The sequence below is a fragment of the Cervus elaphus genome, chromosome 20 (genome assembly GCF_910594005.1).
Source record: "Cervus elaphus chromosome 20, mCerEla1.1, whole genome shotgun sequence".
Lineage (NCBI taxonomy): Eukaryota > Metazoa > Chordata > Mammalia > Artiodactyla > Cervidae > Cervus > Cervus elaphus.
The window spans coordinates 134,290,108-134,362,196 of record NC_057834.1 but is presented as its reverse complement, the minus strand read 5'-3'; positions in this window follow the sequence as shown (position 1 = coordinate 134,362,196).

The following is a 72,089-nucleotide window of genomic DNA, read 5'->3' as shown; positions in this document are numbered from 1 at the left end:
TTTTCTCATCTGGATTTGATGTAGATTTGCTCTCACATAAGTATCTGAGGAATGAGTCTGGCCATCACTGAATAGGGCTGTTGGAAGGGAGGTGAGGGGCGGGAGTCTAGCGGCTGATCATTAAGTTGTGGTGTGGGCGTTTGGTTGAGAAAAACCAGCTGGCGGAGCAACGGTTCTACGTCTGATTCACAGACATGGGCAGTGACCCCACCATCTGGTCAAGGAGGAGTCACATGCTTTTGGCGACTTCTTGTTTATTCTCAGAGTTTAACTTTGAGTTGAAATCAATTCTTTGCCAAAATCTTGATTTAATTAAACATATCTAATTCTAATTTTAGAACTGGGCTTGGACCTTTATTCTAGTTCCTGCTCCAAGTGGAGCTCAAGGGAAAATAATGGTTTCTTCAAGATCCTTTCTGTCTTATAAAATTCAAGCGCAACTGGGCAGGGAGTAACTGAGCATCTCAACTAGGTTAGTATCGGAAAGCCCTCTGAACTGTGAAATCAGGCTCATACAACAAGGTGAGCTCATGACTGGGCAAAAGAGAAAAGAGAAGGCAAAACGTCAAATATCTAAAACATCTGAAACCAGATTTTAGTTGAAGTTTTCATTATTTAGTAGGAAAATCAGGTTCTGGAAAACCTATCTTGGCTTCTTCACATAGATTATAATGTAGTTTGGACTCTCAAAATATTACACATCATTTGAGCCTATTGAATTTTTCTTTTCTTTCTTCCTTTTAAAAGCATTTTAAAATTGAAGTATAGTTAATCTACATTGTGTTAGTTTCAATTGTAAGCAAAGTGATTCAGCTATATACGTGTTCATATATATTAATATATATACATACATATATATTCTTTTCAGACTCATTCCTGTTATAGGTTATTATAACAGAAGATAATATACTTAATATATAAGATAATGAGTTTAGTTCCCTGTGCTGTATAGTAGGTCGCTGTTGTTTACCTATTTTATATATAGTGGTGTGTATACATTAATCACAAATTCCTAAGTTATCCCTCCCTTTACTCCCCTTTTGGTAATCATGTTTGTTTTCTATGTCTGTGGATCTATTCTGTTTTGTACACAAGTTCATTTGTATCATTTTTTTTAAGATTTCACATATAAATGATATCATGTGATATTTGTCTCTTCAGCCTGTTGAATTTAACACAGTGACTGACAAAGTGTAGTGGAATTAACGGACTCCCAAGACACTTGTTTCATTTATTCAGTCAAAACCCATTTACTGGTCATCTTCTTTTCAAGCAGGATACTGAGCCCTGCTAGGCCATTTGAAGGCTTCCAGACCCAGTATCCCAATGTCTCCATCACAAGCACCATCCTCACCATCACATCACCATCCTCACCATCACATCATCATCACCAGCATCGCCACCAGCATCATCATTAACACCCGCCTCCCAAACCAGCACCCCGGTGCTATCCCCTTCTGGCACCATCACCAACACCACTCTCTTCTGGAGCTCTAGGCTTTATTCAGACACTAACATTTTATTTTCACCCCAACCCTATAAGGCAGAGAACATAGGCCCCATTTAGTTTTGATGGAGATGGAGATTGGGAACACTGACATTACTTGCGTGAGTCCCATGCTAATGAAGGGAGTGCGTGCGTGCTAAGTCACTTCAGTCATGTCTGACTCTTTGCAACCCCATGGACCATAGCCCACCAGGCTCCTCTGTCTGTGGGATCCTCCAGGGAAGAATACTAGAGAGGGTTGCCTCGTACTCTTCCAGGGGATCTTCCCGACCTAGGGATCAAACCCACACCTTTTATGTCTCCTGCACTGGCAGGTGGGTCCTTTATCACTAGGGCCACCTGGAAGAACCATACCAATTTTCCACCTCCCACATACTTGATTTGCTGGGGGATGCAACAGGAAGCACCCTTCAATAACACCGAGGACAAAAACTTAGTGATGATTTGCTATGTTTATATCAGTGCTTACATATCTGGAAGCATCTTTATATTTGTTACATTATTTAAGCTTATAACAAGGGTGTATTATCATGGTGTGGTGGCCCAGTGGTAAAGAATCTGCCTGCCAATTCAGATGCCAGAGACGCGGGATTGATCCCCGGTTTGGGAAGATCCCCTGGAGGAGGAAATAGCAACCCACTCCAGGATTCTTGCCTGGAGAATCCCATGGACAGAGGAGCCTGGCAGGCTACAGTCCATGGGGTCACAAAGAGTTGGACATGACTGACCACACACATACAACACGCACATACACATGCACACTATCATGGTCAGATTTAAAACATGTTTTACTGGATATCTCAGTCCCAAAGTCAATGTGCAATAAATTAGGCATCTGATAGCACATTTCAAAATCAATCAAGTGTGATGTAGGTTTTTCCAGGGCCTTTGGTCAATTCTGGATCATCTTCCTCCTGGACACGGGCATGTGAAAAGCTAAACTGTAAAGTGCCTGTATTCAAACGGCCAAAGGATAATACTAAGACATTTGCTGAACTGGAATAGTTTTTTTTTTTTTTTTAATTTTTAGCTGTTTATTTTATACTGGAGTATAGTTGAGTAACAATATTATGTTGGTTGTTGGTATACAGCAAAGTGATTCAGTTTGTGCATTGATGTGTATCTATTCTGGAAACGGCACTTTTTAAAAACAAAGGTTTATACCTGAGTGGGCTTCCCTGGTGGTTCATGCTAAAGAATCCGAGTGCAATGCGGCAGCTGCAGGAGACTTGGTTTGGTCCCTGGGTCGGGAAGATCCTCTGGAGGAGGAAATGGCCACCCACTCCAGTATTCTTGCCTGGAGAATCTCACAGACAGAGGAGCCTGGCAGGCTACAGGCCATAGGGTCACAGAGAATCAGACAGGACTGAAGTGATGTAGCACGCACATACCTGGTGTCCCCGATGACTGATTGAATCACTGATTGGCTACTTCCTGCAAGAAAGGTGCTGGGCTGGTGTGGATACAAGATGAAAGAGACACAGTCCAGCCTGTGACTACTTCCCTTCTGGTGAGAGAGTCAGATCCCCGGGAGAGTGTTTGACTCAAGAACAGCTGTACGCCCAGACCTCCATAGGCACAGAGAAGTGTCAGCATGGAGCCCAGGGGCATTTTCAGGCTGAGGGCCTCCTGTGCTGAGCTCTGAAGCACAAATCGCAGCTAATCAGGTGGAAAGGAGGACTAGGGAAAAGGTCGGGCTGAGTGAACAGCACACAGCAACTTCGTGGAGGCTGGAAGTCCGGATCAAGGTGCTGGCTGACTCAGTTTCAGGAGGCATCTCCTTCCTAGCTTGCAGAGGGCTGCCTTCTCCATGTGAGCTCATAACACACTCCAGAACTGCGAGGAATAAGCATTGGTTGCTTAAGGCCCCTATCTGCAGTACTCTGTTACGGCAGCCTGAGACAGGTTCCCTACCACCCTACACTCTCTATGTCAGGAGAGATTCTTTGAATTCACTGCTGTGATTTTCCAACACCAGTGTGGGTAACTCACACAGCTCAGACCTAGCACATCCCACATAGCTAGCTTGATCTACCTTCACCCCTCCTGCTTCAAACCTGTTCCTCTTCTATTTTTCTCCCTTCTGAGTAAAAGTCATCCCCATTCCTTTACTTTGTTAATTGCCTTTCAGCTACTCAGACTTTCTTTAGGTTCCTGAAATGTCCCCACCCCAGGGCCTTTGCATATACTGCTTTCTCTGTGTGGGATGGGCTGGTCCCCACACTCCACTTGCTATCTCCAATGCATGCTCAGAGAGGCAATCCCAGATACCCCATCAGTCTGTCTTACACAACGGCATTCTTTTCCATCATAAAACTCACTGCACTTTAGAATTGCTTATTTATTTGTGGATTTAAATGATTAATAATATCTGCCTCATCTCCCCAGTACCAGATGGTACCCTCCAGCAGGGCATGAACCATTTATTTTATCCATCACTGCAGCTGGTTCTCAGTGGGCCCTTCCTGAGACAGTGGATCTCTAGTTTGGCTGAACGTTGGAAGCAGCTGGAAAATTTTTAAAATTCTGATGCCTGTGTGTTTCCCCCAGAATTTTTGATTCAACTGGACACTTCTTTTTTTTTTTTTTTTTCTTGGTAAAGCTCCTAAGGAGGTTCTAAGGTTCAACAAAGTTCAAGATTGCTAAAAACTCATGTTTTTGGACCTACAACTGGGTTTATGGAATTGTTTTTGTGGGTAGAAGCTTGAGGATTTGCACTTAGATAGACTACCCAGGAGATTTTGAAGCAGGCTCAAAATTTGAGACCCACGGGTGCTGGGAGCCACATCAGAGTGGTTGTGGAAGAGACCCCAGTGGGCAGTAGGTGGAGGGGCGTAGGGGAGACGCCAGCTGGAGGTCCCAGGGCTGGTAGGGGCTCCTACACTTTGGCTGAAACTTACCATCACTGGAGGCTGCTAAAAAATTCAGATGTTCAGGCTTCACCCTCATCCCCACCCCAAAACAGTCTTATTTAATCGATCTTGGATCTTTGCTGGGGCCCTGGTGTCTGAATTGTTTAAAAACTCTCCCTGTGATTCTGAAGCAGCCAAGGCTTAGGACGGTGGGTAGGAGAAGCCCAGCAGAAGAGGCCTGAGCAGGTGGGATGGAAGGAGGCGGCTGAGCTCTGGGTGGAGCTGGCGGCTAAAAGGAGTGATAACCCAGGGTTTGGAGATCATGGCTGAACCATCAGGTTCTAGGTCGGGAGAATGTGTTCACTTCTTTGAATATACTCTTTGAGTTTACTGTAAAACAACTTACCGCAATCTCTGTGGATTAAAAGAACAGACATATACTCTTTCACAGTTCTGGTGCCTGGAAACCCAAAACCAAGGTGCTGGCAAGACTGGTTTCTTCTGGAGGCTGAGGAAGGACCCACTTTACACTTTTCTCCCAGCTTCCAGTGGCAGCCATCCATCCCTGGCTTGTAGACGCATTCTTTGGCTCTCTGTCTCTGTCTCCACATTCCCTCCCCCTGGAGCTTCTCCTCTGTCTCTCTGTCTTCAATCTCTGCTCCTTTCTCTTAAAGGACAACAGTCGTAGGGTTTAGTTGTTCAGTCACCAAGTTGTGTCTGACTCTTTGTGACCCCATAGACTGTAGCATGCCAGGCCTCCCTGGCCCTCACCATCTCCTGGAGTCTGTCCAAGTTCATGTCCATTGCATCGGTGATGCCATCCAACCACCTCATCCTCTGTCACCCGTAGAGCCCACCCTAAGTCCAGTTTGGGCTCATCTTGAAGTCCTTCCCAGGTGGCACAGTGGTAAAAAATCTGCCTGTCAATGCAGGAGGCACAGGAGACCCGGGTTCAGTCCCTGGGTCAGGAAGATCCCCTGGAGTAGGAAATGGCAACACACTCCAGTATTCTTGCCTGGAGAATTCAGAGGAGTCTGTCAGGCTAGAGTCCGTGGGGTTGCAGAGCTGGACATGACTGAGCAGGTGTGCACGCACACACTTGAAGTCCTTGCCTCTGCAAAGACCCTTATTTCCAATTAGAGTCACATCCACAGGTACTAGGAGTTAAGACTTGGAATGGATTTCAGGGACACAGTTCAATCTACTTGAGAGGGTGCAAACCTCTCAGTTCCCTCCAGACTCTGTGACTGACCGAGGAGGAAGTCCCCGGAGAGATGCCTGGGATAGGATCAGGACTTTGCATTCCTGCTTCTGAAACCGAGTCCATGAAGACACAGCCCGAGGTGAGTGTTAATGGTGGTGGGGAGTGGCAAGACTCTCAGATTTGAGATCAACAGCTTTGAAATTTTACATACATACACACTCTGTTAATTAAGGTTCTCCAGGTGGGTGACTAGGTGGGTGGTCGGGATCTTGCCAGTTCCCCCACAAGCCATTCTGGGAGGAGGTCCTCTGGAGAGGTTATTCTTAAGCGATGTTGTATTTAAGCCTTATTATTATTATCGTTATTATTTTGGTTAGTTATTTTTACATACAAAGTGTTTATTCATATGGGTGGCTTTGGACAGCTATGACAGTCTGCTCATTTCCAAGTTTTCAAGGAAACTTAAAATACCTGGCAGACAGAAAGGGACTTTATCTTTCCTACTGTGCAGAGTGGAGGCAAAGCTTGAGGGATTTTTTATGGCAGGGTATGGCTGGCATTTTTGTTTATAGTAAATTGAAGAAGTAATTCTCTGGCAAAGCTAGGTGCTAAATGTGAACATCTTCACGTAGCCAGTCACCCTGTGGTCCTCCTCTTCTGCTTTGTGATTAAAGAGGCTGTAATGGGTTCGTGGACCATTCTCTCAACCAGAACTTCTGAGACAATGTTATCACGGTAAATAGCTCGAATTGCAGGTACTTTGATTGCAAAAAGAGCTTCCCTTGTGGCTCAGCTGGCAAAGAATCTGCCTGCAATGCAGAAGACCCTGGTTCGATTCCTGGGTTGAGAAGATCCCCTGGAGGAGGGGAAAGGCTACCCACTGCAGTATTCTGGCCTGGAGAATTCCATGGACTGTATAATCCATGGGGTCACAAAGAGTCAGACACAACTGAGAGACTTTCCCTTTCACTTTGAATGCAAAAAAAGGGCAATATCCTCCTTCTCCACCCAGTAACTTTATGGTTTTAGCTAAGCATCAAACTCTGAAATATGTGTTTCCCTGATTTTGTACAGTGGGCTGAAAACTGTCCGTTTAGATAAAGCAAATGTTTTACACCCATTTCCACGGAGGCTTTAGGCAGCAAGCTGTGGGCAGAGCTGCCTGGGGGATCCATTCGCTGCCCTGAGAAAGCACGCATTCCAGAAAAACACGCCCACAATGACCTGCGCATCTTAAAACGTGCTAGAAAAAGCTAAAAAAAAAAAAAAAAAGTTAAAAAACACAAAAAGATATGAAAGAATTTTCCTTTCTTATCCAAACGCCCATTGAAAGTTATTTTCCCTTTACCTAATAGACAGTGTGAATCTAAAATATGCTTAAAAGTAAGTTTTTCTTATTTGGAAAACAATCCGTGTTGATTGTGAAACACACCAGCAGATTAGAAAAACATAGAAAGAAGAAAATAAAATCATGAGGAATCTCACCTCCTGGGAACTTTACGTGTTTCCCTGGGCCCTTCCGGGCAAAACGAGCTGCTCCAAAAATCCTTCAAGGGCAGGTTTATCAGCCACGGCAGGACTCCACTGGTCTCTTATCATCTCTTCTCAGACCAGCTTTTCTTCCTTTCTGTTCACTGCTGATCTTCCAGACCATCACACTCCTAGAACCAGTTCCTGTGAATTCCCACAGGACCAGATTTTTTTTTTTTCTTTCCCTTGTTGGAGAGTCTTACCCTAAGTTGCAAACTTAATTTTGATTTCCAAATTTAAATGGCATCAAACTAATTTTATCGTGGAGGTCACTGAATAGAGGGATGACTGGAGAGATGGCTGGGAAGACACAGGCAGAATAAATAGCTTTAGTTCTCAGTCTGCAGCCTCTGGGCATTGAGGATTTCTCTGAGAGTTTGTGCCCTAACCTGGGCAATGAATCAGCCACATTGAACTCTTTGGAGCCATAAGGGTACCATTTACACCATGACCTCTGCAGTATGTATTCATACCCTTGAAGGACCTCAGAAATGTCCAGAGGCTGCGGGACATAAACAAGAAATTAAGCCTCACCACCCTCGTTCAGCTCCTGGGTTCCTGGGCCCCTCCCACACTCCCTCCATAACGAAATTAGTTTAATCGTATCTGGGATGGAGGTGAAATCAAATTTGTTCTTTAGTTCTGCTGCTTGGGTAGAGACTTTCTCAAGGGGACTGGAAAGAAGTATTGTGTCCTCTGGGAATTGAAGGGAATGTTTCTCAGCAAATTGTATTTGCTAAGATCATCAGTTAGTTGAGAAGGAAATTGTGTAGCGTCCTAAAAGGAAATGGTAATTATTCCAAGGAGATCTGCCTTTACATAGCACATTAAAAAGTACCTTCCATAATATGAAACCCAGAGGTGGGGTGTTCCAGAACCGAGTGTGATGGCTCAGGGCCTTGCTCCTGTGTTCAACCACCCTCGGTCACCAGGGTGGAGTCCAGTGTGTGCCCAGGGTCATATGGCTGTCCGTCACTGCTGCATGGACAGCAGGAAAACACCTGCTTCCTCTTGGTTCTCTCCCACCTCCAGTTGCAGTAAAACACACACAACATAGGTGTATGTATCCCTGAATCATTTTGTTGTACACCTGAAACCAACACAACAGTTGTGAATCAACAAAGTGTGTGCATGTTCGGTGGCTCAGTCATGTCCAGCTCTTTGATACCCCATGGACCGTATCCCGCCAGGCTCCTCTGTCCATGGGATTCTCCAGGCAAGAACACTGGAGTGGGTTGCCATTTCCTTCTCCAGGGGAATCTTCTCACCTAGGGATTGAATCAGTGTCTCTTACGTCTCCTGCATTGCAGGCAGATTCTTTACCGATAAGCCAAGTGGAGCAACGCTCCAACATAAAAAATAAAAAGCAGAATTCACCATTTAAAACATTTTAAACTGTATGATTCATTAGCCATGATGTTGTGCAACCATCCTCTCTATCTCATTCCAGAAAGTTTTCATCACCCCAAACGGCACCCTTAATGTTTCCAGGCCATGAGGACCACTACTGTGCTTTCTGTCTCTATAGATCTGCTTTACCTGTCTATTCCATGTAAGTGGAACCGTATAGGAGGCGGCTTTCATGTCTGGCTTCTTTCACTCGGCATACTATTTTCAAGTTCACCCTGTTACAGCAGATATCATTCCTTCTCATGACCGAATAAGATCCCACTGTCTAGGTAGACCACGTTTTGTTTACCCCAGTTGATGCCTTTGAAGAGCCTGGCAGATTTTCCCCAGTCCTGGTGGATGCCTCCTTCATCTCAAGGACCAGTTCCGGGTGCCACACTGGCTTCAATTACAAGGACAGACAGGGCTATGGGATTCGGGGCACAGCTCACCTTCCATCTGGGGAAATGCCCCACCCCCTGGCTCTTGGAAGACTACAGGAAGTATGCTGAATAAAAGGGGAACTCTGCCGGCAAAAATGGGCATGGGGAGTCCTTTGGGCAGGCAATCCGAGGTGCCTGCTGCAGCCCCTGCCTCCTGAGTTTATGACATGTTTCCCTGACTTACAACATATGCGCAGCATGTTTAATAAAGCACGTGGCTTAAAACTGACATTTGACAAACATTCCAGTATGATAGGTATCATTTACCAAGCAGCCTATGAGGCCAGATGGGATTTATAAAAGGCAGTCTTTTAAAAACATGTTTCCCAAGTCCTAAGTGCCTATCTAAGTTTAAGGATGTACCAGGGAATCTGAGGGGGAGAAAGAGACGTGTGAAGAGATTTCTTGGGTGAGAACTGCTGCATTTTGCGTCTTTCACCTTCATCCCACCCGCCCTTCCTCGTCCCTTAAGTGGGGAGGGGGCAGCTCGCCCCTAGTGACGGGCGTGCTCATGAGACCGTTCGATGGTCTGCAGTGGGTTCTCTGCAGTCGGGAGAACCAGATGCTTGGGCTTCGGGGCCTGGAAAAGTCCAGGGAGCCTACGGCCATCATCAGTAAGGAAGCCAGGCTGGAACTGACCAACACAAACTTTTCCTGATGACCTAGCATGGGCCAGCCAGAAGAGGGACTGGTGTGAGTCATGTTGGTCTTGTCCAAGAGGCCACCCAGAGGGGCCCTGGCAGCAAAGAGAATGAATGCCTCATCCCTGGAGCTGAAGACGGAATGAAAACAGGACTGTCCACACAAGATGTGTCTACCTGGGTTGACACTTGTCTAGCCATGGCGGGAAGGAGTCCAGGGAGGGTCACATGGGTGTTGATGGACTGGCAGAGGCAGAGCCAATGCTAATACGGGGAAAGAGCTTTTCAAGGGGGAGTTTCAGGGGTGTATAGGTGGGGGGAAGGAGGGGGCCTATATGCTGAGCAGGGCAGTCAGCTCTGACAATCATCTTGAAATTGGTCACGCAGGGGTATGATCAGTGTCATCTTGATGGTTTCAAGTGCAGTTAGCCTCCAGTGCCAGGATTGAGTTGTTTCCATTTCCTTGAGGCCGGTTCTCGGAATTATGGCATCTTATGTCACAGCTATAGTCTGCTCATCACGTAGTTAACTTGTTCCCTATGGTGGGGGTTTCGGGATCTGCAAAACAGCTGAAAGAATATAGCTCAGAATATTTTCTGTAGACCTTGAGGAGGAACTAAAAATCTTTGACTTTTTAACGGCTAAACTATTATTATTTTATCTTGTTTGACCATTTGTTTCTGCATTTTTCTATGTCTCTGATTAAATCTGTTCTTTGGCTAAAGGTCTACAGACAACAGGCAGATGGAGGATATGGTGGGTGGGGGGTGGGAGTCTCTCCTGGCCCTCCTCTGTTACCTGATTACATGGCACAAAGTTATAAAAAGGAGGGTAAGCACTGGCTGGGGCGTGGTGGGGTGGGCAAGTGAGCTGGACAATGGGCAAATGAGCCAGCTAACCACCTTGTCTTGGAATTTAGGCCTGAAACATTGCTAGGGTGTGTGTGTGTGTGTGTGTGTGTGTGTGTGTGTGCAGGGTGTATATGTGTGTAAAAGTCCCCTGAGTATGGGGTACCTTAGTGGTTTAGTTAATGTAGTAGGGAGAACTGTTCTCAGAGGCACAGTTGTCTTAAATCAAGATATTATTTCCCTGTCCAGGAATAGAACCTAACTGCCAGTCCACCAGGGGCTAAAGGCTAGAAGCAAAGTTTCCTGATTCTTACCCCATCTGGAACTAAGAATGCTTCAAGGAGTCAAAAACTGCAAAATAGATACAAAGCTTATTATTAGAGATACAGTACAATACATGAGTGAGCACCCAGAGAACCAGTTTATTTATTTATTTCAGAGGCAAGGCAGAGATACACAGCCAGAGAGGAGTGTGGGCATCCTAGGTAAGGAGCGTAGTAAAGAGGTGACTTACATCACTGTTGATAGGACAGTCCTTCTGGGTCTTTGTCTACACATGACCAATTAGCCTGTTTCTTTCTCCACATCTGACTAGTCTTAGGCCCCTCCTCAAGATGCATGTGCAACTTTTTTCTAAGGTGGATCCCACCTTAGAGGCCTATGGGTGCATGTCCAAACTCATTACAGCATGGGGCACCCTCCCATTTTGACCCCTCAAAAGCTTTCCTGCGCATGTGCAGACAGAGAAGTCTTCCTTGACCTCAGGTGTGGGTGTTTTATCTCTTTAGCAGAGCTCAGCTTTTGCTACTAGCTTTGTCCTTGGACTGTCTGGGTAGAACAAAGCTTGAATCTTATTTCACTTAACAAACATCAGATGTCCAGTCCAGGGACCCTTCTATCTCCTACCTCAGAACAATGATGCCCAAAGTTGTCTATGCCCTAATCCCTGACCTGTAAACAGGTACATTACATGGTAAAGGCGAACGAAGGCTGCAGGTGGGACTAAGGTTGCTAAGTAGCTGCCCCTATAATAGGGAGATTTTCCTGAATTATCTTAATGGGCTCCAATGTAAACACAAGGTTCTTTAAAAGTGGGACAAGTCAGAGAAGATATGACCTTGGAAGCAGGTGAGAGTGATGGTCTGGGAGGACTCAGCCCACTGCTGGCTGACTCTGAAGATGAAGGAGCCATGGGCCAAGGAGAACAGGGGCTCCCTAGATGCTGAAAAAGGTAGGGGAATGGATAATACTTTCCCCCAGAGCCTTCAGAGAGGAATGCAGCCTTGTGGACACATTCATTTGAGCCAAAAGAGACCCCCAAGAGGACTCCTAACCTGCACAGCTGTAAGATAATAAGCACATTTGTGTTGTCTTAAGCCACCCTGTTGGTGGCAATTTATTGGAACAGCCACAGAAAATGCACAAAGTCAAGCTGGAATGAGACTGAAACCTGCATTTCAAGTTCAGAAACATCAATGCTTGATTTGTTGAAGCTGAAAAGTTTGAGTCTACCGCATGCATTGAAGAAAATCCTGTGCATCCAGAAACTGGAAGAGCCTGGGATGGGGGTACTGATGCTCTAGAGAGAGAGCCACAGAGAAAGGGCCGATACCCTGAGCCCATCTGAGAGCATCTGCTCTGCCTGAGGCCACGCCAGGTCCCATCTCCATGGCCTCCATCCCCCAAGACCAGGAGCAGGTGATGTCTTGACCATGTCCCCAGCACTTCATCTGTCTTTTTTCTACTCATTGCTAACTGCAGACCCCAGGTCCAAAAGGCAGGGGAGGCCCTGCCCAAATACCCCCTCCAGTGGCCTTTCTTTCTGGTGTGCTAATCACAGACTGTATTTCATGCACACATATTACCTGCCATCCTCGTCTCGCTCTAGAAATGATGCACCAGCCAGCATCTCTTATTAGAGTAGTCAGATCTTTTTGCTGTTGTTGTTATTTAGTCATTAAGCTGCGTCTGACTCTTGGCGACCCCGTGGGCTGTAGCCCACCAGTCTCCCCTGACCACGGGGTTTTCCAGGCAAGAATCCAGGAGTGGGTTCCCATTCCCTCCTCCAGAGGATCTTCCTGACCCGGGGATCACACTCGCAATTCCTGCTTGGCAGATCTTTACCATGGAGTAAAGCTAGGAATCTGAGACCCATGTCAATCATGGCATTTGTGTAAGTGGATATTTCACTGCCTTGAACATTTCTAAGAGATCAAGCCGCAAGAGTGTAAATTATGCTTTTCAGGCATTAAGAAAAGCTTCGTGGTGCAGAGGTGATTTCCTAATTTCATTCCCCATTGCCTACAGTTACCATGAATGGAGAGAAAAAATTTAGCACCAATTACATGGGATTTCCCCAAACTGGTGTTGCAAACCTTTAAATGCTTATTTCTTCCTAAGTCTGACAGGACTTTGTTTGGAGGCTGACGTTTGTACAATATGGATCACACATCAGAAATGACCTCTTGTTAGAGCTACCATGAAAGAAAGTGAAGTCACTCAGTCGGGTCCAACTCTTTGTGACCCTGTGGAGTGTAGCCCACCAGGCTCCTCCGTCCATGGGATTTTCCAGGCAAGAATACTGGAGTGGGTTGCCATTTCCTTCTCCAGGGGATCTTCCTGACCCAGGGATCAAACCCCGGTCTCCCGCATTGCAGGCAGACACTCTAACCTCTGAGCCACCAGGGAAGTCCCAATATGATCCAACAATCACACTCCTGGGCACATATATGGACAAACCTATAATTCAAAATGGTACATGCACCGCTACGTTCATAAGTTGGGCTTCCCTGGTGACTCAGATGGTAAAGCATCTGCCCGCAGTGCGGGAGACCCAGGTTCAATCCTTGGGTTGGGAAGATCCCCTGGCGAAGGAAATGGCAACCCACTCCAGTATTCTTGCCTGGAAAATCCCATGGACGGAGGACCCTGGTGGGCTACAGTCCATGGGGTCGCAAAGAGTTGGACACAACTAAGCGACTTCACTTTCTTTTCTTTCTATAATTCAAAATGATACATGCACCTCTATGTTTGTAGCAGCACTATTCACAATAGACAAGACAAGGAAGCAACCTAAATGTCCATCAGCAGATGATGAGGTAAAGAAGATGTGGTAGATAATACTACTCAGCCATAAAAAGAATGGAATAATGCCATTTGCAGCAACCTGGATGCAACTAGCAATTCTCATACTGAGTGAAGTCAGAAAGAGAGACACAAACACCGTATGATACCAACTTATATGTGGAATCCAAACTGTGACACAAGTGAAACTGTCTAGAAAACAGAAACAGACTCCCAGACATAGAGGACAGACCTGTGGCTGCCAAGGGGCAGGGAGCTGGGAGACGGAGGGAGTGCGAAGGCGGGGCGAGCAGATGTAAGCTGTTACATGCAGGAGAGAGAGGCAGCAAAGTCCTACTGTGTAAACTAAAGTCCTACTGTGATAAACCATAACGGAAAAGGCTACAAAAAAAGAATGCATCTACCTATATGTATAAACTGAATGTATAAAAAAGAATGTATATGTATATATATATATGTAAACTGAATCAATTTGCTGTACACCTAAATAAACACATGAAAAATCAACTATGGTTCGACAAAAAATTAAAAAGAAACAAAGAATGAAAAAAGATCTATTAATAATTCAGGTTTTAAAAAACTTCAGTGCTTATGTGTAGCTAAAGCTTTTTTCAACATCTAATGTGCTTGATCTTCCTTTTTAATTCAATGATGTGTTCTAAACAAGCTTAGTCAGCTTGCAAGCTTTGAGTGGAGCTTGTCCTATGGATGTTGGGCCATTTTCTGACCCCGAGCTTTATTAATAAGGACGGTGAGATACCTTTCTGCTAAAGGTTTTGCCCGTGGCAGATGGGGGAGTGCTTTATCAGCCTTTCCTCCCTGTTGCCTGGGAACGGACAGCGTTTAGTCAGATAAACAGCGGCCTCTCTCCTGACCTTCCGTTCACCATTCCTGACCCCAGGACCTGGGTGGAGGAGGGAGCGTCAGGGTTGCCTCTGAGCCTCGAAACTGTCCAACCGGGACTTCTCAGAAGTCATGAGAGGTGGAGAGAAATGTGAATAAATTGTGCGATGAGATGTAGATTTCCCCCCTTGGCAAAGCATAGTCATGAAATATGACTCTCCCCCAGGCTGTACCTAATTGATGAAGCCTCCCTTCTGGATCCTGGTAAGTGGTACCCACTCCCTAGGTCCACCGAGCCTCAGACTGACCGGGTAGCTTTCCTGCCCTCAGGGCAGGTGAACAGTCCTGTCATTGGGGCTGACTAGGGACTTCTCTTTTCTTTTCAATAGGAAAGACCCTGATGCCGGGAGAGGCTGAGGGCAGGAGGAGAGGGGGACGACAGAGACCGAGATGGTTGGATGGCATCACGGACTCAGCGGTCATGAGTTTGAACAAGCTCCGGGAGATGGTGAAGGACAGGGAAGCCTGGTGTGCTGCAGTCCGTGGGGTCACAAAGAGTCGGACATGCCTGAGCGACTGAGCAACAACACCACAGTGGAAACAGAGAACGCAGGGAGAAGGAAACCAGGGTCATTTGGGCAGGAGATGGTGGGACCCTGACAGAGGGTGAGGATGGAGGAGCGGTCAGACACAGAAGAGTCGGGTGATGTTGTAAATGTTGGGCCGGGAGGATGTGCTGAAGGGTTGGATGGGAGCGGAGAGACAGAGACAGAAGGAGACAGAGAGAAGAGGGAGGTGGAAGGAGCAGGAGGAGGGAGACGAGGAGGGAGAGGAGGAGGGAGAGGAGGAGGAGGCACTTGGCCTGGAGTCTTGTGCTACCTTGATGTCCGTTTCCTGAGCTGGACAGACTGGCCACAGGGAGATGGGCAGGTGTGGGGACTAGGGAGCCATCAGGAGTGTCTGGCCTTGTCCAGTGTGACATGCCTGTCAGACGCCCACGTGGCATCCACATGGGGTCAGTGCAGAAGGACCTCCTGGAGCACTGCCCCTGGTGTGTTACGGGAGGGGCATGTGCCTGTCGCCTGCACACACCCTTTCCCACCACTCATCAAGGTGGGCAGAGAGACCACCCGATGCCTTTCCAACAGCTCACCTTTCTCCACCACCTCATCCTTCACTCTGCTGCCCAAATGATCTTTCCTTCTTTCTTTAAATTTTTTTTTCATGTTATCATAAAGCAGATTAACAATGTTGTGATAGTTTCAGGTGGTCAATGGGCTTCCCTGGTGCCTCAGATGGTAAAGAGTCTGCCTGCAATACAGGAGACCTGAGTTTGATCCCTGGGTTGGGAAGATCCCCTGGAGAAGGAACTGGCAACCCTCTCCAGTGTTCTTGCCTGGAGAATCCCATGGACTAGAGGAGCCTGGCTGGCTACAGTCCATGAGGTCTCAGAGAGTCAGACATGACTGACCAACTAACGCTTCCACTTTTTGGGTGGTCAACCATAAATGCTGGAGAGAATGTAGAGAGAAGGGAACCCTCCTACAGTGTTGGTGGGAATATAAGTTGGTGCAGCCATTACAGAGAACGGCACAGTGGTTCCTTAAAAAACTAAAACTTGAGCTAACATATGACACTGAAATTCCACCCCTGAGCAGATACCCAGAGAAAATCATGGTCTGAGAGGATGCATGCAATCCAGTGTTCATTGCAACAATCAAATGATCTTTCTGAAACATGAATCTGATTGTGTCACACCTCCCACATACCCTCTATGCCTCCATGTAGCCTATGGAACAAAATTCAAGCCCAGGCCCCTCTTGGCCATCAACTCACCCCTCCCCGCCTGTCTGGTCACTCCTCTGAGCCCCAGCAGCGCTCAGGAATCACCGTAGTAACCATTCACATAATACACGTAACAGCGATGGCTCATGCTTTCTGAATGTTCCCGGCCACTCAGCTCTGTGCTGTGTTTTCAAAGCATTAACTCAAGTAATGGTCACATCCATTCTCTGCAGTGATCAGTGTCATGATGCTTGCTTTTTGGGGGAGGACACTGAGACAGAGGAATTGAGTCACTTTCTCAACGTCTCACAGTCTGCAGGAGACAACAGAATTGGAGCTGGGCTCATCTGGTGAAGTCTGGACTCTAATCCCTCAGTCACTACACCCGTGGTTTTCAGCCCAGCAGCACCAGTGCTGTCTGGTTAGACAAGCAGATTCCTGGGCTCCATCCCACCTTCCTGAATCAGAGACTCTGGGGTGGAATTCAGAGACCTGAGATTTTTCAGCGTCTCCAGAAGACTGCAAGTGAGACCTGTCTCCACTCTGGTCTAGACCACAGTTCTACCAAAACGCTGCACTGTTTGTGCCTGTCAAGCCCTGGACTGTTGCATGTGCAGTCAGAGACCTTCCTTCAAGAATCATCTCCCTGCCCTGGGAAGTCTTCTCTGATCCCCTGACCCCTGAGGGTGTCCCCGTTCTGTGCCAGCAGAGGACGCTCTCATAGCTTCACGGCATCATAGCTGGCATAGAGGCCACGAGAACAACACCCTGTATCCTGGGTCCTGCCTTGCAAATCTGTGCTGCCCACTAACTGAACCTTTCTGGATGGCACGGCTTATTCGCATTTTTTATTCTTGAATAAAATACACATTTTGGAACAATTAATATCAACTATGAATATTAATTATCTATTGATACAATGATGCAAGGTAATAAACAACCAGAAAACCTCAGTGGCAACAACAAACTTTAATTTTTGCCCAAGTTTACAGGCTCAGATGGTAAAGCGTCTGCCCACAATGTGGGAGATCCGGGTTTGATCCCTGGGTTGGGAAGCTCCTCTGGAGAAGGAAATGGCAACCCACTCTAGTACTCTTGCCTGGAGAACCCGATGGATGGAGGAGCCTGGTAGGCTACAGTCCGCGGGGTTGCAAAGAGTCGGACATGACTGAGTGACTTCACTTTCACTTTCACAGTTGAATTGGGCTTCCCACATAGCTCAGTTCATAAATCATCTGCCTGCAATGCAGGAGACCTGGGTTCGATCCCTGGGTTGGGAAGATCCCCTGGAGAAGGGAATACCTACCAATTCCAGTACTCTTGCCTGGAGAATCCCATGGACAGAGGAGCTTGGCAGGCTATAGTCCATGGGGTCGAAAGAGTCGGATATGGCTTAGCAACTAAACCACCACAGGTGAATTGGGGCACTCAGAGCTCCACTGAGCTAAGCTAAGCTCAGCGGTTGTCCTGAACTCTGCTGGGGCCTCTGCAGGGACCCCTGGGACGAGCGGCTTTGTTGCATGAGACCACTCACATCCCTCCAGCAGACAAGCTTGGGCTTGTTAGCATCTCGCCACGGTAGGGCTGAGAAGGGGAAAGAAGAAATGAGAGGGCATCCCACAGGCTCCTGTGAACGGCCTTAGCTCTGACACTCGATTGAGCAAAGCTCGTCACAAGGCCAGCCCAGATTCAAGAGCAGGGGAACAGACCCTGCGTCTTGACGGCACAGCCTGCCAAGCTACATCGCAGGGGACATGAGTTCAGGGGCCATGTGTACAATTAGCTGACCACGCTTTGTGATACAGGGTCTGGGTTCAAAATAGATAGGTTTGGGTTTGTCTTTGAATGGATGGATACATTTTCTCAATGGGCCGTGGAGAGAATTATTAAGCATTTTGCAGATGCTTAAGGAAGTTCGTTGCAGTTCAGATTCCATTAAATTGAAAATCTTTGCTTCCCAAGATGGTTTATCAACCTCTCTCATTCGAGCAACATTTGGTAAAATAGAATTCCAGGAAACAACAATGAAATGGTTAGAAAAGTCATTTGGAGTGTGCTGAATTGTAACCTCCACTATTTACAAATGTCAAAACAATTTCAGAACTGGCTTGTCTTGGCACCGGAGCTTGGGGAATGGCATCAAGCGTATCCAAGAGAGCAGGCCAGTGACTGAGGAGGACCGTGTTCTAAATTCCTCTTGCTGTCCCTAGACTTGGGGCTTGCCCCGGACACTTAATCACCCCATCCTTCTCTAGAAGCCCACCACGACCTCCCCTCACATGAAGTCTGAGCCTCTTAACAACAGATTTGTCCGAGTTTGTTTCTTGCTCTGAGAGCAATGAGTCAGGCTTCTGAATGAACAAGTAAATGAACAACAAACAGCCTCCTTTTCCCCAACAGAAACAAACAAATAAAATAACCTCTTACCCTGGAAGGAGGCAAAACAAAGCCTCTTTATAATTCTGGGTTGAGAAGAGCCATTCTTAGCACATGAGCAAGGCTAAAATGATTGACACAAGACTCTGTAAAACTTAAAAACCAAAGTGAATCGAAATAAAACCATAATGTCCTCAAACTTCCAAATGGTAAGATATGCCAAAATTTTATCAGATCCATTAAAACTGGAGAAAATATTTTAATCATTTCTGACAGACAAGTCAGTAAGAAAAATAAACCAAAGAAAAACTGATGATATCTGGAAGGAGGGAATTCACAAAGAAGAAATCCTTATGGATATTACACTTATGAAAAAATGTTCAACGTTACTGATGAATAAATGGAACATTATTTTTTAAAGGAGGCACTTTTCACTTATATTGGAGAGAGAAATTGATTGAGATCTCTTAGGGAGGTGGGGTTCTGATGTAAAGACAGAAGCATTATTTGTTGTTGTTCAGGTGTTAAGTCATGTCTGACTCTTTGTGACCCCATGGACTGCAGCACACCAGGCTTCCTTGTCCTTCACTATCTCCTGGAGTCTGCTCAAACTTATGTCCATTGAGTCAGTGATGCCATCCAACCATCTCATCCTCTGTCATCCCTTTCTCCTGTTCTCAGTCTTTTTCAGCATCAGAGTCTTTTCCAATGAGCCGGCTCTTCGCATCAGGTAGTCAAAGTATTGGAGCTTCAGCTTCAGCATTGGTCCTTCCAACGAATATTCAGGGTTGATTTCCTTTAGGATTGACTGGTTTGATCTCCTTGCTGTCCAAGGGATTCTCAAGAGTCTTCTCCAGCCCTATAGTTCGAAAGCAAAGAATGAATTCTGCAACTTGCAAAGTGTTTGTTTTTACCAACTTTATTAAATTTATATTTCTGGTCTTTTGGATGCTTTGATTCTGTGTCACTTGCCATGAAGGGGTCAGTTTATAATGAATGGCATATCCATTGTGATGTCTTGTGAAAAGAGGATTTCTAAAGGGAGTTTGTTGGATTCTGAGTACCCGAGTCTTAAAGATCTTCCATAACTGATGGAGTATGTGTCATGCCTGGTGGCATTGTTGTTTAGTCGCTAAACCATGTCTGACTCTGTGAGACCCCGTGGACTGTAGCGCACCAGGCTCCTCTGTCCTTGGAATTTTCCAGGCAAGAACACTGGAGTGGGTTGCCATTTCCTCCTCCAAGGGAATCTCCCTGACCGAGGGACTGAACCCATCTCTTATGTCTCCTGCACTGGCGGGCGGGTTCTTTACACTTAGCCGCCAGGGGAGACCTGTCACGCCTGGTAGATATCTTCAATGGAAGCTAACAGGAAATGACAAAAGACTCAGCTGACAGTGTGCTGAGAACCTCACACTGGTGACAGTGCCATCGCTAGGCTTCAGCCTGTCCCACAGCCAAGAAGACTGCTCACTCTGCCCACCGCCTCCTCACGGAGCCACGAGAGCCCTCGTCCCGCGTGTCAAAGGGATTATCTCACTGCTGAGCCGTCTCATTTTCTCCCAGTTTCTGCTGATTTTCTCTGTTTCCCATTGTTCTTATTCTATAGAGATTGTGCTAAAAATATAGCACTTTTTAAAAAGCCTCCTTATAGCTACTAGGGAATAATTCTTAGCCTTGGCTGTAATGCAATAGCTCACTTGAAGCAGAAATCGATAGATCGCCATGCAGACTCCCTCCAGCCTGCTCTACAGAAGCACTTGGCTACCTGCTTGACTTGTTTTCACCAAAGTAACTTCTCCTTTTCTCGTAGTGATCTCTGTTCATGTGTCTGTGTCACCTGCCACAGTCAACGCCCATTCTTGGATCATGCTGATGGAAGGCTTTGTTCAATCTGTTCCATCCCTTTGGGAAGATGGGAGTTTTTTTTCCCAAGAGGTCCCAACTGAAAATGGACCCATCATCCAGGTGGCCCGTGGAGCATCCCATGTAATATCAGCAGATGCTGCCCTGGAGCTGTGCTTGGGACCAGTTAGGTACCCTTGCACCAGACAGTGTACTGGTAAATGGAAGGGGCCCAATAGATGTTGGTTGAATGAATAGTTGATGTTCAAGCATTTATGTTCAGGGGTAGGTCATCTACTTTCTTCCGTCAAGGTCTGTCTTCAATGCAACAAAGTAAGAACATCTTAAAACAATGTTCAGTGAAGATTTAATGAACCTCTAATGTGTTCAAGACACTGTTCTGTGGTGAGGGTCCCTCCCTGTTCTCAAGTCTCTCCACCCAGCAAACTGAACTATCAACCTTTCAGGGGTGCTGAGAAGATTAGAGGGTGTGTCCGTTGTGGTGACTGGCTCCTACTGTGGGCGGTCTAAGTTCCGGTCATCTCATCTCTCTGACTTGGATGAACTGTTTGGTTTTCAGGCCACAGAGATCTCCTGTCCCTGGGCACTTGAACAGGGGGCATTGTATATCTCCACTGACTAAAAGTAGAGAAATATGTGAACCGGCCTCATGTACCACCTATGAGAAGATATTTCATAAATCCTGGGAGCACCTGGTACACGTTTGTGAAACTGGTTAGTGAAATTTATACGTCCCAGTGCAGAACAAAAATACAGGATCTAGGCTCAGAAATTACTGAGAATTTTAAGACGGCAACCAGAGAGCAGCCCACCCAGCATAGCCCTCCTGTGGGGTCCACAACCCTATGGTGTTTGGGGCTCTCGGGCCTGTCCTCCTGCACTATTGCTGGTCCCCATGTAGACAGTCCTTGCTTTCTGGGGGGTCCTGCAAGGAGACTCTCCTATTCTGGGGCACAGACAGGGCCTTTGTTACTGAAGCTCCGGGGAAGACTGGAGCAGACATTGAAAGTCCAAATGTTTTCAAAAATGAAGCTTCAGGGATGGACAGTCTTGTGTATCAAAAAGTGGGAAGAATGAAAGGCATCTTCCATACCTCATCTGACCCACGTTGTGACCGGATGTTGCCCTGTGTTGGTATGGATAAATTGGCTTATTATTTTCTTTAAGGACCCAGGGACGTAAAGGCAAAATAGCAATTCTGATTGGGGTAGAAGGAGTCGGGGGAGCATTCAGATAAAGGAAGAAGAGCTCTTCGAGATAAATTTTATATTGTTCACCATTTTTCTTCTCTGGCCCTCTGCCAGTCACTCTTTGTTTATTAAAAGCAGGCTCCTCAGACATTTGTGCAGTGGTGGCAAGACGTAGAAAGACTTCTCTGAGGCTGGGATTAGAGACGGGATTTATAGCAGGGCTGGAAATTGCAGCATACAAACGAGCGCAGTAAATTACAGCTGGGGCTGTTAATAGGAAGATTCTGGCCGCCCAGGATCACCTTGGAGACTAATGGAGGCTGCAGCCTGGAGATTGGATGCCAAACCCATGAGCGGGAGGCCCCGCTGGAACAGAGGCTGCTCGGTCAAGTGTCAACAGAGACCCAGGGCGTCCAGCATTCTGATTGTGGAGACACATTCAAAAACTCTTCCTGGCTTTTGCTTGGAGCTGATTAGCTGGGTCTCTTCCGTGGGAGCCGACTCTTGGAATCATCACTGAAATTGCTTCTTATAAACACAAGCTTTCTGCATTGGTTATTATTAGTCTTTTGTCTGAGAGAGAACAGTTAAGACCTGAGGTTACACTGGGTATGCTTCGTTAATATTGATACCAGGAAAATAAACCTGTGTCTGCAGAAATAGGTGCTGTTCCCAAAGAGTGACTGTATCCAGAGCTTAGTTTCATGTTTGAAAAGAGGGAGAGCTTTGGAAAACACCATGGGGCACAGAAATCCATGTCTTAGAAACACACATGTGGGGGCATAGACTGAACTCTACAACTACATAACCTGAAACTATAAATAGTAAGCCTCTGTGTGAGTGTGTGTGTGTGTGTGTGTGTGTAGATACAGTTTTCCAAGTATTAGATGGACTTTGGGATCTATCCATGAATATTTGTGATTTGGTGTTTTCTGTGTATACATTGGCTTACTATTTGCACACACACACACACACATTGGCTTACTATATACATTTGCATATATATGTATATATATATGCATGATTGTCAGCAGCATAAGAAAAACTCTGAAATAAATGCTAGATCTGTTCTTTGATGCAAAACCCCAGGCTGCTGTTGCCAGGTGGGGAGCGCTTGGTGAAGACAGGACCGCAGCAGCCACCTAACCTGGAAATTCCCTTCCCAATAAAACAAACAGAAGCACAAAGACACAAACACACGCCAGGTGGCCCGTCAGGTGACTTCTGTCCCCCTCTCCAACATGGGATTCTGGCGGGGGAGGGACAGCAGCGACAGCCGGTCTTCCTCCGAGCCCTCACAGGACAGGAGTGAGCCTCCCATGTGTGAGTCTGCGCAGCAGCCTTCAGGGGCTCAAGAACCCAAAGCTCTAGAAAGGTCTGTAGCGAAGACCTGGAGGCTGTGAACATCAAGCACCTGAAAGAGAGAGAGAGAGGCAACAAGAGCGGGAAGGAAAAGGGCTGCGATTTGTATTACATTCTACATGCAAGGGTACACAGGACGGCATGATTGAAAGGAAGCGCTTGGAAGAGAATTTGCTCGATAAGAGCTGGGCAGGGGCATTTCCTTGGTTAAGGATTTGTCATCTGTTTTGGCCGTTATCCTAGTTAGATTAGATGTTTAATGGAAATCCTTCTGGCCATACTAATCCTTTCTGCAAACTTGGCAAGGCTTTGTGTGAAGGGGACTCCTTCAGGGAACATTAATTAATAATAATATCTATCTCATAATAATATTTATCTTTTACTGAGCACTTTGGAAATGCCTCTGGGGTAAGCACACAGCGTCAGGATGAATTCCCAGTGCAACCCTGAAACCAGGCAACATTACCTCCAGTTTAGTTGAGAAAATGGAAGTTTGGAGAAATCAGAGAATTGGGTCGCGAGGTGGGGAGTAGCAGAGCTGGGATTGAACCCAGGTCCTGAGATAAGGGTTACTCAATGGACATGAGTTTGAGCAAACTCTGGGAGATGGCGAAGGACAGGGAAGCCTGGCAGTCCATGGGATTGCAAAGAGTCAGACCGGACTTAGCAGCTGAACAGCTTTGGACAAGGAGGGTCCTAACCAGGTGGCCCTCACTGACAAGTAAGGTCTAGATTCAAGTCCCCAGAGAGGGCAGAGCAGGGCAGAATGTCCTGCGAGGGTGAAACCTACGTGAGTCTTTCCCTGGTTGGGCTTTATACGTGTTGCTCTAAGGATGACCTCTCATTTATTTTTCGTAACAGTGGGAGGGCATGCTTTTAGAATTGAGTCGCTTCCGAAACCATTTAGCAGTGAAGTCAACACTGATGGTCCAGTCTATTTGTTATAAGGACCTATTGTTCTGTGATGAAGTGTTCTTTGCAAAATAACTTCACATCAAACACAATGCCTGACTTTTAAAAGTTGTTGCAAGTGATCTAACACACAGCTGACTTACAAAGCTCTTTTAATTCCACAAAATGAAAATTTGGGTGTGTTAAATCCTCAAGAAGGACCTTGGTCTCAACTGGTGAGATCATTGCTGACCATCTTTTGAAGTCTACTTGTGCTATCTGCCTTTGCTTTCACTCAGAACTCATGGCTACATATGTGTACGTATCCAACTGCTCAGTCATGTCTGACTCTTTTTGACCCATGGACTGTAGCCTGCCGGGTTCCTCTGTCCGTGGGATTTTCCCAGCAGGAACCCTGAAGTGGGTTGCCCTGCCCTCCTCCAGGGGATCTTCCTGACCTAGGCACTGAACCCTCATCTCTTGCATCTCCTGCACCGACAGGTAGAGTTTTTACCAACTGAGCCACTGGGGAAACCCCTCATGCCTTATATTCCCCTCTAGAGTGTCCTTGGATCACCAACGATTTAATTATACATTAGACTTGGCATAAGCTTTTTCTTGTAAGTTATTGTTTTCAAATGTCTCTGTTTTCTAACTCATTTTCAACAAACTCATCCGGATTTGGTCACCTCAAAGATCTTTGCAAATTCGTAGGCTTCAGGAAAGAGAAGTAATAAATACTTATGAAACTTGGTCCTGCACCCACTCACAGCCTGCTTGGTGTTCCCAGAGCTCGGGGTACCTGGCCCCATAGCAGAAGAGGCTTCACTGCTTTGCAACCAGCATCTGCCTGGATGTTTTCCCTATGCATCTCAGGGTCTAGCTCAGAGACTGCTGGAAGGTCTATGCAATTTGCTGAGCCGAGCTATGAATCTAGCAGACAGGGCTGAATTATGAAGAGCAAAGATGTGAAATATGGGCAGGGTGAGTGTCAACATGGCCAAACCAAAGGGTTGGAAAGATGAGGAAGACGAATGGGCACATGTGTAGAAATGGGGGAATATCGGACCAGACACAGCCCTGATAGCAGACTCATGGTCTCAGACAGAATTTATCTAGAAAACTTGCTCTCAGCTCCAGTATAATTTTGGGTTACATTACTACCGAAATCTGCACATCAAAACACAAAACTGTGAAGGATAAAGTCTTCATGTTTGGATAGCACTCGGGTTTTCCCAGCTCTCTCAGAAGCATGACTGCTTTTGAGCTTCTTAAAAAAATACCACGATTCCTTTTTAAGGATGGGGAAACTGAGATGGGAGGGGTTGAGTGAGAAGCCCAGAGTCATTTGTTTAGTTAGTCAGGGTGCAGCTGGGGCTAGAACAGTCTGATGATTGTTTTCACCGCCTAAGGAAGCTGGACATCCAGGGGGTCTGCCTCCACTCCCGCCCCCCCACCCCCGACTTGCAAGAGAATTACAAGACAGCATTTTTATGGGAACACGCCACCGCTCTTTTTTTTTTGGAGAAAACCACTTTTGAAGGGCTTCATGAAAGGAAAATTTAGCAGGGGCAATTGTATTCCCTTCAATGGCCCCAGACATCTGCAGGGCTGGCGGGTCTGGGACCCCAGTCGGCAAGGAGGGGGCAAGGTCCGTGAGCAGCTCTTGGCCCCAGGAAGGTTTGTGAATTGTTTTGCAGGTGGCCTGAGCACAACGTAGGGACTTCCCAGGTGCTCAGTGGTAAAGAATCCACCTGCCAAACAGGAGATGCAGGTTCAGTCCCTGGGTCAGGAAGATCCCCTGGAGAAGGAAACGGCCATCAGCTCCAGTATTCTTGCCTGGAAAAATCCCAAGAACCAAGGAGGCTGGCAGGCTGCAGTCCATGGGATTGCAAAGAGTTGCACATGAGTGAGCTCACACACGCACCGAGCACAACTTGCCATCTCGGCAGTTCTGCGTTTTTCCTGCTTCAGCATTCTGTTGTTCTCTATCTTTGGGCCGAAGTTCCCCTTGGGGTGTGAAAGGAGGTCAGCAAAGATGCTCTGAGTGTCGGTTTCCCGGCCACTGTCATGTAACCTTACGTGCTGTCATCTGTGTTCTTCTTCTGGCAGACACCACTCCCAGGGACTGTTTTTGGAGGGGTGGGTCCTTTCGTTCAGTTTTTGTTTTGTGAAAGCTCCCGTCTCAGTCTCCAGTAGGTCCCCTCTTTTCTCCCTCCAGCCTTGCGCGCTCTTTCGCTAGCAGCTGAACCGTGTGTTAATCTCCCTCCCTTTCTCCATCCTTCCCTGTTCATTCTGGGTTTGTAACATAGCAAATGAAACACAGTTCAGCTGTCACAGTGCCCGTGGTAACATTTTAACATCTCCAGAAGGGTATTTGTGAAAAGCAAGGGCGGATCTAAGTTTCCTGCAGTTTATACAGTTTCAGGGCCTCTCTTTAAGAAAAAGAACACAGCCGTGGTTGGACTTCGGCAGAAGTTTCAAAAGCACAGATTCTCAGGAGCACAGCGGGACTTGCATGCCTGCTCCCTGGGCCTTGGAGGGGGCTGTGCTGAGGAGCCCTAAGCTTGAGACCTCACAGTGAGTCCAGGCCTGAGGGATACAAGCTTCCCTCCCCTGGCCTGCTGCACCCCAGGGTCTCCGGCCCCAGGCTCTGTGACCATTTCTGATGAGCTACTCCAGAAAGCGTCTGCGCAAACCCAGAGCAGAAGAGGGTATCAGTTTTCACCAATTTCCAGGATTATTTTTTTTTTTTAATGGAGATTTAGTAGTTTTTAAAATTTTTATTTATTTATTTTTGACTGTGCAGGGTCTTGGTTGCTGCCTGGGCTTTTCTCTAGTTGCGATGAGCAGGGGTGGTACGTGGGCTTTTCAGTGTGGTACCTTCTCTTGTTGCAAAGCTCGGGCCCTGGGGTGCATAGGCTTCAGTAGTTGGGGGTGCATGGGTTTGGTTGCTCCACGACATGTGGGATCTTAGTTCCTGTACCAGGGATTGAACCTGTGTCTCCTGCATTGACAGGCGGATTCTTTACGACTGAGGCAGCAGAGAAGCCTCTTCAATATTTTTGAGGGGCACACACCTGTCACCCTGCTCCTCCCCAGCAACCCGCACCTCTAAGGATGACTGAATACAAAGAGGAAGCTGTTCTGGATGGTGTATCTTCCTGTGATCAGGGGTGGTCAGACAACCTGGGGTCTGTTCCCTTCTATGGGGGCCAAGACAGAGTGAGGAGCTCAAACGGTTATTGGGGATGAACAATCGTGAATAGGTGGGGACGGTGGGCAAGGGAGCTCTCAGTCCATGTACCGTGGACCTTATGAAGTCCCTGCCCAGCCAGGGGGCCTGGAGCAGGTCTGCACCTTAGGGGAGGCCCTCGTTGGTGGAAAGGGCCATCCCCCCAAGTCATTGGCTGGACCACCCTGGGGGACTTTGACCCTGGCAGAGCTGCAGTGTCCATTGACCACACCCTCCAGAGGGCAGCGAGTCCTAGAAGCCCCAGGCAGTCATAGGATGTTTTTTACTCTGTTTCTTAATCTTTTGGAGAAGGAAATGGCAACCCACTCCAGTACTCTTGTCTGGAAAATCCCATGGACGGAGGAACCTGGTAGGCTTTGGTCCATGGGGTTGCAAAGAGTCGTACATGACTGAGGGACTTCACTTTCTTTCTTTCACTTCTTTATCTTTTACCACCTTTTTACTGGGTTGTGGAAAGTTCAGATAATAATGATTGTTATGAGGTGTCCTGCTTCAAATTCATATATTGAAGTCCTAACCTCCAGGACCGCAGAATGTAACTGGATTTAGAGATAGGGGATCTTTAAAGAAGTAACTAAGGTTAAATGAGGTCATATGGGAGAGCCCTAACCCAAATGTCAACTACAAATTGGCACTTGCCAACAGCATTTGCCAGCGACAGCAACAACACCAAGGGCGTTTGCCGTCTGCCTCTGCAGAGACTGAAACCTGTGCTGCTGCAGCTGCTGACCTTCAGCACCCCTGAAGGGAGCTCAGGCTGGAGAGTGAGGCACTCTGCTCCAGGGAAACTGGGGGAACAGGTCTTTAGATAGTTAGATATTTTCAGGAATTGATTTCATGATCCCCATCCTTGCATCTCCTCCTATCTATAAAGCACTAAACCCCTTCATGGTGACATCAGCTCCTCCTGACTAGCAGAAAGTCTTTTGTAAAATAAGGACTTAATTGCATCAAACTCCCCCTTCACCAAATTCTTATATATTGACCTTGCCCCACTGCCTCTTTGGAGCAGTCTCTCAGAGCTATCTGAGGGGCTATCTCTCAGGCTGCAGTCCTCATTTTGCCCCAAATAAACCTTAACTCACAACTCTCACATCGTGCATCTTTTAGTAGACATCAGGATGACTGGCGTCCTTGTAAGAAGAGATTAGGACACAGACACACAAAGAAGGCAGACCATCCGAGGACACTGCAAGAAGACAGCCATCTGCAAGTGAAAGGGAGAGGCCTCGGAAGGAACCAGCCCTGCCGACACCTTGATCTTGGACGTCAAGCCTCCAGAACTGCAGGAGATACAACTCTGCTGTTTCAGCCGCTACTGTGTGGCATTTTGTTTCCTGCGTGCTCAGTCTCATCCTGTTAGAGTAGCCCTAGAAAACACACAGTGATGGATTCTGCAAACTTGTCCCCCTCCCCTGACAATTTAGCACCACCCAGCTGTACCAGCATCTCAGAGGGGACTCGCCACCACCCCCCAGCCGTCCCCACTGTAGTTCCTGTTCTGGGGAAAGTGGAGGGGGAGTTTGTCCCCTTCCAATGCCTAGAGGTGTCTTTAGAACTCACATGTTTTCTTGATCTACAGTAGAGGAAGTAAATTCCACTAATGAGATTTTCCCCAGAGAAATCTGATCTGTTACTATTAATGTGATTATCAGTGTTATTATTAATCAGGGCAATAGCTGGCTAGCGTAGAGCACATTAGGGCTTCTGCAGAGCTTGCCCAAGTATTACCTGCTCTAGTACAGGGCAGTATGACAAGCAACATTTGGCCCACCTCTCTGAGTCCAAGGTCGCAGGGCTGCCCGGCGGTTACTGTTGCGGGAGATGGGCAGGGGTCTCCTGACTTGGTCCTCTGCTCTCCCTGCCCCCACACACCTACCAATGGCTCCTTTAGCTTCTTGGACCAGGCATGTGGACACAGCTTAACCAGGGTCCAGCCACGGGGCATCGGAGACCCTGGCGTGGCCAAACTGCAGGTTGCTGTTTTTTTCCAGGTTGCTCTCTAAGGGGAAAGGAGAGGGGAGGCCCTGGGGGGGACAGGGCAGGAGGGGAAGATGGGATCCAGTCTCATCTCCAGTTCAGCCCCGTGGGCCACATTTGAACCCAAAGGAATGATGCTGAAGGCAATGTTCCCTAGGGGCCTGAGCTGTGGGGGCAGAGTAGTGCTTTTGGGGGACCCCAGGACCCCCTCCCACTCTTTGAAGTACCGTGAAGCCCATCAGAATGAACCCTCGGGCGGCCTCTGTTCCCTGCGGTGGGGTGCTGGCTGGGGGGGTGTTCTCATGCAGTATCTCCGAGAAGCAGGGTCTGCAGAGGACCCCCGGGATGGCCAGCAGCATCAGAGCACAGACAGACCCTTGGGGGCTCCCAGAAGTGGGGAGGGGGAAGCTTGGAGGAGGGACTGGGACCCGGTCTCTCAGGGGAGCGAGAGGCCTCTGTGAGTATGGCTTTGCTGTCAGTCTGGTTGAATTTTGCTGCCTGGCAGGTGATGCCATGGAATTCAGGTGATGTCCTGGAGTTCAGGTGATGTTGTCAACTGGATGGCTCCAATAGGCAAGTCATCAGGAGAGGGGCACTTCTTTCTCCTAACCAAGAGCATCTGAAAGTCACGAACAAACTGCTTTCTCAGGGCTGTCCTGGGAAAGGGGGTGAGCCCTTGGCGGGAAGGAGAGATGTGACCAGGTGCCTCCCGAGTCAGTCCCCGCCCCATACGGGGCCCGGCCTCACTGCCACAGAGGGAAAAAGTTCTCCGGCAAACTTGCGAGTTTGTTGCCAGTGGAGGATCCTCTGTGTCCCAACTCCTGTGGGATTCCGGCATCCCTGAGGACCCTTTCTGTAGTTTACCCTCGGCTTTGTTACTGGCCATCACGTGGATAGACAGGCTCTGGAGGCGAAAGTCTCCAAGGAAAGGAGCGGGGTTGCTCCCTCTTCGGGGCACTCGCATGTGTAATTAGCACTTTCGGTCTCTGGCGGGTTGCTCCTCCTTATTCGCTCCTCCTTATTCGAGTGCAGCTTTATGTCCTGGCTCTTAATCCTCTTCACCCCTCCGTAGGCCTGTTCTCGGTCACCTGAAGGCCGGCACTGCAGGTCAGCTGCACCTGGAGTTAACTGAGACCCAGACCTGGTCAGACACGGGGACTAATGCGGCGGGTCTGGGAGCCCAGAGGTGCAGTGAGCCAAGCATCCGGCACACACTGATAGGGTCCTAAGGATTGCTGGTTTTGTGAAACATGCAAGAGGATGTTCTCTAAACATTTGTAAAATGCGCTGGCTTTCCTTCTTTCCTTCTTCCCGCTTCCTCGTTCTTCTTGCTTCCTAGCTCCCACCTCCAACCCTTTCCTCCCTGATCCACCCTCACACCTGGATACACACTTGCATACCCCCATACCTGCATGCACCCTCACACCTGCACACACACCTGCACACCCCCGCACCTGCACACACATCCAACACCTATATACTCCTCCACACATGTACATACATGTGCACCCCCACACCCCCACACCTGCATGTACCCTCACACCTGCACACACATCCAACACCTACACACTCCTCCACACATGTACACACACGTGCACACCCCCACACCTGCACACACACCCACCTGCACACACCCTCATACCTGCACACACTCTCACACCTGCACACACACCTGACGCCTACACATTCCCCCACACATGTACACACTTGTGCATACCCACACATCTACACACTCCACACCTACACACACACCCTCACATCTGCAGGCATGCTCATCACTGGGCCTGGGCTCCCTCTGGGGAAGACGAAGAGGCCCTCACCATCCTGTGGGGCAGAGGGGGCCTCCCCAGGACCTTCCTGGGCTATGTGGTGACTGGATACTCTTCCAACTCAGCTCCCCTACCCCAGGACCACAGTTTTGAACACATGATCTACTTCTCTTCACTTTGAAGTGGATGCTGCATTTGGAGTATTTCACCCAAAGAATCCAGCAGCTGGCCATTGCTGGGGCTTCACTGAAACAGTAACCGCTGTGAAGGGGCAGACTATCAAGGACAGGCCTGCCGCACCCCCCACCATGCCCAGGAGCTGCCCTGTCTCCCTGGGAACCCCCTGGGGGCAAGGCCCCCAGAGCAGGGGTGGCCCCACTGAGCCCCGCAGCCCTGTGTGTGTCACTCACCCGCACACACTCACACCCCGAGCAACAGCGGGACCGACCCCCATAACTGAGCTGCGGCAGCTAATGAGGCACTTTATCAGCCACAGGATCGACTGGAAAGCTGACTTGCCCGTGGAAGAGAGATATAACGAAATAATTAGGTCTGACAAAAATGCCCACGAGCAGGAGAGAATGTGACAGGGCTGACAGCTTGAATCAGTGGCTTAAAAATGCAGAAGCTGGGATTTGGGAACTGCGGGCCACTCCCTGGCCTGGCTCTGCTGGCTCTGAGAACAGGGAACAGAACCTTAGGAACAGGATGAGTATTACAAGATTTAAAATGCTTCTAAGATGTGAGCCTGAGAACCAGTCGAGGGATCTGGGTCGTCTCTGCTGCAAGAATCCCGGGATGGACTGACCACTGCCCTGCAACTGGTCCTGGGCTGGGTCTAACATACAGACCCCAAAGCAGCGGAGACAGTGTGATCATGGTGTGGATGCAGCCTGAAGGGGGGCCACCGGACCCTGAGTGTGGCACCAAAGAGGGGCTGCAGGGTAAGTTAGAGCCTGGTTAGGAGTTGACACAAAAGGACAGGAACCGGGAAGACGGGTAGGTGAGAATGGCAGTGTTAATAGGGGGCTAAGACAAAATGGCCCAGGGAGTCAGCTGTGAGGAAAAGTGAGAGTCAGCTGAAAAAGGGTGCGCAACGTGAGAGCTGTGAGCTAAGTTTTATTTGGGGCAAAGTGAGGACGGTAGCCTGGGAGATAGCATCTCCGTCTTGAGAAACTTCTCTGAAGCGGTAGGGGGAAAGGTCAGTATAGACATGATTTTAGTGAAGGGGGAGTACATGTAATCAAGCACATATTTTTGCAGATGTCACAAGGAGCAAATGTCACCATGAAAGACTTTAGTGCTTGTCTAGATACAAGGAAATCCAAGAATTGGGCTCATAAAAACTTCTCCTGGAGATATTGATCTGAAGACCTGTTCTGTCTCTTTCCCAGTCTCTACCCTGAATTTCTGTCAGGGTGTGTTGAAGGTCAGCAGTCCCAACAGCTTGTGAATTAATCCTTGTAGAGACAGATGGCAAGTGCCAATTTGTAGTTGGCACAAGGGGGAACTTGTGGGAACTTTCTCCTGCTGAGTGCTGACTGTGGCCCGGAGCCGGCCACCTGATCAGAAATCACTGGGGTGCAGCTTTAATGGGGTTGCAAATCAAACCCTGCAGAGAAGTAGAGGATCTAAGAAAACCAAAAAGAGAATTCAGAACAGATATTAGTGTCAGAGCAGTAGAGATGGGAGGTGAGTGGTGTGGGGAATAGAAGTCAAAGTGTATAGAGTTGGTAAAATTCAGACCCAGATCCAAGTTCTGAACCATTTTATCATGAATGGAGTGACTCAGTCTCCTAGAGGGAGGTGAGCCTGTGGAGAGACCAGCACTGTCCTCCCGCTTGATGGATGCTTGGTTGGACTATCAGAGAACAATGGGACCTTGGGGAATTTGCCAGGTCTCCCTTGGATGACACATCACAGCATCTGCAAGTGTCATAAAAGTCTCCCCTGGGCTTGTGCACAGAGCTGAGTGTGGGTGAAGAGCCATTTGATGGCTGGCCCAGAGCCAGAAACATCCCAGGGTCTACCTTTGAGTGGTCTCACAGCCCCCAAAACAAGCTCTTGGGATAAAAATCCCACCAAGGATGCAGCCTCCTAGTCATGGATCCCCTCAGACATCTTCACCTGGTCACCGTATGTCTCAGTTTGCCTGTTACAGCATTGGCTTATAGCCTATGGTTCTGGTTTATTTAATTGTGACTCCTTTCATTTTCAAAACAGCCTCAGTTTATTTGATGAATTATATGGCCATCCCACTGTAGACCTCCACATTGCCAAACCAAATGGTCATTTTTAACCTTCAGTTTATTTGACCTCTCAAGAGAACATGCCACGGTTCATTACCTCCTCCTCCTTGAAATGCTCTCCTCACTTGGCTTCTGCACACTGTACCTCTATACCTACTTCTATATATCACAAGGTGTGGTTGCCATAGTGATGAGATGCTGAAGCTAGGAGAGAATTTTTGACGCACTGTGGCTAAGGTACATTTCTGGTACTTTTAATTGATCCTTGTCAGGATTATTGATTAGAAGCAAATGAAATGAGCCCTGGATAGTTTAAACAAAAAGAATGATTCTTAGAAGGTTAGAGAAACTTATGGAACCCATCAGAGTCCACAGGCCCAGGCTCAGGAAAGCAGGAAGAAGCCAAAAACCACTACATGGTTCAAAAGAGAATTGAAGGGAAGTTGGGGAGATAGTGAATATGAAAGAGAATTAGAGAATAATATGTATGGCAAAATAGGATCAAAAGATGGGTGTATTTTTAAGAATGGGTAGGGCATGAACACATTTATTGACAGAGAAAAATATGCATGAAAATGAAGGTTTTTTTGGATCATAATGGAATCAAAGTAGAAAGTAATAAAGAAGTTTCTGGAAAAATCTCAAATATTTTCAAATTAAACCAGAAGCATGTAGGCAACCATGAGTCAAAAAGGAAGTCACAAGGGATATTAGAAAATATTTTGAACTTAATGGGAATGAAAACAGCATATCAAGTTTTGTGGGATGCAGCTAAAGCAGTGCTTAAGGGAAATTAATAACACTAAGCGCTTAAATTAGACAAGAAGAAAGATCTCAAACTAATAATCTATATTTCCACTTAAAGAAATGTAAGAAATTAGGGGGGGAAAAGTGAATGAATCCCAAAGCAAGCAAAAAGAAAGCACTAGTAAAGATAAGAGCAGAACTGATAAAGCTGAAAATCGACAAGCGAGAGAAAGATCAATGAAACCAATTTATGAAAGACAGGGTAAAGGAAGAGTGTGTTTGTGTGTCTGTGTGGAGCTGAGGGTGGGGGAAGGGATCTGTGACTAACTGATGAAGAAATACCTGACTCACTATTTTTCCTCGTAAAATAGTAGGTGTAGTGGTCTGCTGAGAAGTGAAGATCTAGAACTGGTGAAGACAGAGGTGATGTTTTGGTGTATTTTCTGGAGAAATGGGGACTACAGTTGTGCTATTTCCTATTGCTGCTCTAACAAATTACAGTAAAATTAGTGGCTTTCACACACACAAAAATAATTTTTTTATGGTCTGAGAGATGAGAAGTCCAAATGGGCCCTACTGGGCTAAAATCAAGGTGTCAGCAGGGCTGTGTTTCTTCTGGAGGCTTTAGGGAAGAATTTTTCTAGACTTTTCCAGAACGTGGAAGTGACCCACATTGCTTGGTTCAATGTCCCATTCTCCAGTTTCAAAACCAGCAGTATCACATCTTCTAATCTTTCTCTCTGTATCAAACTTGTCTTCACCATCACTTTTCCATCTCTGACTCTGACACTCCTGTCCTCCTCTTATTAATATAAGGACCCTTGCAAATGCATTGGCTCACAGAATTGGTGGTGGTGTTCAGTTGCTCAGTCATGTCCGACTCTTTGCGACCCCATGGACTGCAGCACACCAGGCCTCCCTGTCCGTCACCAGCTCCCGGAGTTTACTCAAACTCATGTCCATTGAGTCAGTGATGCCATCCAATCATCTCATCCTCTGTCACCCCCTATTTCTCCTGCCCTCAATCTTTCCCAGTATCAGAGTCTTTTCCAATGAGTCAGTTCTTTGCATCAGCTGGCCAAAGTATTGAAACTTCAGCCTCAGCATCAGTCCTTGCAATGAAGATTCTGGGTTGATTTCCTTGAAGGCTCACAGAATAGTACAGGATAATCTACCCCATCTTTAGGCCCTTAACTTAATCACATCTGGAAAGTTCATTTTGCCATCCAAGGTAGCATATTCCAGGTTTGGGGAATTAAGACAGGGACATCTTTGTGGGTATTATTCTGCCCACACAGTAGACAATCAAGAACAAGTGAAAGAATTGGAAAGAACACTCAAGTCCATGGGGCCTGGAGACCATGAACTGGTTGTGTCTTGAATCTGCAGTTTAGGACATTTAGGAACTGAGAGAAAAGAACTAAGTTGTCACAGCTAGGGCAGAGTTCGGCATTTGCTGGGAGTATAGCAGAAGGAGTGGGATATAGACACCAGGAGTTTTAATAAAATGGTGCCTTTGGGATCCTAGCTAGGTAGGGAGGGAGGGAGAGTGCTCACAGAAAGAGAGAAAATAAATGTAACCAATGCGGATAAAATGCATAACCCAGGGCTTTAGATATGAAAGGTGGTATGATAAATGGATACTAATAACTTAAGAGAAACACTCTTAACATAGGGGATCTTCTCCACCATCATTCTAATAAATATCAATTCATCAGGCTCAACAGTAGAATTTTCTGATATGATATCTTTTCCTTAAAGAAATACATTTAATCTGCTCTTGATACTGGTCAAAGTTCTTGGAATAAGTAAGGAGTCTGTTTTCTTTTGCAGTAATTTATCATAGTCCACCCTTACATCTGTCAGAAATAATCTTGTCCCTCCAATATCTTAACAGATACTGTTCACCAAGACTCAATAGGTTAGTCTCCAACTAATAAAAATAAATGAAAAAAAAAAGACTCAATAGGGCCATTTTGATCTATGTTCTGTGAGTGATATTTGAATCTAAAAAGGAGACAAGCTTATTAATAGGATACAGAATATTTTTTCCCCAACCAGAAAGGAGAACTTGGTGATTCTTAGTCTTGAGGGCAGGGTTAAGTCTGTAAGGAACATTGGAATAGTGTTGAGGGAAGTAGTTATGAATGTTGGATAATCGTTCTCTACAATTTGTGTAAGAAGCAAGGAATTTTGGGGTCTGTTTTTCCCTTTCTTTTCATTTTAGACATAGCAGATTGGCGTCTTGAGCTTGGATGCTGGGAACGTCACCTATCTGCTAGTGAACTTGGATATCTTTGCCTGTGTTTCCTATAGGATGGGAATAGCAGAAGTATACCTTTTAGTTTTATTATGAGGACTTGAGTTAATATTTGTGAAAGACTTAGAACAGTGTCTGGCACAGATGTGTTTGTTAAATAAAATTTTTAAATATACCTAACAATGAGATTCACTGAGAAGATCTTATAAATGCATCAGAGAAAACCACACTGGTTCAGAGTCAAGAGCAACTTACGTGCATTTTGACTCAACCTGGGTGAGCATTGATCCATGGGTCTTCATTTGAGTCAAATGTTCTTGACAATTTTCTCTACCACATCAGGGATAGTGTTTCCCCTTCATTTGCTTTGAATTGCAGAAATTTGGCCATTTCAAACAACCTGTGCTGTTGATCACCTTCTACTTGGCTGAAAATGGAACCTCGCCAACCCCAAGGCAAACAGACGCTAATTAGGGAACGTAAAGCCTTTTTATGTGCTGCAGTCTAAATATTAATCATCAAGTCAAGATGAGGGATGTGGCAGGTGAGTCTGAGCAGAGTTAACGGTTGACGTGATGTGATAAGAACACAGTGGCCCCAACATGCATTCTCCCACGACTATCAATCTGGCTGAGAGATGGCAGACACTTCGCTGAAAGTCCGTGACTGTCCAGCAACTACCGCATTGTGCCAGAGGGTGACTGAGACTGGTGATCAGAAATTTTCCTGGGGAACAAGTAATTCTGCAGTCCCATCTCTCAAAACAAAGCCTTGGCCTGTGGTTAATGTGACAGCTTCCTGGGACCATCAGGGCAGCAGCAGGGTGGCCCCAAGCATCTTCGAAAATCCCAGAGCTGAGAGGTTTTACTTCCTTATTATTTTTACATTATTTGAGCAAGTGACTCAATTTCTCTGAATCTCTTTTCCCACCAACCTAACTAACACCCACCTGGAAGAGTTATTTTGCGACTTTGGTGAAGGAATACATCTTCACCAAGCACAAAGCCTGGTGTGCAGTGAGCAACCAGGAGATGTTCAGTCTCTTTCTTCCCCCATTTCCGTTTCCGCCCCTTGGGTGCTTGTCTTTGAAGCAGGAATAAGACCTACCCAATTCTCTGAAGAGTTCAGGAGCTCTTGCATTAGAGTGACAAGGCAGAACCGTTTATTTTTTAAAAGGTCATTAACTCTAAGACGTAAGTCCCTGGTGGCGAGAGAGCACCCCCCTTGCCTTTCTTGTCCAGGAAGCTGCGTGTGACAGGCCAGGAGAGCTAGGGGGAAAGGGGAATACCCAGGGGCCATCAAAGGGGCAGAGGCCACGGGGATCCAGGCACCATCGTTGTCCCGTGTTATGATAAATAAGGTCAGGGGAGTTGCTTCCTCAAGACAGGCCAGGCACCTCAAGACAAGACAGGCCTTTCTATAGTTCCCGGCACGTTTATAAATTTCCAGGAAGTGCAAGTCACTGGGCTCCCTGTCCAGTCAAGGGCCCTGGAGGACTGTCCGTGTCCTCTGGGGAGAAGTCCCTGTAGGTGTGAGTGAGTGTGCAGAGGTCCCAGTACTGGGTGACAGCTGCTCGTGTCCTCCCCGCCCTGGACCCTGCTTCCCATCCCTCCTTAACACCCCTGCTCTCCTGCCATTACGGGACATCAGAGCCCAGCACTGGGCTCCTCCAGAGGGCAGTTTGCACATATTCGAGGGGAGAGAAGGAAAAGAAGTCATCTGCTACACTTAGGAAGATCGCGGTGGCAGGCATGGCATTCTGGGAGCTGACATCACCTGCTCGCGGCACAGTCTCACCCCAGCGGCGCCCCATTTAGTCACAAGAACCAAAGCGAGGGGATGGGGAGGATCCATTTCAGCAACTCCTGAGAAGCTCCTAAGGCCGTCCATCACTCCAGCTCCATCGTCTGAAAACTCCAGTCCACTGACGAGACCCAGCTGCCTGCTAACAGCTCCATGAGGCGGTCACGTGTACCTCCGAAGCTGAATTGGCCAAAAACATCTGCCCAGTTTTAGCTGCCCTCCCCCAGTTTGCTTCTCACACAGGTCTCCTTTGCCCAAGCCCCATACAGGACTCATCCAGTCCCGCCTCCATCCCTCCAGGAGAAACGCCGAGCTCTGAAACCCACGCCCCCATCTCTGCTCGTCACTTTACCCCACTCTCACCACCGCACCCCATCACTCCCCCAGGATCACCCGGTGACCATCTAAATGGATGCCTCTGCTCCCTTCTCGCCCATCCGTAATCGGTGGACCATCTGTGGAGAGAGAACAGAGCCCATCAGTCTCCTAACAAGCCCTCCAGTAGGTCCTCTCACCCCAGGTGACAGTCTAAGCCCCTGACCCTGGAGAGCTATAGTAGCCCCCAGGTTTTATCTCCCCGCTTCCCATTTCCCTTTCCTACATTGGCTTTTGTCTGTTTCTCAGATACATGAAGCTGTTTCCTTCCTTCAATCTGTGCAGTCACTTTCCTCTCTGCCTAGAAAACTCTCTTCCTGAGATGTCAGTGGCTGACACCTTCTTGTGGTTCAGTCCTCAGCTTACATGTCACTCCTGCAGGGGGCCACTTTGACCACCAGGTCAAAACCAGACGCTCATTCCTTCTTAATACCACCCTGTTCAGTCAGTCAGTTCAGTTGCTCAGTCATGTCCGACTCTTTGTGGCCCCATGGACTGCAGCACACCAGGTTTCCCGGTCCATCACCAGCTCTCACAGTTTATTCAAACTCATGTCCATTGAGCCAGTGATGCCATCCAACCATCTCATCCTCTGTCGTCCCCTTCTCCTCCCGCCTTCAATCTTTCCCAGTGTCAGCGTCTTTTCAAATGAGTCAGTTCTTCGCATCAGGTGGCCAAAGGATTGGAGTTTCAGCTTCAGCATCAGTCCTTTCAATGAATGTTTAGGACTGATCTCCTTTAGGATGGACCGGTTGGATCTCCTTGCAGTCCAAGGGATGCTCAAGAGTCTTCTCCAACACCACAGTTCAAAAGCATCAATTCTTTGGTGCTCAGCTTTCTTTATAGTCCAACTCTCAATCCATATGTGACTACTGGAAAAACCATTGCCTTGACTAGACGGACCTTTGTTGGCAAAGTAATGTCTCTGCTTTTTAATATGCTGTCTAGGGTGGTCATAGCTTTCCTTCCAAGAAGCACGCATCTTTTAGTTTCATGGCTGCAATCACCAGCAGTTCTCCACATAGTCCTTATCACTGTCCGCCATTCTTCTGTTGTAGATTCATCTGGTTTCTGTCTCTCACCTCATCCCCCTTTAGAACATCAGCTCCGGGTGAGCAGATCTCTGGCTCATCGGTTAGTCTCCTAGAGTTAGAGGAGCGCTTGGCCCATAGCTTTTGTTGTTGCTGTTTAGTTGCTAGGTCATGTCTCACTCTTTGCCACCTTGTGGACTATAGCCAGCCAGGCTCCTCTGTCCATGGGATTCTCCAGGCAAGAATACTGGGGTGGGTTGCCATTTCCTTCTCCAGGGGACCTTCCTGACCCATAGCTGACACTCAGTAAATACTGGTTATATGAATGAATAGTTAGAACAGTCTTTACTCTCCCTTAACCATGTTTTTGGCTAATTCAGGAAACAATTAGGAGCTTAGTTCTGTCTGAATCTTGGAGGGTAGTTTTCTCAACTTTGCACAATGGCCAATCGGGGCTGAATAAGTCTTTATTTTAGGGACTGTTTTGTGCACAGTAGGATGCTTACCAGTACCCCTGACTGTACTCCCTAGGTGCCAGTAGCAAAGTCTTCTGCCATCTCCAGGTTGTGACAACCCAGAATGTCTCCAGACATTGCCAGATATCCCCTGGGGAGCAAAGTCCCCGCCCCACCCCCAGCCCATGAGAACCATCCCCATTGGAGGGCCATCTACAACCCACAGGAATAATGACACTCATCCCCCAGTGGGGCTCCCCGGACCCAAAGGATGACACCCGGCAGGGGACCCATTTGCAAAGTTGGAGTCTCAGGAGGGATAGAATGCGGGGAGGGGTGGGCAGGTCTCACCTAGATCCCAGCTCCATCACACACCAGCTGGGTGAACTGGCTTAGCTTTGAGGCTTAGCTTTTCCTTATTTCAGAACGGGGCATGTGCCCATAGGGTGGGTGTCAGAACCACCGTGGGTTTGACCCGAGACAAGTGGATGCCGACTCAGGGTGGGGCATGGCGGTACCATGGGGCGGGATGAGAGCAGGGAGCTCTGAGCCGCTGCCATTCTGTCATCCCCCTCTGGCCAGGGTGTCTCCAGGCTTGCAGACACACTTGGCAGGGTGGACACCGGAGACTTGAGTCCTCCACTGGGGCCCACAGGCACATCCAGCTGACACCTGGCTCTAATCCCTGCTCTTTGATTCACTCGTGTGTGGGATCTCACAAAGGCCAACTGTGTGCTCCCAGCAGCTGCAGCTGGTCGGGGCCCTGGGGAGGCTGTGGGAAGGGTCACCGGCACCACTTGAAATGGCAGGAAGAGCATCCAAAAGCCTGTCTCTCCCATCTGAGCTCAGCCGGTACCTGCGCAGGGCGGTGCATTTTCCTGCCAAGGTGCAGAGGTCAGTGGGGGGGAAGGGGGAGGAAAAGCAAGATGTAAGAAAGTGCATCTGTTTCCAAACAGTTATACAGACAGCCCCCTGTGAGCCCCCAAATCTTTACAGCAGCAAAAGGTCTTGGGGAAACACCTGTCCTGATGCAGGACAGCTATAAGCACAGGAATCTTGGGAGACTTTCAAGTGGGAGACAGAGAGGACTTTGTTCTGACTCATCTAGGCTTGAAAAATATAAAAGCCATGGCCACCTGACTACTTAGGTGCATCCTATGAGAGACAAGCATCATTACTTTTAATTAATGTTAAATTATGGCAAATGTATTTGTCTAAGGCATGTGTGCCATGGAGCAGGTGATAGAGCAGGTGGAGAGTGGCGGGAGTGGGGACCATCCCGGGCAGATGTGCCCCAGCAGGGCCAGCTCTGCTGGACAAGTCTCCCTGATGGGAGTGAAGGTCTAGGGGGTGAGTCATGGGCTTTCTTAGATCTGAGGTACTAGTAGGTTTAGGGTCACGGGAAAAGAAGTGGGGCTCTGTGAGAGCTGGCAGGGCTGCTCACAGGCTCTGATTTCTGTAACCTCGGCGTGTCCTCGCCTGGCTTCCTCGGCTTCTGATCACAAGCACCCTGTCGCTGGGGGAGGACCATGGTCCATGGTGAGACCCACCTTCCCAGCCTTCCAGCCCTGCAACCCCAGGAGACAGTAATCTCTGCTCCTGGCGCCCGTACATCAACCCTGCGAAACAGAATCTGCTGGGGTTGTGGGCTTTTTTTTTTTTTTTTTTAATGACCATTTAAAAAAATTGAAGTATAGCTAATTTACAGTGCTGTGTTAGCTTCAGGTACACTGCAAAGTGACTCAGTGATTTATCTATTCTTTTTCAGATTCTTTCCATTATAGGTTATTACAAGACATTGATACAGTTCCTTGTGCTATATAGTAGGCCCTTGTTGTTTATCTATTTTATCTATAAAGAAAATGTGAAAGTGTTGGTTGCTCAGTCATGTTCAACTCTTTGTGACCCCATGGACTGAAGCCTGCCAAACTCCTCTGTCCATGGGGATTCTCCAGGCAAGAAAACTGCCCTGGATAGCTACTTCCTTCTCCAGGGAATCGTCCTGTTCCAGGGATTGAATCTGGGTCTCCTGCACTGCAGGCAGATTCTTTACTATCTGAGCCACCAGGGAAGCAGTGTGTATATGTTAATCCCATATGCCTCCCCTCCATCCCATATACCTCTGGTAACCACACATTTGTTTTCTATGTCTGTGAGTCTGTTTGCTTTGTAAATAAGTTCATTTATATAATTTTTTTAGGTTCCACATGTAAGTGATGTCATGTGATATTTGTCCTTCTCTGTCTGACTTACTGTACTTAGTGTGATAATATCTAGGTCAGTCCTTGTTGCTGCACATGGCACTATTTCTTTCTTTTTTATGACTGAGTAATATTCCACCATATATTTTATATATATATAAAATTTATATATATTATAATAATAAATAATAATAATAAAATATAATATATATATATATATACCTAACAGAAGAAGAAGATATTAAGAAAACGTGGCAAGAATACACAGAAGAACCATAGAAAAATTATCTTAATGACCCAGATAACCAGGATGGTGTGATCACTCACCTAGAACCAGACATCCTGGAATCCAAAGTCAAGTAGACCTTAGGAAGCATCACTATGAACAAAGCTAGTGAAGGTGATGGAATTCCAGTTGAGCTATTTCAAATCCTAAAAGATGATGATATGAAAGTGCTGCATTCAATATGCCAGCAAATTTGGAAAACAGCAGTGGCTACGGGACTGGAAAAGGTGAGTTTTCATTCCAATCCCAAAGAAAGGCAATGCCAAAGAATGTTCAAACTACCACACAATTGCACTTATCTCACATGCTTGCAAAGTAATGCTCAAAATTCTCCAAGCGAGGCTTCAATAGTACATGAACCAAGAACTTCCAGATGTTCAAGCTGGATTTAGAAAAGGCAGAGGAACCAGGGATCAAATTGCCAACATCTGCTGGATCATCAAAAAAGCAAAAGAGTTCCAGAAAAACATCTACTTCTGCTTTATTGACTATGCCAAAGCCTTTGACTATGTGGACCACAACAAACTTTGGAAAATTCTGAAAGAGATGGGAATACCAGACCACCTTACCTGCCTCCTGAGAAATCTGTATGCAGGTCAAGAAGCAACAGTTAAAACCAGACATGGAACAATGGTCTGGTTCCAAATTGGGAAAAGAGTGCGTCAAGGCTGTTTATTGTCACCCAGCTTATTTAACTTAAATGCAGAGTACATCATGCAAAATGTCAGACTGGATGAAGCACAGCTGGAATCAAGATCTCCGGGAGAAATATCAACAACCTCAGATATTCAGATGACACCATCCTTATGGAAGAAAGTGAAGAGGAACTGAAGAGCCTCTTGATGAAAGTGAAAGAGGACAGTGAAAAATCTGGCTTAAAACTCAACATTCAGAAAACTAAGATCATGGCATCTGGTCCCATCACTTCATGGCAAATAGATGGGGAAAAAATGGAAACAGTGATCAACTTTATTTTCTTGGGCTGCAAAATCACTGCACGTGGTGATTGCAGCCATGAAATTAAAAGACACTTTCCCTTTGGAAGAAAAGCTATGACCAACCTAGACAGCACACTGAAAAGCAGAGACATTACTTTGCCAACAAAGGTCCATCTAGTTAAAGATATGGTTTTTCCAGTAGTCATGTATGGGTGTGAGAGTTGGACCATAAAGAAATCTGAGCACCAAAGAATTGATGCTTTTGAACTGTGGTGTTGGAGAAAACTCTTGAGCATCCCTTGGACTGCAAGGAGATACAATCAGCCCATCCTAAAGGAGATCAGTCCTGAATATTCATTGGAAGGACTGATGCTGAAGCTGAAACTCCAATCCTTTGGCCACCTGATGCAAAGAACTGACTCATTTGAAAAGACCCTGATGCTGGGAAAGATTGAAGGTGGGAGGAGAAGGGGATGACAGAGGATGAGATGGTTAGATGACATCAACTCGATGGACATGAGTTTGAGCGAGCTCTGGGAATTGGTGATGGACAGGGAAGCCTGGCGTGCTGCAGACCATGGGGTTGCAAAGAATTGGACACGACTGAGTGACTGAACTGAACTGATATATATGCGTGTGTGTGTGTGTGTGTGTGTGTGTGTGTGTGTGTGTGTATCACATCTTTATCCATTCAACTGACAATGGACACTTAGGTTGCTTCCATGTCTTAGCTATTGTGAATTACTGTAAATAGTACTGCTATGAGCATTAAGGTACATGTGAGTAAGTACGTATTAGTCACTCAGTTGTGTCTGACTCTTTGTTACCCCACGGACTGCTGCACCCCAGTCACTGACATCATGACTGCCACTGTCATCCTAGGGGCTGGCCCCCGTCTGTGTCCAGGGAAGCTAGGTTTGTTACAGGAAGAAAAGGGAGTGGTGGAAATGTGTCCGCAGCTAACTGTAGCAGCTACCACCGCCCTGTGTAACTGCAGGCCAATACACAGTTCTGTGGCCCTCTATTCACTTCTGTTCATTCAGAGAGGGAAGAGATTCAGCCAAAGTTTTGAATTGGTTTTGCGTAAACCTAAGAGAAAACAAAAATACTTGACTGATGTTGTAGGAAATCTGGGCCGTATTGACTCAGACTTAACTGCTCTTAGAGACCCAGAGGCAGCAGGCAGAAACACAACCCTTCCTTGATGGCTCCCAAGGAACTTCCAGGAACCTTGTCTTAGGATTTTACAGAATCCCTCATCTCATCCTTTGCTTCCTTGGCTTTCCTATAAGACTGTTGAGTTTCAGTTAATGGCTTGAGGCAAGAAGAGAGGGCTCCAGCGTTTGACATTTGCTTAAGTATTGACTTTATTATCATCACTAAAACGTTTAAAAAAAAATGTACCTTTTGTTAATTCCTGTTAGAAAATCCCAAGGAAAGGCTGCTTGAGCCACATTTAGCGAGTTCCTAGTCCTGAACCAACACTGTGACCAGTCAGATGTGGTCCTTGTGTTCCTGAAGCATCACTGTGTCAATTCACTGTGTGAATTCAGGAATTCAGGATCAGAGGCAAGATGGCAGCTTCCACTAGAACCATGGGATTGGGGGGGAAAGTTTCCCAGAGAGCTGGATGAGTTGACAGCACCCTCTGCTCACTGAGACTGAAGTAGTGGCAGAAAGAGCAGAGGGTCTCCCCCCACTTTGTGGTGCACATAGAGGCTTGCAGGGCCTGCTATTATTTTGCTCCAAAGTGCTCAGCGATCCTGGTTTAAAAAAAAAATGATGCTGATTCCTGTCTAGGGTCATTTTGATCATTTTGATGGGATTTGCTAGTTGGCAACCTAGAAGTCAGTGCTGTTCTTGCAGGGGGTAGGCTTGTAATGAGTGTGGATTAGGTAGCCTAGTGGGTAGGTAGGTATCCCACACTGAGTCCTGGCCCTGCCATGTCGATGTGGTTCTCTTCCATGTCTACACAGTGGGTAGGAATATCCCCAAGTTAAATTAAAAAATATATCTATTTCTTTCTTTCTTTGGTTGCACCAGTGTTAGTTGCAGCACAGGGGCTCTTTTAGTTGCAGCTTGTGGGATCTAGTTCCTTCACTGTCGATAGAACCCAGGCCCCGTACATTGGAAGCGTGGAGAATTAGCCACTGGACCACCAAGGAAGCCCCCCAACCCCCAAATTAAAATGTAATTGTTTATGCAACTGAAAAGAAAAAAAAAACCTCATTTAAAATTTTACAAAGGATATTATATTAGTCAGGATTTTACAGAGAAACAGAATCAATAGTTGGAAGTGTGTAGGTGTGTGTGTATAAAGGGAGAAAGAGAGAGATTTTTAATGTATTTTAAGGAATTGGCTCATGTGTTTATGGGGGCTGACAAGTCCAAATTCTATAGGGCAGGCCTGCAGCTGAAAACCCAGGGAAAGGGAAGACAGTGCAGTTGAAGTCTGAAGGCCATCTGGAGGCACAATTCCTTCCTCTTCAGCCGACCTCAGGCTTCTCTCCTAAGGACTTCAGCTGATTGGACGAGGCCCACCCGCATCATGGGGGGTCATCTGCTTTGTCCGAAGTTCATTGATTTAAATGTTAATCACATCTAAAAAAAAAAAAAGCTTTTGCAGCAACATTTAGATGTGTGTTTGGTCAAACACTGGGCACCATGGCACAAAGAAGTTGATGTATAAAATTGGGTATGATAAATAATAAAGTTTTCCCTTTTTTTTTCACTTTTCAGTAAAAAGGAACATTTTGCACTGTTTTCATCTTAAAAATGCCTTTCCTTGTTTGAATTAGTTTGAAGACAATTCAGATAGGTTTTGTTTTCATATGAAAACTGTGGTTCTTGTATTTTACACATAAGCCTGAAGCTTTTTTATTACAAGACATGACTGGGATGAAAAGATTACAATTCTGTACATAATACAGAAAACAATTTTTAAAAAATCACGTGCTTTTATAAAAAGAATTTCAAAAACTGCCTTGCTTAAGGAGAACACTATTATTATAGCAGGAAAGATAGCAACCACTGTAATTAAGAGTGGAAACATTTCTACAGGGTCAACATTTACTTCTTTGTCTACATATGAATTTTCGAAAACCTCATTTTTAGTGTCCTAACATTTATAGATAATTAATTCTAATCAAAAATAAATGTGATCTTTTAGAACTAAACAGGACAAAGAATTTTGATGGTTCAAATGCTGAGATATGAGGTAGATTCATTCATTCTATTGTTGCTGTTGTTTAGTCATGTCTGACTCTTTGCAACCCCATGGACTGCATCACACCAGGCTTCTCTGGTCCTTCACAATCTCTTGGAGCTTGCTCAAACTCATGTCCGTTGAGTTGGTGATGCCATCCAACCATCTCGTCCTCTGTCATCCCCTTCTCCTCTTGCCTTCAATCTTGCCCAGCATCAGGGTCTTTTCCAGTGAATCAACACTTCACATCAGGTGGCCAAAGTCTTGGAGCTTCAACTTCAGCATCAATCCTTCCAATGAATGTTGAGGATTGATTTCCTTTAAGATTGACTGGTTTGATCTCTTTGCAGCCCAAGGGACTCTCAAGAGTCTTCTCCAACACCAGCATGACTCTAGTCTTTCATGCATTCATCACTCAACTATTTATTGAAGACAGTGTATTCTGGGTACAGTACTAAGTACTGGGCAACAACGTGAATAAGCGAAAGTCACTGTCTTCTTGGCCTTATACTCTAACATGGGGATAAAAGTATGTAAAAATAGCTGTTCTATGTGTGATAAGAAATATGGAGCCGATGCCTTAGGGTCACATGGGAAAGGCATCTAAGAATAGATAGATTTAACTGAGCACTTACTGTGTGAAGTGGTTTACATATGATCTCATTTCCTCCTCCCGATGGTAGCCCTGCCATATAGCTACTATTATTATCATCCTCCTCATCTTACAGGCTAGACCACTGGGGCACAGAGGGTTGGAATCTTGCCCAAGATCTGACAACCCGTAATTGCAGGAGCCTCTCCCTCCAAGATCCTGATCTGGAGGAAGAAAGAAGGTGACAGGACTCCGTGTGATGTACCCAGCGGGGCACGGTAGGAGGTTACTGCAGTAGATCAGAAGGGCGGGGTGAAGGTGGTGGGAGGAGCTCAAGAAGATGTGGGCGTGGTCACACGGACTAGATGGCGCCGACTGGCTGAGGGGCGGGAGGAGGAGGAGTCTGTTGCGACCTGGGTTTGTGCTTCTCTTACGGGGCCTGGTTGCAGCACAGGTACAGCAGGCCGGGGAGGGCAGTTGCGAGAGCTCTCAAGTGTCAGCTGTAAAATAGACTGCATGCAGTGGATGGAAACACCCAGAATGGCTTTACTTTTGAGATCCCCACATGCTTTAAAGTCTCTGGGAAATACTTGCGCTCTGACCCTCTGCAGCTGTGCTCAAGCTGGAACCACGGGGCTGCCCAGGCTCCTCCTCCTCTGCTAGACCTCGGCTGGGAGGGAGGGTGTGGGGGGACCTGAGCGTTCCCCTCAAGCCCAGCACCACTGGAGATGGGCTGTGAAAACCAGCAAGCAGGAGGGAGAGCAGGGAGGGGTCTGTCATGGTCCCTGGGGTACTGAGCAGCAGGCAGGGGGCCACAGGGCATAAGAGGAGGGGCAGGGGAAGTAGACTGATCCCCACAGTTTCACTCACCAGGGACCCAGCCTCAGGCCAAGAGCTTGTTCAGATGGACACTCAAAAGGTCAGGAATTTGCCTGATTCACCAGCCAATGCTAACTTTCTGCCAGCTCTCATGTTCCACCTTAATTAGCTTTCCTGGTAACAACGTGCCCTAGAGTGCTTGGAAGTTATCGTGTCTGGGGGAAAGAACATTTCCTTATTCTGGGTAAGAGGTATTCCCAACCTCATCACTTAATGAACAAAGAGGGTAGTCATCAACCTATCAACAGGGGCCTTCAGAGCAGGAGCCAGCAGCAAGGTAATGCAATTATGCAATGAATTGTGAATGCATGCAATTCAAGAAGACTTAAAAGGCTTCTCTGGTGTGTTTTCTAAAGTTTATAACTCACTCTTAAGATCACGCTGATCTTTTCAATCACAGTGGCCTAAAGGGTTGTTATGGGTTGAATTGGGTTCCCTTCTCCCAAATATTAAAGCCCTAATCCCCAGTTTCTGTGAAAGTGATCTTATTTTGAAATATGATCATTGCAGATGATCAAGCTAAGATGAAGTCTTTGAGGAGGGGGCCTTTAATTCAATATGACTGGGTGTCTTTATGCAGGGCTTCCCAGGTGGTTCAGTGGTAAAGAATCCACCTGCCAGTGCAGGAGATGCATGAGATGTGGGTCCGATCGCCGAGTCAGGAAGATCCCGTGGAGGAGGAGATGGCAACCCACCATAGTATTCTTGCTTGGGATAATCCAATGGACAGAGGAGGCTGGTGGGTTACAGTCCACGGGGTTCACAAAGAGTCGGACGTGACTGAGCACACTTGCATGATGTCCTTATAAAGAGGACACAGAGACAGGCACAGAGGGGAGACAATGGGTGGGGGACAGAGATGCCCATATATAAACCAAAGGGAGATGCCCTCACAGAACCTTCCCTCCTGCCCCTTAGAAGAAACCACCTGTGCAGACACCTTGATTTCAGTGCTTCCTGCCTCTGGAACTATGAAACCTAAACCATGGTTTAAGCTACCCAGTGCGGGGGTCACTGTTAAGGCAGCCCTAACAAACTAACACATGGGTTATCTCAAGATCTGAATTCCTAGAATCCATCATTCCCATACTTGAGCTGCAGAGCTATAATGCCTGCAGGACTGGGACCGTCAGTTATATGAAAAGGAAAGAAAGCCTATGGACGGACCAGAGTTTACAGTCACAGGCAAAAGAATGTGCCCCTGCTCAGCAAAGCTGAGGAGGGTGGTGGTGGGAGATGCAGGCACTGTGGCTTTTTGCTCACACCCTCTGGTAACCAGCCAGGCTTGCTTCCAAGAGCTTGGTGTCCCGGGATACACCCTCCACAGGATCCTTCTAACAGCTATTTCCTACTCTTATGGAGCATCAGAATCACTGGTGTTGTGTTAGCTGCTCAGTCGTGTCAGACTCTTTGTGACCCCATGGACTGTAGCCCACCAGGCTCCTCTGTCCATGGGATTCTCCAGGCAAGAATACTGGAGTGGATTGCCATTTCCTCCTTCAGGGGATCATCCTGACCCAGGGATCGATCCTGGGTCTCCTGTATTGCAGAAAGATTCTTTACCGTCTGAGAATCACTGGAGATCTCGTCAAAATGCAGTCCCCAAGGCCCAGCAGACCCACACTATCAGACCCCAGAGGTGGGGCTGGAGAGGGGCAGATACAGTCACCAAGGAGGTGGTGATGGTGTGCACAGCATGAGCCAGTATTCCACAGTGAACAAGGCTTAACCTCGCTTCTGTCAAAGAAACTGCAACTCAAAAGTAGTGAGCTCTGAAGAGAGTCTCCATCTGCTGCAGGCTATTTTTGGAACTCTGTGACTCTCTGTTAATTTGTTTAATCATTAATGTGGCATTTTATAAAACGGGCATGGTTCCTTTTCTCCCCGATTATGAAACACTGCTATTCCCCATGCATCCCTTCATTCTTTGCTGAGCCAATTAGCATAACTTATTCAATGTGGATCGAGATGGCCTCGGAATGCATCACATCGGTACACATGCTGTGTTTTAAAATAAAACTGGCTTCAGCTTCAAGTAATGAGAAGCACCACTGTGATACCTGGGGACTAGTCATTTAACCGGAAGTCGTGTTCTCACGTCACGTGTGGGTTTTCTCACTTTCTAAATAGCAGCTGCGGCCGCAGAGCTGTGTGGTTCTAGACAAGACGAAGCTGAAGTTATAAAGCAGTACCTCCAAACTGTGGTACCTGTGGTAACAAGTGGAGAGAATTTGTTAAAAGATTCAACAGTTCTTTGGATGAAAATAAAGAAAATATTGGGTAAAGATGACAAAGACCAGAATAGGAAATTATGCATTTCCAAGTAAGGTGAAGCTTGATCCCCGAGAAGGAGACCAGAAAAGGAAGTCAAAACTTCAGGTTTGCATTCCAGTTCTGGAGGAAGTGCAAGTTAGCCTGATCACATTTTACCATCTATACAAATAAAAAAAGGGGAGGGTTAAAGGAAAGAATGTTTGTGCCATTGTGTAGCTTAAGGCTCTTGGAGTAGTTGGCATTGAATTTCAGTTTCATTTATAATTAAAAAAACTGCTCTTACAAGGGTAGTACTTATTTTGGGAAATTACTGAGACTGATCCTTCATTGAAATCATATACTGTGTATCTTTCCAATCTTCCAGAAATGTGCTGACAATTGCTGACACTCAGACCTTCACTACTTAGCTGTGGTCTGTGCACCACCAGCCCTGACGTCACCTGGGAGCACGAAGAGATGCAGAAGCCCTGGTCCTCCCTGCAGATGCACTGGACCAGAATTCACATGTAACAAGGTTTCCAGGTAGATTCTATACACATGAGAGCTGAGAAGCTCTGCCCTGGGCTACTGGGTGGTGAGGGATTAAGAAGTATTTTGTTGGCTTATAGAAAATTAGAAGTGCTCCTGAGAATAAAATAAAATATATATGTGTGCATATATATAATAGAACATAATATAATATAGTATAACATAACACAGCACAACATAACATACATATTCTACCAATTTCTAATTTGGTCAAACATTCACCTTTGATAAAGCAAATGGATAACACTCAAAACAGCAGCAAAATTTTTAGATCTCTCTGAATCCCACATATAAACAGACATATGGAAAGCAGAACTGAAGTGGATAGACAACATTTACAGCAAAGCTATTTGGCAAGGTGTTCCAATGATCTCCCATACTGATGGGGACACATTGCCAACAGTTACAAGTATCCTCAGTGTCTATGGGAGTGAAGCAGAGTGAAGGAACAGGGTGTCTCATGGACCTTAGCAAAGAAGAGCCCCCTGAATAGCCACTGATGTTCGCTGGAAAGCATGGCGGGGCAGTTTGAGAAGAGGAAGTTGAACTAGAATCTTTCCCCTCCCCAGTGGCTCAATGCATAAAGAATCTACCTGCAATGCAGCAGACACAGGAGATGCAGGTTCAATCTCTGGGTCAGGAAGATCCCCCGGAGGAGGAAATGGCAACCCACCCCGGTATTCTTGCCTGGAGAGTCACATGGACAGAGGAGCCTGGTGGGCTGCAGCCCATGGGGTCACAAAGAGTCAGACACGACTGAGCACACACCCCCTGCTGTAATAGTGGATAAATGCCTGTGCCCTTGAGGGGGGTCTGATGCGACGATCAGCCTAGTTTCTGTGAGTGCTGGAAATGCAGCAGCCAGAGCCCCCTTTCAGTATAGGAACCCCACTGAGGAGAAACTGACAGTGCAGAATCGAAACCGAGCAAGATAAGGACATACAGATGGAGGGGAAAGATCATTAAGATAAAAATAGGAGAGGGGAACAAAAGCAGACAAATCTCAAAAACCACTCTCTCTCTCTCTCTCTCTCTATATATATATATATACACACACACACAATATGATAAAAATCCTTAAAATTCAAGATAGCCAAAATTCACATAAAGTTGAGGAGTAGAAAAGTATAAGGTCAAATTCCATACAAAATTACTGTAAGAAAAAGAAGAATTTAAGAAACAGAATAACATCCTTGTATATGAAAAAAATGCTCAACATAAACCGGTCAAAATTGTAACACATCTTTTCTAAATGAACTCAGAGATACTAAGAAAATGACACAAGATACAAATGAGAAAATGCAGAAAGAAGCATATGTTAAGTCACTTCAGTCGTGGCCAACTCTGCGACCCCATGGGCTGTAGCCTGCCAGGCTCCTTTGTCCATGGGCTTCTCCAGGCAAGAATGCTAGTGTGGGTTGCCATGCCCTCCTGCAGGGGATCTTCCTGACCCAGGGATCCAACCCGTGTCTCCTGCATTGGCAGCCTGGTTCTTTACCACTAGTGCCATCTGGGAAGCCACAGAATGAGGTGACATAACTTAAAAAACTTAGAAATAAGAAGAAGAATCATTTTATTTTGAAGAAGAAACTGGAAAGAAACCTAGAGCAAATAAATACAACCAGCAGTGCCTTCAGAGAAATGGGAAATGGAAAATATTTTCAATCACAATGAAATGAAGAGAGAGATAGAAAATTTTGGGGAGAAAATGACCAATACTGAAGACAGGGAAAGAGGATCTAAACTAGAGGTCCTACAGAGAAGATGGCAAGCACTTATTAATAGTATCAACAATTCCACTTCAAGAAAGATTTCTTGAAATTAAAAATATATATACTTGAAGTAATGTGTTAGAAAAACTCTCTGTGGGCTGAAACTACCAATACAGAACAATCAACACCAAGACCTGTTACTAAATGACTGGATTTTAAAAAAGGAAAGAAGAAACTCTCCAGGTAATGAGGCAAAGAGAGGAGTTCATATAGAGGGAAAGAAAATTCCATGTTTATTAGAATTTTCTACTTAATTGTGTTGCACTCAGAGAAAAGGGAGTGATGTATTTAATATACTCGAGGAAAGCAACTAGGCTGTCAAGTATAAAGGCCATAGTAAAGTGTTATGAAAAAGGATGATGACTCTCATGAGCCCTTTCCAAAAAGGCCACTAAGTAATGACTTTCAAAGGACCAGAGTCCTGTCCTAAGACTGGTGGTGAGCATGGTTTATCTCCATGCTTCTGGGACTAAGGTTGAGTGAAGCTTAAAAGGGAGAGGATATGGGCTTCCCTGTGGCTCAGTGGGTAAAGAATCTGCCTGCAGTGCAGGAGACCCAGGTTCAACTCCTGGGTCAGGAAGATCCCTCCGAGAAGGAAATGGCAACCCACTGCAGTATTCTTGCCTGGGAAATCCCACGGACAGAGGAGCCTGCTGGGCTAGAGTTCATGGGGTCGCAAGAGTCAGACATTACTTAGCGACTAAACCACCACCACGGTGGGTAGGTCCGTGTGGTCTGGTAACTAAGACCCAGCACGACCATTGAAAAGTGCCGGGAGGTGGGGAGGTATATTTTGTTGTCTCACCCTTTCTTGCTGGTGATGCTCGTGGTAGAGTTCTGAGAAGTATGTATAAAGATAGAGCCTGGGGGTAATTATGGGATATTCTATGATCCGCTGTGCTTTGGAGACTGGATTCTTAATTTTAAAATTTTTATTTATTTTCTTTTTGGCTGCGTTGGGCCTTCATTGCTTTGCATGGGCTTTCTCTGGCTGTGGTGCGTGGGCTGCTCCTTGCGGCGGCTTCTCTCGTCGCGGACCACGGGCTCTAGGTGCTGGAGCTCAGTGGTTGTGGCACATGGGCTTAGCTGCTCCTCGGTATGTGGGATCTTCCGGGACCTGGTATCAAACCCACGCTTCGTGCATTGGCAGGTGTATTCCTACCTACTGAGGCACTAGGGAAGTCCCCAGACTATGGATTCTCCATACAGGAAACAGCATATAAGGGTGTAATATAAAAGTGATTAAGTTAAACCCGTTAGTTCTGATTTTGAATTTAAAATGTTAGTATGGCAACTTCTCTGGTGGTCCAGGGGTTAGAACTCCATGCTGCCTCTGCAGGGGGCATAGGTTCGATCCCCGGTTGGGGAATTAAGATCCTGCATGCCATAGAATGTGGCAAAAAAAAATAAATAAAAATTGACGCAAAAAATTCATGATAAACAGCAAAAAAAATAAAGTAAAATATCAGCATGGAAAGAGGCATGTGTGTGTGTGCACACACACACACATACATGTGCACACACACAGGCACACGCACACACGTGCACACACACACACTCTCCAGACTAAAAAACTATAGGTCTAAAAGCCTGAATTATTCTTCAGATATATTGTAAGCAAGAGAAAGATTGGCAGGGAAAACTGTTCCTAAAAGAATTACCAAGTTTTAAAAAATAGGTAAAGCTAAAACTGTAGTGGAAAAGCTGGCTTAAAACTCAACATTCAAAAAACGAACATCCAGTCCCATCACTTCCTGGCAAATAGTTGGGAAAACAATGGAAACAGTGACACACTTCATTTTCTTGGACTCCAAAATCACTGTGGATGGTGACTGTAGCCATGAAATTAAAAGATGCTTGCTCCTTGGAAGATAAGCTATGACAAACCTAGACAGCATATTAAAAAAGTAGAGCCATCACTTTGCCTACAAAGGTCTGTATGGTTGAAGCTATGGTTTTTCCAATAGTCATGTATGGATGTGAGAGCCAGACAATAAAAAAGGCTGAGCCAAAAAAGGCCCAAGAACTGATGCCTTTGAACTGTGGTGTTGGAGAAGACTTTTCAGAGTCCCTTGGACTGCAAGGAGATCAAACCAGTCCATCCTAAAGGAAATCAGTCTTGAATATTTATGGGAAGGACTGATGCTGAAGCTGAAGGTCCAATACTTTGGCCACCTGATGCAAAGAACTGACTCATTGGAAAAGACCCTGATGCTGGGAAAGATTGAGGACAGGAGGAGAAAGGGACGACAGAGGATGAGATGGTTGGATGGCATCATGGACCAAATGCACATGAGTTTGAGCAAACTTTGGGAGATAGTGAAGGACAGGGAGGCCTGGCATGCTGCAGTCCATGGGGTTGCAAAGAGTTGGAAATGACTTAGTGACCGAACAACAGCAAAACTGTGGTGACTGAGGCATACACATCTGGATGGTAAAATTATAAAGAAATGCAGAGAAGTTTTTACAACCGAAGCTGGGGTAGCCGTCATTTTGGCAGGAGCACTGGGACGTGGGAGGATGCTGTGTGATCCAGGGGTGACTTGAGTGGGGGACGCGGTGGCTACAAAGTTCTATGTCTTGTCCTGCTGGCAATTACAAGGTTCATCATAAAATAATTCACTACATCACACACTGGTTTTGTGGGAGTTCCTGCGTCCTGTGTTTTATTCTACAGTGAAGGTAAAAGGGTGAGTACAAACAATGAATGTTCCTTGAATGGCTAATCCTATTAACACTCATGCATGGGTGAAGTGGTAAATAATCCACCTGCCCATGTTCAATCCCTGGGGTCAGGAAGATCCCCTGGAGAAGGAAATGACAACCCGCTCCATTATTCTTGTCAACAAATCCCATGGACAGAGGCGCCTGGCGGGCTACAGCCCATGGGGTCACAAAGAGTCAGACACAACTGAGTGACTCAGCACGAGTGTGAAGTATTGGCCAAAGAGTTCGTTTGGGTTTTTGATACGATGTTCTGGAAAAATCCAAATGAACTTTTTGGCCCATGTTTCAAGGTAGGAGCACAGCATGGTACAAACAGTTCTGTTAAGATTAGCTTTGACACCTTATCTCCCTTCTGCCAGAGTCTTTGCTCTTTGGGTGACCTTGGGCCTCTCGAAACAGCAGTTCTACCGCAAGTGAAGTGCGTCCAGCCACACTAATCATAATTTACCAGAACCCAGAGAGGCTCCGGTGAGAAAATGAATGCGCAGGTTCTCTATAAACTGCAAACCACACTGCAAACGCTTGTTCTCATTACTGCCCTAAGATCCAGAACAGCGCGTTCCACTCAGCAATTATGTTTCTGGCATTGTGCTCTGGCTGGTACCGTCCTCTCCCCCAGCCCTCTCACGAATACCTGATATATGGGACATGTATATTACCACTCTCAGAAAAGGCCAGCTGGACAGATATTTAATCATGAGGCTCTCTGCCTTCATATAAGCTTTAAGGGAGTGGAAGTTCATGAAAACTAACATTTCCTGGCCTGCTGCCACTCCTATCTATAAATCACCAAATATTTATCAACTTTCCTCTTGGCCCCAGGCCCCGATCAAGTTCTTGAGTCCATCAGTGGGGGAAAAAAATCTTTCCTTGGTCTCGAAGAGCCTATATTTTAGCAAGAGCAGAAAGACAACCCATTAAATAGAATATGTGAAGACGGTAAGGACTATTTGTTGTTGTTGAGCTGCTAAGTCGTGTCCGACTCTTTGCGACTCCATAAACTGCAGCCTGTCAGGCTTCCCTATCTTTCACTATCTCCTAGAGTCTGTGCAAATTCATGTTCACTGAGTGGGTGATGCTGTCTAACCATCTCATCCTCTGCCGCCCCCTTTTCTATTTGCCTTCAATCTTTCCTAGTCTTTTCCAATGAGTGAGCTCTTTGCATCAGGTGGCCAAAATATTGGAGCTTCCAGAAGAGAGGAAAAATAGATTAGAGCTAAGTGAAGTGAAGTGAAGTTGCTCAGTTGTGTCTGACTCTGCGACCCCATGGACTGCAGCCCACCAGGCTCCTCTGTCCATGGAATTTTTCAGGCCAGAGTACTGGAGTGGGTTGCCATTTCCTTCTCCAGGGGATCTTCCTAACCCAGGGATCCAACCTGGGTCTCCTGCATTGCAGGCAGAGGCTTTACCATCTGAGCCACCAAAAGGATTAGGAAAGCAGCGGGAGGTGGGGGGGGGGGCAGCTGCAGTTTTGTTCTGGGTGGGCAGGTTGGCCTGATTGAGCGGTGACATTTGAGAAGAGACATGAAGAAGGTGAGGGCCTGAGCCATGTGGATATCTTGTCTTGGGGGAGGTGCATTCCAGGCAGAGAAAACAACCAGTGCAAAGGTCCTGTGGCCAGCACCTGTCTGGCTTGTCCAAGAGACAGCAGGGAGGCCAGTGTGGATGGAGTGAAGTGAGTGTGGGTGAGCAGGAGAAGGGGCCAGGGAGAAGGGAGTCAGGGTGGCAAGGGCTTGCGAGAGTGCTGAAAAGCCTTAAGGGCTTGGCTTTTCTCTAAGGAAGATGGGGAGTCACGCAGGGTGATGGGCAGAGGAGAGATTTAGGTTTTTAAAGGATCTGTCTGGATGCTGTGATGAGAGTACTCTAGGGGGCCAGGGAAGAAGCGGGGGCACAGGTTGTGGGCAAGAGATGAAGATGAGTGGATTAGGATGGGTATCACTGAGGGGGGTGGTAGGGTTGTCTGGGGCTCCCCCTCAAGCCCTAAATACAAGTAAAGGCACCTCAGGGCCACTAGGAGCAGGGATCCAGAAACGGGTGAGCAAAACTGGGGTCTACAAATACACACACACACTTTTGAATGAAGCTCTAGGAAAGCAGAGATGATTTTATTTTATTCTAGAACACACAGCAGAGTACATAGTACATGCTCAAGACATGTTTGTGGAATGATGGGTGTAGTAAATGAAAATCTTGCCCAGTTTTCAAAACAACAAGAGCAAGTAAAGACATCTGGTGACCCTGGGTCTTGCCTCTCTGACGAGGCTGTGGTTTTCTCTCCCATGGGCTGGGGTCTTCTTGGCCCATCACTCAGAAGCAGCAGTCATGGTTTCCCCTCCGGTTCTGATGTGCATAGGAGATTCACTTCTCAATTGGGCATTTCTGGGTGCGTCTGGCTCCCTGAATCATCCCCTCGAAGCAACAGAAGCTCCTTTTCTTTGGGCAGCTTTGTCTTCCCATTCAGCATCTCCCTTCTTTCTTGCTTTCCGGATTTCCCTTTTGTAATCAGAAGGATGGAGCCGGTGGGCTTGGTCAGTTTGCTGATTCTGAATTTCACGTGCACACATGTGTACACACCCATGATAAATTCCTGTGCTATCCTGCACCTCTAATTGTTACAAGCCCCAGCAAGATGGTTAGCTAATTAGAGAAGATCTTAATTATAGCTGCAGACAGTATGATTGTACTGTAATCTCTCCCCAGCCGTAAACCCTTCCAATGGTAAAGGCTAATATTAGTGGATTTACTTGTGTTTTTACATCAAGCTCATGATAAATCCTGCTGTTGTTTTTCAGTCGCTAACTTGTGTCTGACTCTTTGCAACCCCATGGACTGCAGCACACCAGGCTACTTTGTCCTCCATTGTCTCCCAGAGTTTGCTCAAATTCATGTCCACTGAGTTGGTGATGTTACCTAACCATCTCATCCTCTGTTGTCCCCTTCTCCTCCTGTCCTGAATCTTTCCCAGCATCAGGGTCTTTTCCAATGAGTCAGCTCTTCGCATCAGGTGGCCAAAGTATTGGCGCTTCAGCTTCAGCATCAGTCCTTCCAGTGAATATTCAGGACTGATTTCCTTTAGGATTGACTGGTTTGATCTCCTTGCAGCCCAAGGGACTCTCAAGAGTCTTAAACACCACAGCTCGAAAGCACCAACTGTTTGGTGCTCAGCCTTCTTTATGGCCCAACTCTCACATCCATACACGACTACTGGAAAAGCCATAGCTTTGACTATATGGACCTTTGTTGGCAAAGTAAGGTCTCTGCTCTTTAATATGCTGTCCTGAGCCAATATCTACATGGGCCACAATGAGACTTCTATGAAACATTTTACATTTGCCTGTCTTTCGTTACACATTTTTCGACATGCTCGTTAAGTCTCAGAAGAATACATCATCTTCTTTTTGAGATGCACATTACAATTTGGTACTTTTGCTTCACTTTTTTACTTTCATTGCCTGCCAATTTAGTCATGTAAAATTTTAAAAATTATACATTTACTCAAGTTTGGATAAAGATGAATTATGACGTCTATACTCATGCCTCAAATTAGGGGGTGGCAAAAATTTCTCAAAGTTGTCAGGATTAAGGTTTTTAAATGAAAATATTGTCTTTAGAAACTCTAAGTTTACTGACTTTTAAACAAGCTATGAGATTTTTATGATATAAAATTTCAAAGACAATAAAGGTGTTGTGTAAAGAGGATGTTTCCTTAACAACCCAGCATCTTTTCCCAGGTTTCTGTACGATTTCCAGAGACAGATTAAATATATAAAGGCAAGTGTGTAAGGTAGCTGACACTTCGTGGTGGGTCTGCCCAAGGTGAGAGCAACACTGTTACTAGGTACTCTGTTGTTATTGTGATTGTTTAATGTATAAGTCGTGTGGGACTCTTGTGACCCCATGGACTGTAGCCCACCAGGTTCCTCTGTCCATGGAATTTTTCAGGCAAGAATACTGGAGCAGGTTGCCATTTCCTCCCCCAGGAGGTCTTCCCATTTCAGGGATCGAACCAATGTCTCCTGCATTGGCAGGCAGATCCTTTACCATTGAGCCACCTGGGAAGCCCTGCTGGGCACTTATTTGATGTCAAATGAAGGCATGAATCATAATTCATAAAATAAAGAGAGGAAAACCCAAGATGACACAAGGCCAGTTGTATAAGCAGCATCATGAAGGTACATTGATATTCATTTGATTCAGATGCTATTTTAAAAAATGTTTGTCTTAATAATCATTCATAAAACAGCACAATAGTCTGGATGAAAACATTAGTACCACAGATATCTTTTCTTCCCCAAGTGATTTGGGAAAAATAATATGTGTTCCAAGAGAAAAAATATATATGTATGTTATCTATACATATATTACATATGTATGCATATTATATACATATGTATGTATATATAAACGTGTTAGCTACTCATTCTGGACCAGGAATTGAACTCGGGTTTTCTGCATTGCAGGCAGATTCTTTACCACTGAGCCACCAGGAAAGCCCCATATGTATGTATGTATGTATATATATATGACTGAATCACTTTGCTATATACCTGAAACTAATCCAATATTGCAGATCAACACTGCATCAATAAAAAGTATCTAAATAACTAAATAAGAATAAAAACAAGTATAGTTTACTGAGTGCTTAATAGTTATCAACACTCTATCTGTACTGCTGTATTTGAGCCCACAGCTAACCTTCTGAGGCCAACTGTGTATAACTAACCCTATTTTCTAAATGAGGAACTGACCTCAGTCAGAGAGGGACCCTGATCATAGGTTTCTCAGCTGAGAATCAGGTGACCAGCCTGGAAGCTCTGGGCTACTTCTCCACCACGCCAGGCTGTCCAGGAAGTGGTAGAAATTCTCTTCTGATGGAGCATATCCAAGGTTTTGGAGTTCATACTGCCCGAGGCTACTTTCCTTTAAAACAAGAAGACTCATTTAGTTTCAGACCTGTGACTAAGGAAAGAATAGTAGAGGCACTTTGCAAAGTGAGAGGCCAGGGTGCTTTCATTGTGAAAGATTATTTCCGTCACTCCCAAGTTCTTCACTTTCTCTTCTCACTTATTTCCATATTAGCATGTGCCAAAATCAGTCTTGGGTTGTTTGGAAAGTAAAATTGAATTCTTAACTCTCCAATGAGCATATTCATTGACCTTGGGGAGGGTGCTCATTGTAAGAATGAAATGGAGGTGGAAGAGAACTTCAAGGTGATGGAGTTCTAGAATGGCCAGGAGAGTGTGTCCCTCACTTGGCAGCGGCTGCAGACAAGATGGGTGAGCATCCCTTAAAACCTCAGGATGCTACCTCTGTGCAAGGACACTCCTGCATAAACGATTCAGTGATCCAAGTCAGAAAATTTACATTGGTACATTTATACCAGCACACTGTCCAGATCCTGACTAATGGCCCCAACAAAGTCCTCCATGGGTCAGAAACCACTCCAGGGTCACACATCGCATTGGGTCGTCATGCCTCTTCAGTTTCTCCATTCCAGTCCATCTTTTCCTGATCTTGACATTCTTAAAGCCCAGGCTTCTTACTTGTACCATTCTCTCAATTTATGTTTGCTTTATGTTACCTTGTGATTTGATTCAGGTGATGCGTTTGGGGCAGAAATCTCGCAGAAGTGATGCTGTGTCCTTCTCAGTGCCTCCAATCAGGAGGCACACGTTGGCAGTTTGTACCATTACTGGGGATGCTAACATTCCTTACAGCCTGATTAAGCTGATGTCTGTCAGGCTTCTCTGAAGAGGCTTCTCTTCTTCTTCTGAAGAGTTAATAAACTGTTGCTGTCATGTCCATCTCTTTTTTGACCCCATGGACTGTAGCTTGCCATGTTCCTCTGTCCATGGGATTTCCCAGGCAAGAATACTAGAGTGGGTCACCATTTCCTACTCCCGGGGATCTACCTGATCCAAGGATTGAACCACTGTCTCCCGCATTGGTAGGTGAATTCTTTACCACTGAGCCACTGAGGAAGCTACTAGTTCATAAATATGCATGAAGAATGTGTTGATTAATAAATAACCAATAAATATTCTGTGGAAAATATTTTGAGACAATATAAATATCTTATTCCTCGTCAGACTATATTTCTCCAGATTTAGCATCTCTTGATGCTTTTTGCCTGAATCAATTATTATTATCTTGGTTACCAGCGATTTTCTAATTCTATGATTTCTTTTGGATTTGTTAGTTGGCATTCTACTGTAAAAGCTTCTCTTTCTCTTTTACTAATGAAGTGATTAATCACTAAATAACATAATAGATTTCTCTTTTACTCAAAGAGTCTGAATTTATTACTTTTTTTTTTCACTTTTGCTCACACTGTCCCCCAATTGGCCAATGGATGTCCCCTCAAAGTGGCTCTTTTTTTTTTTTTTGACATGAACCCATCACTCTTTAAGCACTTCCATGTTTTTTGGCACAGTAAGATATTTCATACTTACATTTCCCCAGCCATGGTCCTGGAATTAACACTTTTCAATTGTTTTTCAGTTAATTACTGGGTGTGCTGTGCTTAGTCATTCACTTGTGTCCGACTCTTTTCAAACCCATGGACTGTAGCATGCCAGGCTTCCCTGTCCTTCACTATCTCCTGGAGTTTGCTCAAATCATTGAGTTGATGATGCCATCCAACCATCTCATCCTCTGTCACCTCTTTCTCCTCCTGCCCTCAATCCGTCTGTTGTCAACTACATTTTCTAGTTAATTTTTCTTTAATATTTTCTTGGAATATCTTTTTTTTTTACATTTTACTTTCAGTCTTTTGGTAGCCATATAATTTAATGTGTCTCTTCCCTGGTGGCTCAGTGGTAAAGAATCGCCTGCCAATGCAGGAGCTGTAGGTTCGATCCCTGGTTTGGGAGGAAGGAATTGGCAACCCACTCTGGTATTCTTGCCTGGGAATTCCCATGTACAGAGGAGCCTGGTGGGCTACAGTCCATGGGTTCACAAGAGTCAGACATGACTTTGTGATGAAACAACAACTTAGAAAAAGAGGTAGCTGGCTTTGAAGAATCTGATCTAAAAATATAATTAGGCATTTTCTTTATATCTGATGTATCCAACCCTCTTCTCAGATTTTAGCAATTGCTGTAACTGGCTTTACTTCTGACATCTTCATTTGTACTTATTTTTGTTCATACATTTCTGTTTTCCCCTTCCTTTCTTGTTTTGAATTTTCACTGAATGGTTTTTCTTATTTCATTTCTACCCCTTTGGGAGTTTGTTAGTTTTACACTTTACGTCTCTTCTATTTGTGTTTACTCTAGAGATTAATTTTAATGTGAATATCTACTATTTCAAAACCTTGACCACTGTAAGGGCATTGTGTGTGCATGCGTGCTGAGTTGCTTCCGTCGTGCCCAGCTCTGCGCAGCCCCATAGACTGCAGCCTTCCAGGCTCCTCGGCCAATGGGATTCTCCAAGCCAGAACACTGGGGTGGGCTGCTGTGCCCTCCTCGAGGGGACCTTCCTGACCCAGGGGTCGCACCAGCATCTCTTATGCCTGCCTGCATTGCCAGCTGGGTTCTTTATCACTGGTGCCACCCGGGAAGCCCTTAACGGCATTAGAACAGTTCAACTCTAGTTATTCCCCTCACAAATGACAAACTATGCATTTCAGTTCTACCTTTGAAAAATTTTTAATACACTAAGAAATTGTTACTCTTTTATCCATCAGTTTTGTTTAGATTCATCCACATATTTATCAGTAACTTTACTTATAAATTTTTTCATTTCACACCATCAGTATGCAATTACTTTCTCTCCGGTTGACGTACATTTGTTATTTTTTTCACCTAGTAAAGTTTTGTTGATAGTAAACTTTCCCAGTTTTTCATTACCTGAAAGTGACCTTTACTGTCCTCCCTCTTGAAAGCTGTCTTTTCCTTTTCACAGGATATAACATTTTATTTACTGTTACTTTTCTCAGTTTATTGAAGATATCATTCTACTGCCTTCTAGCTATTTTTTATTATTATTTCTGTGGGGAAATCAATGGTCACCCCAATTTGTCATCCTTTTGAAGGCACTTGGCTTTTATTTCTTTGTCTTTGGTGAACTGAAAGTACACTGTGATTTGTTACGTGTGGATTTCTTATGCATCCTGGTTTGGAACTCACTTCGTTATTATCTTTTCAAATGTGGTAAACCTCTCTTTTTTCTTCTTTATAGAACTGGGATTACCTGCATGTGTAATTTTTTCACTGCATCTTCTTTGTTTCTTAACTTCTCTTTCCCAATTCTCAGTGTTGCTACTCTGGGGATCTCTTCCAGTCCATCTTTTACCTCACTAATTCTCTCTTTAGCTGCATCTAATTGATGTTTCAATTTGAATTATTGTCATTTTATTTACATAAGTTTAACTTTGCTTTCTTAATATCCTTGTTCATATTTTAGCCTCTTGCACCTAATTCATATCTTTAATTTTCTTTCATTTCCTTAAATTTGTTAAACTATTGATTTGTTTGCACTTGTATACCTATAGTTTAATTAAACTCTGCAAAGTCATGGTAGGAAAATTTCTTGTTATGCTCAAGATTTACAAGACTAGAGAAAAGTGCCATGAGCAGTATCAGCTTTTTGCCTGAAGGAAAGAAAAATGTGATGCTCATTTCCTAGTCATATAAATGTAAATCAAATTTGTGAATTTATTCATCTCTTTTCTATTCACATTCATAAACTATTGATTTTATCCACTATGTCAGATGATTCAGTGGCTGAAGTCTTTGCAGGTCTGACTCAGCTGGTTGAGAATTCTGCTTTCTCTGGGTCATGTTTCTTTGTTTCCTTTTGTGTTTTGTGATATTTGAAAGTGAGCTCCTTGGAACTTTATTTTTAGGAGTCCCTTGAGACCTGGCAGATGGTGAATGAACCAGAAGAGACTTGCACATGCTTCTGCAGATGCTGAAGAGGGCTACCAACTTTAAGACACTTTAATCTTACTTCTCAGCTTGAGAGTTTTCAGACTATCCAGGTGGTGCAGTTTAGACTGATCTGCCCGTTTCCTTCTGTAATGGCCATACATCACACAAAACTCCAAAATTTCCCCTGCCCCTCTTTTCCCAGGCGGTAGCAGCCATGCTTTTGTGTGCCCAAACTATACTAAGTGTTTTACATATCTTGTCTCATGTAATCTTCACCAATAGTTCTACAAAATAGGTACTATCATATACTATGACCTTGATCATGATCTACTACCATCATTATTGCTACTATTTTATTGATAAGGAAACTGAGCCTCAAAGGAGGACAAGTAAATTGCTTATGGCTAGGCATTTAAACCAGGAGTAGAACCCTGCAACCTAACTCCAAGAGAGGGCCTGCATTCTTAATTTATATGTGGTTTCTATTTGGTCAGCCTTCCGCCTCCCTAAGCCTCCACTCCTTCCTGTCCATGCTCTGTTTCCTGAATGAGCTCCCCACCCACCCTGCTAAATCTCTGTTTTCCTCAGTGAGCCATTTATCAACCACCTTTTAGGTGAAAGCCAGTTCTGGTCACCCTTGATTGTAGAACTAGGAAGGGGCATGGTGGTCTACCTCTCCTGACAATTCTTTTTCTTTTTTTTCTTTATTTTTGGCTTTGCTGGGTGTTTGCTGCTGCACAGGTTTTTCTCTAGTTGCAGCAAGTCGGGGTTAACCTCTAGTTGTGGTACACAGGCTTCTCATTGCTGTGGTTTTGATGTTGTGGAGCACAGGCCCCAGGGCATGCAGACTTCAGTAGCTGTGGCTCCCAGGTTCTAAAGCACAGGCTCAATAGATGTGGCACACAGGCTTAGTTGCTATGTGGGGTCCTTCTGGATCAGGTGCCAAACCCGTGTCTCCTGCATGGGCAGGTGGATTCTTAACCACTAGACCACCGGGGAAGCCCTCTCCTGACCATTCTTGTCCACACCCTCTTACATTACTCAGCAACTCCTTCTCCAGTCCACACATACTCGGTTCTCTTACCTCTTCCCACTCCTTGGTGTAATCTCTAAAACCTCAGTGTGCCCCTTACTCTGCTCAAATAACTTAACATCAGCTTTACAGTGCATGTGTGCTCATTTGCTCAGTCGTGTCCAACCCTTTGCAACCTTATGGACTATAGGGTCCTCTGTGGGGTCTGCCAGGCTCCTCTGTCCATGGAATTTTCCAGGCAAAAATGCTGGAGTGGGTTGCCATTTCCTCCTCCAGGGAATCTTCTCAACCCAGGGATCGAACCTGCACCTCTTATGTCTCCTGCATTGGCAGGCGGAGTCCTTACCACTAGCACCATGCAGTATCTCTACACAGTTGAAATTCCTATTATTAAACTGGATGCATTTTTCATTTTTACAGTGCTTCCATATCTCAGCTGTCTTCTTCATCTTCCTCTTTCTTTTAATTCTTCTCTTCCTTCTCCTGTCTCTTCCTCTCCTCTTTCCCCTCCTCCTCCTCCTCCTTCTTCTTCCTCCTCTTCCGTACCTCTGAGGACCTTGTTTTCAATATTCACAATATCAAATTAAAACTTTTTGTCCTGAATTTAAGTCCATCACATTCTAGACCTCCATTTTTCTGTATCTCTCTGTTTCAGGACAAACTCCAGTTGTACCCTCTGTTGGCCAATCCATGAATATGCTTATATACTTTGCTTCCTTCTTATGATCAGATTGTATGATTGAGCTAATTCACCAGCTTCCATTATAGGTGAAGTCAGGTGTTAAACTCCCACCTATAGCTTAAGATCCTCTGACAAGAGGAGAGTCCTTGGGAAACCTCTTAGAACTCAGTTACAGGGACAGCTTCCTGACTAATAAATACGCTAGAAAACCCCACTGACCATTCTTTAGATTCTATGTTTTCTGCCACGACATATACTCTATGAGCCTCCATCTTCACCAACCTTGTTGTTGACACTCACACATCATTTCTCTCAGGATATACAATATACAAAGAATAAATAACAGGACGGAACAAGAAAGAGAGTGAGGAAACTCAACACTAAGAGTGAGAGGCAAAGAGCAAAGCAGAGTGGCAAAGAAATGAGATAATAATCCTAATTATCAGTTAGCAATGGCTAAGGATTTCATCTGCACTGTTCTCCTAAACAGAGACAGATTCAAAAGCAAGGGCTTATTTGTATAAAACTATTAAATAGCCTTGGAATAAATTGGAAATATGATGCAGTTAACTCAGGTTTGCAGATGTAACTCAACATAGGTATCAGAGGAAAATAGATGTTGCTTTTACAAGAAGCAAATGTCACCTACCTGGAGTAAATAAAACAGAACACGGTGAACATTTTCTCCTTGGCCTTTCCCTATGTTAGTTGAAATCTTCATGCAGTAAGAGGTCTTAGTCTAACTTGAGCCCAATAATCAGAGATTTGCTTGAAGTGAGCTACAGTAGTCTCCAGAAAGCCTGGAACCAAATAACAAGTGGTGTAGTCCTGTTTAGTAAGAATGATCATTTGTGTTATTTTTACATTGAGAACATAATATTTCTATTAAAAGATGAGGTCTGTTTAGGAACATTATAAAATAAATACAGAAGAGAACAAGAACTATTAAAAATTGGGAAGCAATCTGCCAACATAAAATACAGAAAGAATAAAAGGATTTCTGAGCCTACTTTGAACAAATTTTGTTACTGTAGGGCTTCCCGTGTGGCTCAGCTGGTAAAGAATCTGCCTGCAATGCAGGAGACCTGGGTTTGATCCCTGGGGTGGGAAGGTCCCCTGGAGGAGGGAATAGCTATCCACTCCAGTATTCTGGCCTGGAGAATTCCATGAACTGTATAGTCCATGGGATTGCAAAGAGTCGGACATGACTGAGCAACTTTTATTTTCCCTTGTTACTGTAGAGAATCATTTTTAGTCTCAGTAAGTATTACTAATACAATCCAGTTATGAATGATGGGAAAACTGTCAGACACAAAATAATCTCAAATAGTTGAAATGCTATGCCATAACCAGTGTGAACAAATACCTAATTTATAACATAAAGAGGTATAAAATTTTTCATTATCAAAACTCAGCTTTGCTTTATTTCACTAGCAGAGCTGCTATTTTTTTTTCATACAACTTTTGAATCAGCCACACACATTCTCCCTAAAACCTGTTGCTCTCCTGGTTAAGGGTTTATAATGGTATTAGATGGATCTGAGACTGTTGTCAGTCATGACGCCATTATTCCCTCTGTGAGTGTCTTCCAGCAGGGGAACATGGAGATCACAGCAATGGTCAGAGGAGCTGGACCACCCCAAAGCCTTCTGTGTGTGTGCCCAGTTGCTCAGTCATGTCAGACTCTTTGCAACCCCGTGGACTATAGCCTGCCAGGCTCCTCTGTCCATGGAATTTTCTAGGCAAGAGTATTGGAGTGGGTTGTCATTCCCCTCTCCAGGGGATCTTCCTGACCCAGGGATCAAACCCGGGTCTCCTGTATTGGCAGGCAGGTTCTTTACCACTGAGCCACCTGAGAAGCTCCCCAAGCCTTCTGGCCTACACCCACACAGAGCAATGGATGGAATGATCGGTCAGGCACAACGAATCAAACGTCAGTAAAGCCCACCAGAACCATTTCATCACAAAGATCTGTTTGGATATTTTGGGATTCTTCCGTGGAGGAGGTGGTGGTGGTAGTGATGAAAATGGTGGTGATGACACCACTGGTGATGGTGGTGATGGTGGTGGTGATGGTGGTGGTGATGGTGGTGATGGTGATGGTGGTGATGGTGGTGGTGATGGTGGTTATGGTGATGGTGGTGGTGATGGCAGTGGTGGTGATGGTGGTTATGGTTATGGTGGTGATGGTGGTGGTGATGGCATCACTGGTGATGGTGGTGATGGTGGTAGTGATGGTGGTGGTGATGGTGGTTATGGTTATGGTGGTGATGGTGGTGGTGATGGCATCACTGGTGATGGTGGTGATGGTGGTAGTGATGATGGTGGTGATGATGGTTATGGTTATGGTGGTGATGGTGGTGGTGATGGCATCACTGGTGATGGTGGTGATGGTGGTGGTGATGGCCGTGGTGGTGGTGATGGTGGTGATGGTCATGGTGGTGATGATGGTTATGGTTATGGTGGTGGTGGTATGCCAGTGGTACATGTTACTGACACAGGAAGTCAGTGGCTCCAGGTGGAGTACAAAGGAGAGAGCAAGAGCTTCCATCTGGAGGGTCTCTATGTTTATGGAGAAGAAGAAGGATATTGTGAGAGCTACCTCCAAGAGGGTTGTTACCCTCTTGTCATCAGAGTTCTAGCTTACTTTAATAGATCTTTTATGGAACCAACATAACCTCACTGTGCTCAGGGTCATCGATCCAGATTACCCTGCCTCTGCTTATGGCTTAGACAAGAAGGTTGGTATTAAAAGAGTTATCTTGATCTTGGATCCTGGAAGTGCAGTTTTGATGTGCCTGTCCTCCCTTTGATGATGGAATCTTTCCTATCAAATCTTCATCTGGAGAAATCCGTTTGGGTGAAGGAGATTTCCACAACCCAATAATAAATTGTCTCATTGCCAAGACAACATGACTGTCAGTGACTTCCACACTTTCATCACAGGCACTTCAATCATGATGAGATTGAGCCCCTCACGAAGAGACTGATTCTACATAGCCATCTTCAACTTAAGAATTAAATGTTCTTTTGTCCACCAGCCTCAGTTGACCAGACCCTTTGAAATGGCAAGCAAGGCACTCTGTTCCTATATCCAAGAATAAGAAACCTAGGCAGCACTTGTTAATGGAAAGATCATGCTATCACTTAGGTGAAGCTCTTTAGACAGCCCTATTACCTGGGATATATCTGGAAATGTTTAGGGTTGTTTTTCATCTTGAGGATCTACCCCTTGGAAGCGAACTCTCTGGTGGAATCACAACTGTCCTGAACTGATGTGCCACCATGCTCTGAGGATTTTCACCACTTGTCAGAGAAACAGCCCTGTGTGCTCACTCAGGTTTATAATAGTGAGGGCAATGACAAGGAAGCCTGCTTGGCAGTTCATAACACTCCTCACAATGACAGTGATGAGTCCAATGGCAAGCCCAGTGGGTCTGCAGAATTGAGCACAAGCCAAGAGAACAAGCTTATGGTCGCTCAAGATGAAGGGTGTTGTTTGAGAAAGGAGGGTATTGAGTTCATGGTGCAGGAGACTGAGCTACAGGTTGAAGTTGAGAAGTCCAGAGACACATCTTTCCAACAACTCATTCAGATCCTTTCAATAAGAAGCCACAATGGAAGATGAGAAACTTCAAGGCAAGTGCAATGGTATCATTAAGATGGGTCAGTCTACTTGAGAACAGGAATTTCCAGAAAGAAAGATACAAAGTGAGGGGCCATGTTCCTTGTGATGGGTCTGAAACCATCATTAAGACCTGTAAACACACATCCCACCCAGCTAATCAAACACATGAATCGAAAACAATATATTGCCAAGTCCGCACAATGGCAGGATTTTCAGTTCAGTTGCTCAGCCGTGTCCGACTCTTTGCAACCCCATGAACCACAGCATGCCAGGCCTCCCTGTCCATCACCAACTCTTGGAGTTTACCCAAACTCATGTCCATTGAGTTGGTGATGCCATCCAACCATCTCATCCTCTGTTGTCCCCTTCTCCTCCTGCCTTCAATCCCTCCCAGCATCAGGGTCTTTTCAAATAAGTCAGCTCTTCACATCAGGTGGCCAGAGTATTAGAGTTTCAGCTTCAACATCAGTTCTTCCAATGAACATCCAGGACTGATCTCCTTTGGGATGGACTGGTTGGATCTCCTTGCAGTCCAAGGGACTCTCAAGAGTCTGACAGAATGTGGTCCACTAGGGAAGGGAATGGCAAACCACTTCAGTATTGTTGCCTTGAGAACCCCATGAACAGTATGAAAATGCAAAAAGATAGGACACTGAAAGATGAACTTCCCAGGCAGGATTTTAGTTGTTACATAAATTCCTGGGCATTCTGATATATGAATGTCCATTCAGGAAAAGAAGTAAAAGCTTTTCCAATATCAGGTCTGTAAAAAAGTGGAAAACAGAATTTGTATGCTTGGGAATAAATATCTATTTAAAATCACCACCTTAGAAAAGGAAGAAAATCCCCTGAATGAGCATTAACAAAGAGTCTCTATTGGCTTGAAGGTGCCCCGAGTTATTAACTATCTGGGGAAGACACAAGACTCACAGCCCTAGGAGCTATGGCAAAAGTATGGTTATATAATTCTCATTGCTAGGTATGGTTTCATCAGAGGACTGACTGTTTTGAGGGTTTTAAATTCAGAGACGAATTTATCTTGTGAATCCTTCTGAAAGGAACATTAAGCAAGTTAATGACTAATGTCTTTGTGAAGTTTTACAGAAAATTTAGAAATGTTTTTCATGGAGAGGTTTCTTAAAGAAACCCTTGAAAAAAACAATCTAAGGAAACTCAGCTTCAAATAAGATCAGGTCACTTTAATACAAAAGTCACCAACCCTTCCTTGAGAAGTTACTAGATCCCAGGCACTAGGTCAGGCACTAAGACAGAGCAGTGAGTACTATAGATATTTGATTTATGTAAAGACTTCCAACTTGTATTATGATGTCTCAAGATTTCCATAAAAGGAGCAAAACAAATCAATGAAACCTATTCACCAAGATACGTTAGATCAGGGTAGAAACTTCTGTTGTGCTCATTTCCTTGCTCTTGTTGCCCTTAGCTTTGTACTTGGTTTTGTCTTTGAAATTGAGATTTTTTCCCCCCATTTTGGACATGTGCATGGTGATTTCCACTGTGACTTTATATTGCAATTTTAAAATTTTATCCAAGTAATACGTGTGCATGGTTTAAAGGGTCCCATGGTGTCACCAGGCTAAGGGTGAAACCATGGTCCTCTGCTCCTTTCTCTCTCATCCTCGTGTCCACACCCAAGAGGTAATCAGTTTCAGCAATTGCAGCTGTCTTCACTTTTCCAGTTCTTCCATTCCTCTAGATAACAAGAATATGCTGCCCTTGGTTGATTTAAAAATGGTGACATTATAATGGCTTCCCTCCACGAAAGAAGAGGACCTTTGGCTTTCTTACACCGGTTCCTCTGTGCCTCCCCACCCCACACTCTCCCAGCATGTAACACTACGATTTTTCAGATTGGCAGTCTTCATTCCTATCTTGGTATATTTTGACAATATTTATGTTACTCACAGCTGAAACACATTGCATCCTATGATATCATTTCCTTTCTTGTACAGCTTTTTATTTTTCCTGGAGCTTGTGACTACCTGGTCTCTTCTGATTTCTGTGTATCTGTCAGCAGTTTACTCTCAAACTGTTGGAATTTCATGTAGAGAAACATCAATCATCACCGAGGATCATGTTTTTCTTGGAGGGTTCTCTCAACTTCAGTCCTCTTACTGTTAGTCTGCACTGGTTATTTTTCAGTCCCACTGCACAATTGCTGTCCTGTTTTTTTTTTTTTTGTTTTTTTTTTACCATAAACTGGGAATACATTCTCCTCTCTTCTCTGTTGGGCCCTTCCTATCTAGAACCCTTCTCTCTCTCTCTCTGTGTGTGTGTGTGTGTGTGTGTGTGTGTGTGATTTACTCCTTTGTTTTGGTGCAGCACATCCTGCAGTATTTTCCTAACAAAGTGCCCTTGGCAATAAAAACTGTTAGGGAAACTTGCGTGTCTGAAAAGGTTTTTTTCTCTCCCCCAACTTGATTGACTTGGTATAGAATTCTAGGTTAGAAATCATTTCTCCTTAAAAGTTTGAAGGCATCACTCTACTTTCTCTTCAATTCTAAAACCGCTCTTTTGAAATTAAATGCTATTTCAGTTCCTGACTTCCTGTTGGCAACCTCTATTTTTCTCTCTGAAAAGTGTTAGAATCCTTTCTTCATTCATAGGCTCTAAATTTCCCAGGGTTGAACTTTAGTGTGGGTATATTTTCATTCATTCCTGCTGAGTACTTGTGAAAAACCTTTCCATCTAGAAACTCAGATGTACCAGTCCTT